At 29.2% G+C, this 52702-nt stretch overlaps 4 protein-coding genes across 10 annotated transcripts; 2 read left to right on the forward strand and 2 right to left on the reverse strand.

The window, feature by feature from the left end:
- Window positions 1-447: 447 nt before the first annotated feature.
- On the reverse strand, window positions 448-4860 carry Pus10 (Pseudouridine synthase 10). 2 transcript variants are annotated; one of them, XM_029306385.2, is made up of 7 exons: window positions 4575-4860; window positions 4231-4323; window positions 3849-4156; window positions 3505-3710; window positions 3303-3428; window positions 3031-3223; window positions 448-1005 (listed from the first exon to the last, which is right to left on the reverse strand). In XM_029306385.2, the coding sequence occupies exons 1-7, from the start codon at window positions 4713-4715 to the stop codon at window positions 573-575; spliced, it is 1500 nt and encodes a 499-aa protein (XP_029162218.1). In that variant the 5' UTR covers window positions 4716-4860; the 3' UTR covers window positions 448-572. The 2 variants fall into 2 exon arrangements, with proteins under 2 accessions (XP_029162218.1, XP_029162217.1); XM_029306384.2 differs by having other exon boundaries at window positions 4219-4323.
- A 1358-nt stretch (window positions 4861-6218) lies between these two features.
- On the forward strand, window positions 6219-14971 carry LOC114940569 (uncharacterized). Of its 3 annotated transcripts, XM_085488942.1 has the most exons (10): window positions 7210-7401; window positions 7856-7998; window positions 12454-12682; window positions 12864-13028; window positions 13118-13270; window positions 13340-13411; window positions 13670-13753; window positions 13844-14109; window positions 14191-14350; window positions 14425-14971. In XM_085488942.1, exons 3-10 carry the CDS (start codon window positions 12460-12462, stop codon window positions 14562-14564), a joined length of 1263 nt encoding a protein of 420 aa, XP_085345068.1. In that variant the 5' UTR covers window positions 7210-7401; window positions 7856-7998; window positions 12454-12459; the 3' UTR covers window positions 14565-14971. The 3 variants fall into 3 exon arrangements, with proteins under 3 accessions (XP_085345067.1, XP_085345066.1, XP_085345068.1); XM_085488941.1 differs by lacking the exons at window positions 12454-12682; window positions 12864-13028; window positions 13118-13270; ... (3 more) ...; window positions 14191-14350; window positions 14425-14971 and adding exons at window positions 6219-6792; window positions 8742-11646 and having other exon boundaries at window positions 7301-7401; XM_085488940.1 differs by lacking the exons at window positions 12454-12682; window positions 12864-13028; window positions 13118-13270; ... (3 more) ...; window positions 14191-14350; window positions 14425-14971 and adding an exon at window positions 8742-11646 and having other exon boundaries at window positions 7172-7401.
- Window positions 14972-32630: 17659 nt separating this feature from the next.
- LOC114933798 (uncharacterized) lies at window positions 32631-45294 on the reverse strand. Of its 3 annotated transcripts, none has more exons than XM_029306371.2 (2): window positions 44688-45294; window positions 32631-32915 (listed from the first exon to the last, which is right to left on the reverse strand). In XM_029306371.2, exons 1-2 carry the CDS (start codon window positions 44925-44927, stop codon window positions 32832-32834), a joined length of 324 nt encoding a protein of 107 aa, XP_029162204.1. In that variant the 5' UTR covers window positions 44928-45294; the 3' UTR covers window positions 32631-32831. The 3 variants fall into 3 exon arrangements, with proteins under 3 accessions (XP_029162204.1, XP_085345092.1, XP_085345091.1); XM_085488966.1 differs by lacking the exon at window positions 32631-32915 and adding an exon at window positions 43771-43828 and having other exon boundaries at window positions 44688-45285; XM_085488965.1 differs by lacking the exon at window positions 32631-32915 and adding an exon at window positions 43771-43828 and having other exon boundaries at window positions 44670-45285.
- Window positions 45211-49933, forward strand: LOC114933810 (lanC-like protein 2). 2 transcript variants are annotated; one of them, XM_085488963.1, is made up of 9 exons: window positions 45213-45608; window positions 45831-46010; window positions 46092-46243; window positions 47266-47413; window positions 47504-47644; window positions 47814-47996; window positions 48072-48218; window positions 48698-48800; window positions 49716-49933. In XM_085488963.1, the coding sequence occupies exons 1-9, from the start codon at window positions 45528-45530 to the stop codon at window positions 49790-49792; spliced, it is 1212 nt and encodes a 403-aa protein (XP_085345089.1). In that variant the 5' UTR covers window positions 45213-45527; the 3' UTR covers window positions 49793-49933. The 2 variants fall into 2 exon arrangements, with proteins under 2 accessions (XP_085345090.1, XP_085345089.1); XM_085488964.1 differs by lacking the exon at window positions 49716-49933 and having other exon boundaries at window positions 45211-45608; window positions 48072-48183; window positions 48698-48765.
- Window positions 49934-52702: the final 2769 nt, after the last annotated feature.

Consider the following 52702-nt stretch of genomic DNA (forward strand, 5'->3'; position numbering starts at 1 on the left):
CCGTAGAGTATAGATACAGGTGTCTTTATTGTTAAGTCGATTATCTCAAAAACGGTTTGTCGTATGAAAAAATCAAAGAGTCAAAAAATGCTTATTTTTGTATTTTCCGTCATAAACTGTAATGTATTTCAAATTTATTGCATCCACACATAAGTTTTGTCATATTGAAAAGTAGCCCCACCTCCCTAAAACCCCCTTCGAAATTTTGTTAGAAAATTTTTGACAATAAAAATGAATAAAACGCATAAAGAAATGTGTACCAATTTTCATAAAATTCTATGTCCAAGTTTAGACAATATACGGAAAATTCAAGTTTTTTGGGAAAACTTTGGGGGGCTGTAGCTCAGAAGGGATGCGTTTCCGGACATATGTTTATAGGACAATTTTACCTTATTTTGATTTGTAGAATATGTCTATTTTTTCTACAATCAATTCTGAGACACCCTGTATATATATATATAATTTATTTATCATTTTTATAAGACACATTTCATATATCGATAATTTCATATATTTCAGTAATTTTTATTAAATGTAATATCAAAAGTATCAATTAATTAATTAACTCATTGTTATGGCCATTGCAAATTAATACCTGTGACATCTAATGCTACAATATCCACTTCAGTATTAAGTAAATCACATAAACTTGGCTTAGTCCTACCAAAATCACCATGTACGAATTCCTTTACATATGTACCTGCTTGCGTTTTGACATCGAGAATGAAAAACATGTTGGTGCTCTCAACGGAATTTTGTAATAATTTCAGTTCGTGCGGCTTTGCCCAACGTACACGCATCTCATAAATAATGCGTGTTCGTGGATTTAAAGGCCGCCTATGCAACACTCTTATTGGCGTTTTCTGAATGATTTTGATATTCTTCAATTTATTTAGATCTTCCAATTGTGGCAAAATGTCGCCGTTCACATTTTGACAAATACATAATGCTCGATAAAACTTTGTTTTAACATTTTCTCCTTCCTTAAGTTTTCTCAAATCAGGCCTGAAACGTACATATATTCACACAATATATAATGCGCTTTAATTAATTTATTTTAATTTATTTTTTTATTGTTAACATTTTCTCAGCATAATTTAATTTATAAACTACACTTTAAATAGAATAATTCATTTTAATCGTCCCAAGCAAGTATTTCGAAAACTATAAGAGATACAAAAAATGTTTCAAACAAAAATTTTTTAACTTCAAGAGACATAAAATGGTGTCATTAATTTAACCTTGTATAATTATTTAAAGGTCGTGTAAAGGTCACCTTTAATTTCTTATATAGAACCTACTCTTTTTCATTACATATTCTTGTAGCTTATCTCGAGAGCTTTCCAAAACACTATAATAAAATTTTTTTCTTTTTAGTACTTTTTGAGTTATTAAGGTTTGAAATTAATAATTTTTTGACATAAAATATAAAATATATATCTTGTAAAATATTCAGTTTTCAGTAATTATACCTTAATACTTTTATGTACTTAATAAATGAGACGAATCAATTGATATAAAAAAAATACATAGTTGATTTTAAAAAAAGTACACAGTTGCTTTGCTGCAAATTACATACTTTTTTAAAAATAATTATTTGATCTTACTTCTGTGAAAGTATTAATGTAAGATTATCAAAAACTAAATATTTTACATTTTATGTAAAAAAATTGTTAACTTCAAACCTTGATAATTCAAAAGTATTTAAAAAAAAAAAACTTTATTATAGTGTTTTACTCTTAAGATAAGCTGCAAGAATATGCAATGAAAAATAGTAGGTTCCATTTAAGAAATTGGAGGTGACCTTTACGTGACCTTCAAATGATTATAAAAGATCAAACTAATGATACCATCTAATATCCCCAAAGTCAAAAATGTTTGTTTGAAACATTTTTTAGTATTTCTCAGTTTTTGAAATATTTGCCTGAGGCGATTAAAATGAATCACCCTTATATACAAAGTGTCCTGCAACATAATATCCATACTGAAACCATAGACTATGACTGAAACTCTTAGAACAGGTATGCTCTAAGCTGAAACTGTATATTAGTGTCATTCTAAGCCAGTCTTAATACACATATGCCGTAAAGTCGATTGTTTTAAAACTATAGCAAAAAAAATACAAACGTAATCATTTACTTATTTATAATTTTTAATTATTATTTACTTATTTATTCTTTTACTTTGACGTAAGCAATTATTTTGTGCAACTGGCGCGCGAAAAGTCGCTCTTTCCGCACATGATGGGATTTTAGAAAGAGCTCCCTTTCGCCCCGGTCACACAAAATATCGTAGCCAACATGTGCGGGTCATAAATCGGCCGATCGTTCGGATTATCACACTTGGTTTCGCCTCGTGCGCCAAACTTCCACACTCTCGGTCGATTTACGGTCCCCCGTACTTGTTAGTTAATATATTATTTTGCGATACCAGTCACGAAAGTTAAATTTTCGATTACTGTTTAGTGTGCGGAAAGTGACTTATTTCTCAACGATTTAATGTATACCTTACTTTACCACACTAGTGCGAGAAAAGCATCTTTATGACTTACCTTATTGCACAATTTATTTAGTAGTTAATTTTTATTTAATATTATTGTTTAATAAATATTATTTTCAATAAATAATACTGTTCTTATTTTATACAATTATTTTACTGTAACTTTAAAACAATCGACTTTAGAGCATATGTGTATTAAGACTTTTCGACTTAGAATGACACCAAAAATACATAGGCCCGTATTCATAGTCCGATCTTATATTTAAGATTGTCTTAAGTCTGGTCGGAGGTTGACTTAAGATCCCGTTTAAAATGGCTGCGTGGAGTTTTAAGCTCAGACTTAAGACAATCTTAAATATAAGATCAGAATATGAATACAGGCCATAGTTTAAGTATGGACATTACATTGCAGGACACCCTGTATATATATATATATTTTTTGTGAATTAGATTTAGTTACTCAAATTTATTATTTTGATTAAATTAAGTTGAAAAACCATTTTTTAAAAGAATTATTTTAAAAAGACGTACCTTGAAAGAACTTTTAAACCTGATGTTATTTGGACCTGCTTAGTTAGTTGATTGATATTAGCAGCTAAATGTTTTAAAAGTTCATTTGTAATATTTGTCATATGAGGATTTAGTAGCTCAACTGCGAATGGTCGACCACCATATATGTTTCGTACATCAACATCTTCTCTTCCTGATGATAAAAATTTAATTGCTGCACAAATATAAACATCTTATAGTTTTGTTGACAATAAAAAACAATAGCAATACAAATAAATACAACTAAATCATACATTCTGCCTTTACAGTTTCAGCAATAGGATTGCATAACAAGTCTTGAACTGAGGTATCCACTTTTTTCTCACCATTTATGAACCATGGAGTCTGACTGAGTTTTCTTGAAAATTTGTTATAACATCCTGAAATTTGAAAGTTGCATAAAAAACTGCTATGCTACAACTATTTATAATTAATTCATTGTAGTTACGTTGATACCTCCTATAAAAATACTGCTATGAGAACATAAAATATTCTCTACAGAAACAAATGTTTCCGATAGAATTTGTGAGAGTGTAAAGTGTTGAACAAGTTGTTCATCTGTTGTTTCAGTGAGTAAAGTTTCAATATTCCTCTTACTAAATATATTATCATTGTATTTTCTTTTCTTCTGTTTATTATTACCCTCTTTATATTTGTTTATTCTAGAAATATAAATGAGACAATTTTTTGATAATTTTATTACAAAAAGACAATTTTCTCTTATTTAAATTATTTTCTTTCTTGTTAGTAATACACTCATCTTATTTAAGTGTACATAAAATTTTAAAATAAATACTTACAATTTTTTTAATATTATCTCATCATTGGCATACATTAAGAAAATCTCGATGAGGAAAGGTGATGGTGTCAACAAATCTGCACATTTTTTCATAGCATGTTCCAGTTTTGGAATCATAAATGATTTCCAAGCATCTTTGATATTTTGTAATCTTGTTCTAAGAGAATCTATAACGGATTTGTGAATTCCCAGTTCTTTAGACATATGAGCATACAATATATGTTCTCTGAGTTTCACTGATATAGGAACAGTCAATGCACAGGTAAAAGTTGTACAATCATAACCTTTTTTGTTTACTTCTTCTATTACCTGCATAATTAAAAAGTATCAAATAAAATGTATTAAAATGTGTATGTATTGTTATATTTTACCTTTCTAATTACTTTTTCTTGTGTCTTATCTTGAAGTATTCCTACACACACAATACAAGGTGTTTCTTCCAAAGAAGTATAATCTTTTATATCAAAACTGTCAATCTGTAACAACATATTATAAATCTTTTAGCCAAGTCAAATCTAATGTAATGAAATTATTTTTTATAACAGGTTGACACATAATTTAAAATTATTACATCTACATTCTTGCAAGACTTTCTACTCTGCTGAGAGACTGCAAACAACTTTATATTATAACAATATATTGATGTTACAAACTATATTTTATTGAGATTTTTATTAACGCTAATATCGATGTTATTGTTTTTTTTAATTAGTAAAAACAAACTTACTTGTGTCGCAAATTCAAAAGGTTTGCAATAACAATCTGATGTACGATATCCAATAAATCGTAAGCAACATCTCAAACAACATCCTTGCGATTGTAAAAAGTGAAGAATTTTTTTCTCCTCTTCTGCTGAAATAGTATACATTGTAGTTTGTAGTAATCAAAATATTTATTTTCCAAGGCCTTATGTTTATGAATAGAATCTTCTTTCTTCTTTCTTTTTCTGTATGACTGTTAACGCATCTGGGGGATTCGCCTATATGCCACTATGCATAGAATCAAAGAGAAACCTGAGAACAGAGAGAAACATGAGAGCGGCCACCAAGATTCAGCGGCCGCGTGTACTAGTGCACCCCCCCTGACAAAGTGGACATAAACTACGTCACACTCGGTAAAAAGCACGGTAAATGGTTCGATTCCGTGATATGGTTCATGTCCGAACTATTCAGCTTCTTCTTCTTCTCTTTATAATTGGTTGAACTTCAGTTTTAAAGCGGGGAGCACACATTCTTGCATAAGCGCATAAGCATATATACATAAGAAATTCGATTGGTTAAATTTCTTATACATATGTTTATAGACCAATCAAGATTCTTATGCTTACGCTTGTACGTCTATGCAAAAGTGTGTGCTTTCCGCTTAAGAAATTCAACCAATCGAATTTCTTATGCATATGCTTATGCGCTTATGCAAGAGTGTGTGTTCTCCGCTTTAAGCGGGAAGCACACACACCTACATGAAGCTAGCCGACAAAAATTATAAAATGATTATTTTTACTTTTTCTGAATATATTTCGTTTGTAAATCGTTTATGATTGATTGTGAATCTGTTTTAACGTTTGTGACAAATTAGGTTTTTTGTAATTAATAATTTTTTTTTTAATCGTGAAGTTAGCCGACACTTTTTAGTAATAAACAGATTTTGTAATAACTAACAATTGTAATCGATAGGAAATCGTTTATGATTTACAAATATATCAATATAATTGTTTGTGAGTTAATAATTTATTTATTATTTGCAATACATAATTTTATAATTAAAGTGCGCATGCGTAAAGTACTAGGGCTCTAGTCAATAGCACGTCGACGCATTACGCGCGACGGAAGTCGACACGGCAGCCTATCATCTTTTGCTTTTCTGATGGACACTAGCGGGAAGCATACTTCTGTGTTCTATGTTTTATGTTCTATGGGCAAAGATCGCAAAAATTCATGAAGGAGACCTAACTTCACATTTAAGCGGGGAGCACACACTCTTGCATAAGCGCATAAGCATATGCATAAGAAATTCGATTGGTTGAATTTCTTGTGCATACGTTTATAGACCAATCAAGATTCTTATGCTTACGCTTATGCGCTTATGCAAAAGTGTGTGCTCCCCGCTTTAAACTTAGCACAGAAAAATGTTCCGTGTGATGACAGGTTCGCTAAATGGAATAACCTGCAACCTTTCGTAATCTTGAAATTATATATATATATATATATATATATATATATATATATATACATAGTGTGTGACACATGATGAGTTAAGAAGGTTAGAAACATAAGATTACTGTGAGACGTATAAATATCTAATTTACAACAAAATAAATTTTTCATTACATATATATATATATATATATATATGTGTATATATATTTTAGTGCAGAGAAAGAAAAGTAATATTGAAAAATATTTTAATGTATATATAATAATATACAGGGTGTCCGGTAATTGTTGCCTCAATCGGATCGTCATGTGCAGGTAAAGTAAGTTAAACCGAATAGGAAAGTCCTCTATCGTTTTGCGATTTACGTAATAATTATTGAATTATTAAATAAGAAAGATCGGCCAATCCACGCAAATAGAAGCGTGCGATGAGAAGAGACGTCCTACTGTAACACGATACACGAAGATTTCTCGAACACGATTCGTAGACAGTCATCGTTTGCTCCTCCTTCCACTTTGCGGCGCACCGTGTATTGTGTTACAGTAGGACGTCTCTTCTCGTAGCGCGCTCCTATTCGCGTGGATTGGCCGATCTTTTTTATTTAATATTTCAATAATTATTGCGAAAATCGCAAAACGGTAGAAGACTTTCCTATTCAGTTTAATTCACTTTATCTGCACACGATGGTTGAGGCGACAATTACCGGACACCCTGTATATCACAAGTAACATAATTACATAATAAGTAAAGTACATGTATGTTACATGTACTACTAAATGTCAGCAACAAAAGTACGTACTTCTCTGATATATCAGAGATATATATCACTGTACTTTAAATATTATTATTAAATATTATATAAATATATAATTAATTATATATATGTTACATAATGTTGCCATTATACTACATAACAAATATATATTTTGGATATAGAACATTAGATAACATATACATTTCAAATACATAACTATATAAATTTGTAACATATATTTTATTCATATGTAACAATAACCCAGCAAACACAGATTATAATTATTATATAATCTACAAGTAACACGTAATATAACAGAAGTTATAAATTATTAATGTTGATGTTACATAATTTTCTTTTGTAACAACAATTTAACTGTATTTTAAAACTGTAATATTTTTTTGGTATTTTCTAGTTATAACAGTATAACAATAATAAAATAAAAATATAACATGTTATATAACAAGCGTTGCGTTAGCATTATTTAAATGTTATATAACATATTTTGTAATAAGCATCACTTTTAAATTTTGCCGCGCAACAAGTATTTCCGTGTCCTGTGTGTGTACGTATGTGTTGCTGAGAAGAAAGCTCTTTCCGGTTTGCTGTTCATCAACGGAATTTTGGCGGCTAATTTATATCAAAGGTAATCGTTTCTGTCTTTATAAATAATCATCTAATATATACTAAATATGGATTTTTACACAATGAAAGTAAATTGATTTATAATATTCTTTTTTATTAATATTTGTACTAAATTTTACAAAACTGTTGTCCAAAAAATAGGTTATGCTCCACGTGCCAATATAAATTATTCATATATATCCTATTTTGTTACATTTTAAGGTGGATGAATTAGCTTTTTATTCATTTAAATTATAAACTATAATTATGTGCAAATTTCGATAATTTTTAATAAAGAAAATATGCAGTGAAACAGATTCATAAAAGCTAGTTATCGGTTCTTATAACTCTGTTTAATTGCATATTATTTAATTAGTGTAATGTTTATTGCTATTTATAATGAACATGATATTTAATGTATTGAAATGATATTATATGTGTCGATATTAATGTATTTTAAATATCTTGTTTTACAGCATACTCCATGCTCTTTGCAGAACATTGATAGAAAGAAATCAACGCTTGCCTAAATTGGTTGGTTAGCGAGTTTGATTTAATTTGGCTTCGAAGCTGTTCCCTGTGTTACAATTCATTAAAAACTGCTGTTTCATCAAAAGTGGTAAGTAATTGATACAAATATCTGTAATAATTATACTTATGAAGTGGTTATGTCTAACGATGAACATTTGCATCTAGTAACGAAAATATGTAGTTAAATAAACCTAAAAAGTTATTAGTTTTTATTCAATTGCATCTTTTTTATTGATATAAATGTTTATCAATATTAATCAATATAAGTTATTTTATTATATATTATTTTATTTTAAATCGAGTTATTTAATTATATATTTCTTTCATTCAAATATTAATATTATATACATTAATTGCTATTTATTTACAATTACAATACTTTGCTATTTTACATTATTTTGAATGTTTACATTATATAATTTAATAGTATAATTTAATAATATATAATTTAATAGTATATATTATTTTTATCACCTATGCATTCTGCATGCTATGTACATATACTTATTGGATAGAACACATGATTTTTTATCAAACTTATTACTTTTTAATTTTAATAAATGTAAAGTACTTCTCGTACATAGTTTGGGTTTGCATCAATAGTTTTTGCAATGAAATAATATTTTTGAACGATTGTTACTGTTTGTGAAAATACTCCTCCAGTATCAACAAAATATTTAAAAAGAAACTCATTTTCAAATATCTTAAAAATTATAAAATAATTGATTGTTTTTTTTATTAAAAAACGTTTTATTTAACATTAATGTCATTAATATTTCTTTAACATTTATGAAGTATTTATTTTATTATTTTATTCAATTTTATATACAGGGTTTGTCCGGAAAGTAATGCGTCGCATTTTTTTGTGACGCGACTATACATCGCAGAGCGATGGGACCGGTTGGGGAGGAAGGGGGGTACCCTTAGCTTTCCAACGGTAGGTCGCTCAATTGTTTCCATGCGCTTGGAGGGTTAGGACGGCTTATTCTGTGAACCTCTGCTTAGTGGTCGCGTCGAACTTGTGATGGAGAGAACGATAGAGCAACGCTATGCGATAAAGTTTGTTATTACGGCCTACCTGACCCGGATCGGTGTGGCAACGGTGCCGCAGCCGCCCTACAGTCCCGACTTGGCCCCGGCGGACTTTTTTTTATTTCCTCGGCTGAAAAGGGAGCTCAAAGGACAACAGCTCGAGTCGGTTGACAACGTACAAGCTACTTCGACGGCCTCCCTGAACAGCATCCCAGTCAAGGAGTTCCAGAAATCTTATGACGCATGGAAATCGCGTTGGCAAAAATGTATTGACGCAGAAGGGTCATACTTCGAACAATTTTAAGTTGTTTTACCTATGCGATCAATAAATTCTTTTTTAAAAAAATGCGACGCATTACTTTCCGGACAAACCCTGTATATATATATTTTTATTTAATTAAAATATATTTTTATTTTAAGATTCTTTTCAGATTTAATATTGAGGTGTGTAACGCGCGTATATTTTAACAATATTTGTTGAGGTATAACTTTATTTATCATGCCTAAAGATATTAGATATTTATCACAAAGACGAAGGAATCAGATTATTAATCGAGATTTACGTAATGAAGATTCGATTTTATTACATAATCAAAATTCGACTTCATATTTAACTTTATCAAATTTAGAACCTAATGTAGTAGAAGAAGCGGTTAATATTAACACAAATTCAGAAAATTTTTGCACGAATAGTACATTATTCGACGAAACAAACCAATTTGATGAATTATCAATAGATTTTCAACTTGAGAACAATAATATATGTACTTTTGATGAGACAAATAATATACCCACATTGATAGATAATAATAAGTGCAACCATGAGCTAAGCTTACGAGAAGATTTACAGAAATTAATTATAGAACGTAACGTTCCTCACAATACTGCTAATGAATTATTGAGAATATTAAGAAAGCATGGCCATACTGAATTGCCTAGTGATGTTAGAGTTTTAGTTAATACACCACGTAACGCATCCGTAAACATAAAACATATGGGTAATGGTCGTTATGCACATTTTGGCCTTACTTCTGCTCTAGAACGATCTATAAAAAATTACTCCCAGTTTATTAACACAAATAAAATTAAAATAAATATAAATATAGACGGCTTACCTATTTCGAAAAGTTCTAATAGTCAATTCTGGCCTATCATGGCATCTATTGAAGATATCGGTATTCATACATTGCCATTCGTAATTGGTATATATCATGGTATGTGTAAACCGAGCGATGCGAATGATTTTCTTGGTAGTTTTGTTAATGAATTTTTGTTTCTTTTTGAAAATGGCATAATTGTTAATAACAAGAAATATAAAGTGAATATTAATGCAATACTTTGCGATGCTCCAGCCAAATCATTTATAACGTACACAAAAGGCCACACAGGATATTTTTCGTGTTCCAAATGTATGCAAGAAGGCGATTTCGTAAATAATAAAGTAATTTTTCCTGAAATTAATAACATTTTACGTACAGATGACTCATTTAAGAATCGAATTCAAATAGAACATCACACAGGCGATTCTGTATTGGAAAAGCTTTCCATCGGAATGGTTTCGCAAATTCCGCTTGACTATATGCACCTTGTTTGCTTAGGTGTTATGAAACGGTTGTTGCAATTATGGATTAAAGGAAATAAAGAAAATAGATTAAATGCAGAAAGTATTGATTCAATTTCACAATATTTAATAAATTTTAAACAAAGCGTTCCATCTGAATTTGCTAGAAAGCCTAGAACTTTAGTTGATATTGATAAATGGAAAGCCACGGAATTGCGTCAATTTTTGTTGTATACTGGAATAGTAATTTTGCAGTCAACCATTCCTCCAATTTTGTATAATCACTTTCTTTCTCTTAGTGTTGCAATAAGAATAATGGCTAATCCACAAATACGTACAAATGAGACAGGTCTTGCTTATGCACATTCTTTACTATTACATTTTGTATCCAATTACAGTACTATTTATGGTAAACAATATCTATCACATAATGTTCATAACCTTCTACATATTGCTGATGATGTAAAAAACTTTGGTTGTCTTGATAATTTTAGTTGCTTTAAATACGAAAATAATATGCATAAAATTAAAAAGAAATTGCATCAATGTGGGAAACCCTTAGAAGAACTTTCAAATCGCATATTTGAAGAATTACAGCAACCAATTATACAATACCCTATCGTAAATTATCCGGTTGTTGTATATACAAATAAAGCAAAAATGTCTCATTTTCAATATAAAAACTTTAAGATTGCAATAACTGAGAATGATAAATGTGCTTTGCTTAATGATAATTCTGTAGTTTTTATTTTGGATATTATTGAAGAGGAAGATATATTATTTTTTCGCGCAAAACGTTTTCTAAATCCGAAATCTTTTTTTACTGTGCCATGTGCTTCTGAAAAACTTGGTATATTTCTAATATCAAGTGCAACTAATTCAGAAATTATAACGGTTCCACTCAATGCAATAAAACAAAAATGTTTAATATTAAAATATATGAATGAGACTGATTGTTATATAACAATACCGCTTTTACATACTAATAATTAGATGTTATTCATCGTTAATAATTTAATATTTTTATTTAATTTTCCGTACTTTTGTAAAGAATCAAAAATTTATTTTGAATAACGTAATATAAATGTCATTTTAATGTATTCCTTTGTCTTTGTGAAAATACTTTTAATTTGCATATTTGGAAAGGCGCAAATTGAATAAACATTTGTAAGATTGAGTATTTACAAATTGTATTAATATTTAATTTTTTAATTTTGCAATATTTTATCTACATAAATCTTATGCATAAAATTATAATTTTGATTGATTAAAACTATGAACTATTAAAAAATATAATTTATATCATATATATATAATTGCAAGAGACGATGTGAATTAAAATTAATTTGATTTTAATTTTTACTAGGCTAGTAATAATTTTTATATCTTTAATTTTATCTTAAATATATGTAGATGTAACAAGTATTCTTTATGTATTATTAATTATTTATTATTAACAAAATTAATATAAATGCATTTGAGGATTGTATTTCAATAATATAATTATATCAGTAATATGGCATAAAAACGTATACATAAGCAATATAATTTTATTAAAATTAAATATAAACGTATATTTTTCTTACAAAATATTTATATTATTGCATAGTTTGAGTAAAAAATATTCTTGTAAAATCTATTTATTACATTGATGAAATAATATATGTATACATATATTAATATTGTATAAAATTTTAACTTATAAAAAAATTATTTTATAACAAAAATTTGTCTTATTTTTGTATTTATTAATGCAAAAAAACTTTTGCATTAAAGCAAAAAAACTTTTATATTACATATGATATCAAATGTGATTTTTAAAATTTTGCATTAAAGCAATCAATTATTTTGATCAATAATTTTGTCAATAAGATATTACTAATGTGATTGGATGTATATACATATTTTTATTTGTGAAGAAATTAATTTATATACTGTTTTTTTGTTTAGAGAAAAATGGATTCTGGTGGTACTATAGGAAAAAGATATTCCGTTGTCAAGTTTGTTATAGATAATTCATACTCAGAAATACCAACAGCGTGGCTTATACTAGATGACAATCAACAACAGAAGTGCTGGTGGCCACGGACAGCAAATGCTGCACCTCTAATCGCAAACTATGCAAGTCCGAATTTTGAAACTTGGGATCAATATAATATTGAACTCATAAAACATTGTAGTAAGTACTTATGCATTTTTATCTTTTGTGTGTTATGATTATATTATATTACACTATTAAGAGTCATTTAAGTTTGCGCAGAACATATTTATTGTAATGTTTTTATTGTGATTATTATTAGTATTATATTATTATTATTATCATTAATGCGCAATTTAATATATCTATTTTTTTATTATAGGATCTTTGGAATCTGCAAGAAAAAGTACAGCTGACTCCAATTACCAAACAACCGACGAAGACAAATTGGGACGTGGCAAAAGACAGCATACTTTGTACAATCGATATAGCAGTGAAGAAGAAGAAAACGACGATTATGTACATCGACCAATTGCTAAAATTAAGAGTACGTATTAAAACAGCATGTTTTATTATATTTGATAATCTTCATTTTTAAAGGGCTATATAAGAAAATTTTTTTTTAAATATTTACAGAGAAAGAAAAAGCAAGCAGTATGAATAAAATTACATCTGCTTTCCCACTGTGTCCGGACAATTTAACCTTGAATAATTTCACCAACAATGAAATTGAAAGCATCAAAACTGTGATTGATTCAGTAAAAAAGATTCCATTATCACAACCTTGTGGTACGTATAGTATGTGATATTATAATCTTTGATATTTTGATTTTTATTACATATTGTATACATTTCCAGAGAAAAAGAAAACTTCTTGTACACAAGAAGTGGATATACGTCAGATTTGTGATATTCCCATAATATTTCAAAGTATGTATATTGTCATGAGCATCGATATACAGAATGGACTGAGCATCGAATAAGAAGTAACAAACTGACGTCATTAAACGTCAAAATAACGTCACACGACGTCAAAATAACGTCATTTTGACGTTTAATCACGTCAGTCTGTTACCTGGGTTATTTATTGATGTTCAGTTCATTTTATATGTCGATGATCATAAGTATATAAAGTCAACAAAAATTATATTCATGTATATATATATATCTAATATTTCTTTTTTGTAGATTGTGATCCATTATCTGAAGAACATGAAAACCATGAAGAATTGCAAGAAATAGTTAATGAAGTATCAGACCCTAATATAAAAAGTATGTATTAATATATATGCATATAATGGCTTTTAGTTAAATAGTAATATAAAATTATGTATAATAAGAAATACATTGTACACATTGCAGAGTACTTTAATCAAGTGATACGTACACAGCAAGATATAATACGTAATCAAGGACAAATAACACGTACCCAAACTACGTCCAATTTAATCTTAAGAGACATCAAACAATTGGTAAACCGATTGGAAGATGTTATGAAGAGCCGCGCTCTTCTTCCAACAAAGGGTAATGACAGCTTGATTGCTGAAATTTTACCGTTACGCTCGGTTCAAACTATAAAAGATTTTGAGACTTTATTGCGTGACACGGAGGAAGCAGTTACGCAATTTGTAAGTTTTACATTAATTTATTTAATTAATTGTATAATTTAATTAATTGTATAAAAATTTTTAAATTTATTTTTTTTACAGAAAGAATTTATCTTAAAAGTTGGGGGAAATAATCCCAGAGACAACATTCATCGCGCCCTTTGCAAAATATTTACGAACCAATGTGCGATGGATTGCTCATGGAAGGGTGTTCGTAATAATTTTAAAATATGCGATTTATATTTTATCAAAATTATGAGAAGTGTGTTTTCTATATTATTAAAAATGTATCTATTATCCTAAATTTCTTGTTTAACTATATATTATTCTTTTTAGGAGACATTACTCTACAGTATTCTTCTTTAACAGAAGCTGAATTTGATAATATTGTGGCGGAATGGCTACGTTTCGCTAAGCAGAGGAAGCAGAGGGAAGAAAAAGGAGGAGCACAGGAACAAGATAAGGAAAATAATTAGATTTTCAGTTCTTTAATTAAAGGAAATTTTTTTTTTTTAAGTATTATCTTTTGCTTTAAGTTTTTAAAAATATATATGTGATAGATAATGAATACCAAAAATGTTAATATATTTATATATGTTGCTATATTTCATAAGCTTACACATGTGTACCTGTACGTACCTGAGCAACAACACGTATATATAACTATGTTTAATGTATATATGTATACATATAAAAAAGTGCTAAGTTTTTTAATTTTTTTTTATTCTCTGGAAGAGTTTATGTTTAATTATAATTTATACATCCTTGTATAAATATATGTATACATATATATACGTCTTATGTAATGAAAAATATAAATTTCGTTTTATAAATATAAAACGTCATATGTCATGAAAAATATAAATTTTATAAATAAAAAAGAGTTCTTTATATAGAAACTTATGTATATTACTTATGTATATTAACACCTTATAATAAAAATAAAAATTGTAATAATTGCATATTTGTTACAACAATTAAATATTTAATTGAGAATAAAAATTTTAATTATTACATATTTATTACAAACGCGAATACTACAAATATCAAATTCTTTAATTAATTTCAAGCAAAATTAAATAAAATTTTATTTAATTTTGCTTGAAATTAATTAAAGAATTTGATATTTGTAGTATTCGCGTTTGTAATAAATATGTAATAATTAAAATTTTTATTCTCAATTAAATATGTAACAATTTAGTAACAAGTAAACATAAAAGTCTTATTACATAAATATAACAGTTTTATAACACATACATAATAGCTTTATAACAATTCTGTAATTTATATTGCAGTTATAGAATTATTTTATAATTCTTTTTAAAGTTATATAACATGTTATTTATGTGTTACATTAACGTTATATATCTGTAATTTATATGAGTAGGAAATTACTCCTAACGTGTATATAACGTAGTACATTTGCGTTATATTGCGTGTTATATTCCGTTTTATTATAGCAATGTAACAATTATATATCGGTGTTTGCTGGGAATATATTAAATTATTTTTCTAATATTTAATAAGTATTCCTAATATTTTTTCTATTGTTCGTCTTACATGTAAGCAAAATATATATTAAATGCATTTACACTTTGTTATATATGCATTTAAAATATATGTTGTGTTAATGTATATCCACATTATATGTTTATTAAAAATTCATAGGTATAACATTTGGAGGATTATTCTTGTGCTGTTATTTTATTTTTTGAAATTTATTTATTTTTTCAGATATTACACATATAACAGAAGTTAGGAATACATATAAACATTTATTAAAATCTTATATTAAAGCATGATATTTTTCCACCACATATGGATAGGTTGTTCAACAACTTCGAAAATACTTTACATTATCACAAATCAATAATTAAATTCAGACATTGTAGAGACCATTTCTTTAACAGATTAATACATATTAAAATTAACGAAGCATTTCATAGAATCAGGGTTGCACAGAGATTAATTCCTAATATTACTATTGAAATACACAAAAATATTCCAATATCTGTTTGCAATTTAGTTTTTCATAAACAAAATAAGTCACTATATTTCTACCACATTAAAGAACGCAATAGGCTTGAGAAAAAATTTTATTTTGTCAAAAATAAACAACTAAGAAAGAAAATGGGCAATATTAAACTCATTCATTATTTTTACACATTTACTTCTTAAGATAAATTAACAAATAGAGATCACTCTTTTTATTTGAATGATAAATTGAACAATAATAAATATAATGAAGTTAAAATTGTTCTATCTAATTTTTGTAATATACAACAACCATTGATACAAATTAAAAACAAATGGTTCATAAACTTATCCTCGATTGACATACCAGTAAAGATTCAAGGAATTTTACAACTTGGAAGTAATTTTAGCCTACCTGTCAATAACATTAACGATTTAATAATAAAATACATAAAAAATATTGAATATAATTACTCAAATTACCAGTTGAAAGAAGATTGACATTAAGAGAAAAATCAAAACAAATTATCAACAATCTAACAAGTTTTAAATATCCTAATGATGATTTTTACAAGATAATGAACACATTGTTGTATAAAACCAAAGAATTTGTTAAACATAATAATAATCTCATCCTTACACGAGCAGACAAAAGAAACATAACAGTAGCAATAGACAAAAATGAATATATAACTAAAGTTGAAAATGTCCTCAGTGACAAAAATACGTACAACATACTTAATAAAAATCCGACAAATAAACTCAATAATCATAGTTCATAGTTTACTTAAAAGATGGAAGGACTTAGGTTTCATCTCTCAAACAAAGTGCAGGTTTTTATACAACAGTGACGGGATTATTCCTAGAGCTTATGGACTTCCCAAAATCCATAAAGATAACCATTCATTTCGAATCATCGTGTCTTCAATTAACAGTCCTACTTATGGATTAGCATCATTTTTGCACAATGTCTTGTATAATAATATTCAATTAGCAAAAAGTCTATTTTAACATTTTTCAATTTGTTGATTAAGTCAAATTGTAAACAGCTTTGACTTAATCAACAAATTGAAAAATGTTAAAAAAGACGATAATTATACGTTGATTTCCCTGGATGTAGTATCTTTTTTCACTAACATTCCAATAGAACTAGCAATAGACAGCATCTCTAAGAGAATATCATTGATAGAGGATAGTTGTAAAATTCCTACACAGGAAATCTTAATAGGTATTAAATTAATATTAAATTTTACGTATTTTATTTTCAATGATAAATTTTATAAACAAACATTTAGCACCCCAATGGGTTCCCCTCTCTCCCCTTTAATAGCTGACATAGTTATGCAAGATATCAAAGAGAAAGCGTTAAATATGTTAAACTATAGTCCAAACTTTTATTTTAGATATGTTGACGACATCATTATGAGTGTACCTATTAATGAAGTTGACTCCACATTAGACATTTTCAATTCGATACATAATAGACTAAAATTTACAGTTGAAACTAGTGACAATAATATAATTAATTTCTTGGACATAACATTAATAGTTAAAAATAATTATATAATCACAGACTGGTACTATAAATCTACATTTTCTGTCAAATATTTAAATTATTATTCACAACATCCTACTTGCCAGAAGAGAGGAACAATCATTAGATTAATCGATAGAATTTTTTTGTTGTCTCATCCAAATTTTCATACAAAAAACATTAATTTAGCAATAAATATACTGTTAGAGAACAACTATCCTTTAAATTTCATTTTTAATACCATACAATCCAAGATTAAAAATTTGATCAATAATAATGATACAAATAAAAATAAAGTTAAGAACCACAAATTAAACAATGACAATGAAATAAATTCTTACTTCTGCATACCATTTGTACCTGGTATAGCTGAACAATTCAAAAACGTTAAAAATGTAGATGTAAAACTATCTTATTATAGTATGAACAAATTAAACAGATTCATTAAAGGACATAAAGATCCCATTCCAAAATTATCACAATCGAACCTAGTTTACAAAATTAATTTAAAAATTCTACAGCTTCATACGTAGGACAAACGGGCAGGAAGTTAAAAACAAGAATAACAGAACACAAATCAAATATTAGATGGAACAATAGTAACAAAGTTCGATCATTACTAACCACAGATTAGAAAACAACCACGACTTTGATTAGGAAAATATTGATATTCTTGATAAAGAAATATATTATAAAAAAAAAAATATTAACATCTGAAATGATTTTTATTAAAAGGCAAATAAATAGTATTAATTTGCAAACAGATACAGAATGTCTTAACACCACATATTTAAATATCATAGACAAACTGCCTAAAATTTGAAATCATACAGTTACACGTCATGTTTTGTCTGGATTATATATTGACTAGTAAAACAGATAAGGACCGTCAGTCGTTTGAAAGATCTCAATAGTCACAGAGTCATATAACAGTGTGAAACGTTATTAATTAAAAGTGTATATCACCAATATGTAAGTTACAACTTTTTAATATACAACTTTTAATTGGAGGGAAAAAACATTTTTTAAGGTAATTTTATTTCATCTTAGATAAACGACTGATGATCATTTCATGTCAGTACATGTTGCGAATTTTTCCTGGCCAATCAACCAAGGGAACGTTTTATTACATGTATTAAATTATATTTTTTATACTTCTTATTGTATTAACTTGAATTTTAACCATTTGACACATAATGTATTTTGCAAGTCTAAATTTCCGACACATCAAATGTACTTGACATTTTATAGACTACCTTGTTTGATGTTATATTAATACTTTTTTAACCGATCTATTGTAAACATTCAATGTGTATTATATTTATATGTATTTATTTTTTTATTTATGCTGAAGAGAGTCATAAAGTTGACCGAAATGTACGAATAATAATTAGAGTTTATATTAGATATATTTACGTTAGGAATAATATGTAGAGATTTAATCGAATAAAGTTTAAATTATTGCTCTTATTTGCCATTAATTTTTGTTCATTATTGTCTTATATTAATGTTATAGTAATTAGTATAAATTTATTTTTTATAAATATTTAACATATACTTGAGAAAAGAAGAATAAAATAAAATTTCAAAGATAAATGATAATTACACAATGTCATGTTGATATCAATGTACACGTACAATATAAAATATATATAATATGGAGTAAAACTTATTAACTTTATCATTTGTACGCACTGCACTTTTTAACATTATACATTTTTAACAGCCTTATTGTTACCAAAAACCATAGTATAATTATATTTAAAAAAGTATTTAAAAATCAAATTTTCATTATATTAAATTTTCTTTGTCATCACCTGCGTCTGCTTCATGTCTATTTTTTCTCTTGAAAGCCTTAATTTATTAAGACTGAATCATTCACTCGCCATTTTTTGAAAATGCATTTCTTGAAAATTGTAATGCATTGATAATACTTTATCTGAAAATATTTGTACAAGCAAAAAAATAACATACATAAATTACTAAGACTGAACCATTCACTCGCCATCTTTTGAAAATGCATTTCTTAAAAATTGTAATGCATTGACAATACTTCATCTGAAAATATTTGTACAAGCAAAAAAATAACATTTACATAAATAAAATATATTTGAAATCGATTAAATAAACAAATGTAAGTATTATTAACAATACTATTTGTTAATCTATTTGTAAATATTGTGAAGTTAACCTCTTCATTTGTGACATTAACAATACGTCTATGCTGCTGGCAAGCTGATAAATCGCAAAAATCTTTTCTTTTCAACTTTTCTACGAACTTTAAGACTATTTTATTATTAATGTGGTGCATAAGTTATATAAAATTTATATCTTACCTCAGATATATTTAGCAATCACATGTGTGGATACTTGCGAATAACTTTTACTGCCATGACACTCTGATGACACTGCGACTGCGCAAACGCACAGTTATTCGTTTTATCACGTCCAATTTAGATATCACATATACAGGGTGATTCAAAACAACCGTTTGTCCTTAAAATGTCGTATTCCTGACTCAATTCTAAGACGATTTTTCCTTTGCCAAAATTTTATCCGAAGCTTAGTTTTTGAAATATAAAAAGAAATAGTTAGCGAATTACAGCACGAGTACGGGCGGTAATCAGGAGCGGCGCACCACATTATCCGACGCGGGCGATTACGTGGGCGCTCGAAGCGATCAGCTGTTTGTTACACGCGGCGTTTTGTGTGTGTGTGTGTGTGTGTGCGCGTGTGTGTGTACGCGTATACACACACACACACACACACACACACACACTCTCTCTCTCTCTCTCTCACTGATTCTTACCTTGTAGAGATGTTTGATGTCCTTTGACGAATAATTGTTGCCTGACTGGATACAATCCGATATTGACACACTGTGACACACTGCATAATGAAATCATTTTTTTGTAATAAATTCTATTGACACTTTGACTCACGCACTTGATTAAAAATTATTGTAATAAATAATTGATTACAAATTACAACACATAATCACAATCTGAGAGAATTTTCTCTTAGAATTTGCCCTGAAAATTGTGGTAATCGTAGGATAATATTGTATGGAAAAAATTTTATTAGAATTCCTCTAATTAATATTTATCACATTCAAAATAATAATATCTATCACAATAAAATATGAAACATGTTTTATTAATTTTACTAAACCGTAAAGTAAAATTAATGAAATATATTTTATATTTTATTGTGATAAATATTATTATTTTGAATGTGATAATTATTAATCAGAGAAATTCTAATAAAATTCTTTCCATATTATATTCTCTTACAATTACTATAACTTTTAGGGTAAATTCTAAGAGAAAATTCTCTCAGTGTTTTGATTAATTATTAAAAATTACTTGTAAAAACGCGCGGCGCGCACAGCACACGTTACTCGATGCGGACGGCAATAGTTTACACGGCAAGGACACGACAATCATAATCACAATCTAAGAGAATTTTCTCTTAGAATTTACCTAGAAAATTATGGTAATCGTAGAACATTATGATGTGGAAAGAATTTTATTAGAATTTCTCTACTATTTATCATATTAAAAATAATAATATGTATCACAAGAAAATATAAAATATGTTTGATTAATTTTACTATACAGTTTAGTAAAATTAATCACACATATTTCATATTTTATTATGATAGATATGATTTTTAATGTGATAAATATTAATCAGAGAAATTTTAATAAAATTCTTTTCATACCGTATTGTCTCACAATTACCATAACTTTTAGGGTAAATTTTAAGAGAAAATTCTCTCAGTGTACCGATTAATTATTAAAAATTACTTGTAAAAAGGCACACGTTACTCGATGCGGACGACAATTGTTTACACGGCAAGGACACGACAACAGACTGCGGCGACGGACGACGCGACGCGTCGCGACGCTTCGCGACACGTCTAGACGATAACAATCACGCGGCGTTGCCGAACATGTGATTGACGCGAGACATGTATTAAAACGTATAATAATTATGTTATTAAAAAAGGCATATTATAACGTATTATAATTTTTTACGTTATAATTTTTATTGTTATCGTCTAGACGTGTCGCGAAGCGTCGCGACGCGTCGCGTCGTCCGTCGCCGCAGTCTGTTGTCGTGTCCTTGCCGTGTAAACAATTGTCGTCCGCATCGAGTAACGTGTGCCTTTTTACAAGTAATTTTTAATAATTAATCGGTACACTGAGAGAATTTTCTCTTAAAATTTACCCTAAAAGTTATGGTAATTGTGAGACAATACGGTATGAAAAGAATTTTATTAAAATTTCTCTGATTAATATTTATCACATTAAAAATAATATCTATCACAATAAAATATGAAATATGTGTGATTAATTTTACTAAACTGTATAGTAAAATTAATCAAACATATTTTATATTTTCTTGTGATACATATTATTATTGTTAATATGATAAATAGTAGAGAAATTCTAATAAAATTCTTTCCACATCATAATGTTCCTACGATTACCATAATTTTCTAGGTAAATTCTAAGAGAAAATTCTCTTAGATTGTGATTATGATTGTCGTGTCCTTGCCGTGTAAACTATTGCCGTCCGCATCGAGTAACGTGTGCTGTGCGCGCCGCGCGTTTTTACAAGTAATTTTTAATAATTAATCAAAACACTGAGAGAATTTTCTCTTAGAATTTACCCTAAAAGTTATAGTAATTGTAAGAGAATATGGTATGGAAAGAATTTTATTAGAATTTCTCTGATTAATAATTATCACATTCAAAATAATAATATTTATCACAATAAAAAATATAAAATATATTTCATTAATTTTACTTTACGGTTTAGTAAAATTAATAAAACATGTTTCATATTTTATTGTGATAGATATTATTATTTTGAATGTGATAAATATTAATTAGAGGAATTCTAATAAAATTTTTTCCATACAATATTATCCTACGATTACCACAATTTTCAGGGCAAATTCTAAGAGAAAATTCTCTCAGATTGTGATTATGTGTTGTAATTTGTAATCAGTTATTTATTACAATAATTTTTAATCAAGTGCGTGAGTCAAAGTGTCAATAGAATTTATTACAAAAAAATGATTTCATTATGCAGTGTGTCACAGTGTGTCAATATCGGATTGTATCCAGTCAGGCAACAATTATTCGTCAAAGGACATCAAACATCTCTACAAGGTAAGAATCAGTGAGAGAGAGAGAGAGAGAGAGTGTGTGTGTGTGTGTGTGTGTGTGTATACGCGTACACACACACGCACACACACACACACACACAAAACGCCGCGTGTAACAAACAGCTGATCGCTTCGAGCGCCCACGTAATCGCCCGCGTCGGATAATGTGGTGCCCCGCTCCTGATTACCGCCCGTACTCGTGCTGTAATTCGCTAACTATTTCTTTTTATATTTCAAAAACTAAGCTTCGGATAAAATTTTGGCAAAGGAAAAATCGTCTTAGAATTGAGTCAGGAATACGACATTTTAAGGACAAACGGTTGTTTTGAATCACCCTGTATATCAGCTACAAATACGATACATATTATTTCACAGATAATGTCATGATACATATCAGATAGTAGTATAATTATGTATCGTTTACATACTACTTTTACATATAAAATGTATTAAGTAGAAGCACATTTATGTATCATATACATAAATTAGTTACATATCAATGATACTTTTCAGATACTTTCTGGTTATATAACACGAAGTATCAGTTACATATGTGTTTACTGGGATAAAGTACTTTGTGTAAAATGTTGTCTTTTACAGAAGGAAACAGAAGCCAAGCAATCATTTTGACCTCAAAAATAACATAAAATAGAAATAACAAAAATAACAAATATTTAGAATTTAAAATGTACGTATACAAAGAAAAATATCTCTTATATTTTATTATATATTATATAATATTAATATATAAAAATATTATTTAATTTCAAGAAAAATATACTGTGTTTTTTAATAATATGAAAGTATGTTAAAGTTACTTAATAATTACTGGTTTTTATATTTTATTATATAAATTGCAGCATGTGGTTCTATATCCTGATTAGATGAATATGATCACTGACGACCTCGTCAGTGATATGATTGAACGCTTTTTGAAAGATCATTATATACTTCCCAACGTAATGCGTCGACGCGCTATTGGCTAGAGCCCTAGTACTTTGCGCATGCGCACTATAATTATAAAATTATTTATTGCAAATAATAAAGAAATTATTAACTTACAAACAATTATATTAATATATTTGTAAATCACAAACAATTTCCTATCGATTACAAGTGTTAGTTATTACAAAATTTGTTTATTACTAAAGTGTCGGCTAACTTCACGATTAAAAAAAATGATTAATTATAAAACAACAAATGTATTCAAAAAAGGCCAACTTACCGAGCAATGTTTAAGATGTATCTAATTAAATTTTATTTCATACACAATATATTAAAATTACAAAAACCTTCCATATAAACGTTTCAACCGCACGCGGTCTTCTTCAGTATAACAGTGTTACGTAATTTATAATTCTTACAAAAAACATCATATTCTTAAAATGTTTTCATCACAGATCGGTCAAAAGACTGGAGAGCATGTTATACAAATTTAAAGCAAATGCGATGAATATTGAAATCTTTGATTTACACAGACAAGTACAGTCATTATATAACAAGAGATTTAATCTCATTAACAAGTTAATTAATCTCATACCCTTGCATATTTGGAACAGATTATTTAAACATCATCCTAATGCCTTTAAAAATTGTCAATAAGTAATAGATTGTTTGTTACGCATAAAAAGAAATTTAATTGGCTTATGAGAAAGAAACTTTTGAAGTATTCTAACAGCATCAAACCCATAGATATACAATGTGTCTTACATAAGGAAACTTCACAATCGATAAAAATTATACAAAATCGTCCTACAGCAATTACTAAGGATACGGATATCAATATACACATAGACGCTAATAAATTTCTAAATAATAATACTCATCCTTTTAGAACAAACAAACGATAAATGGTTCATCAACCTCTCTAATATAGATATTCCACCCAACGTGTCTAAACTTTTGCAAATGGGTAGCAATTTTTGCCTTCCTATTACTAACAAAAAATCAGCTATACATGAGTTCATTAAAGACATAGAAAATAACCACAAACGTAACAATATTAACAATCTTACAACTATTCGAAATATTGCTGTTCCAAAATTTGCACAATTCTTAAACATAAACGATAAAAATGACTCAGTACAACAAAAACTACTCTGTGCATATAGAGATTCCATAAAATTTTGCAAAGATAATCCGAATATTATATTCACGCGTGCGGATAAAGGTAATGCAACTGTTGCAATGGAAAAAATCATATTATACTAATAAAATGGAGAACTTATTAAAAGATGCTAACACATACACTATCATTACTAAAAATCCGTGTAAAAAATAGAAAATGAATTGAACAACTTACTGAAGAAATGGCGGAAAGAAGAGTATATCTCTAACAATGAATTTTATAAATTACGCTTTAGCGATTCTCTCCTACCAAAAGCGTACGGATTACCTAAAATCCATAAAGTAAACTATCCATTCAGAATCATAGTTTCTTTGGTAGACACGGCTTTATACTCGTTAGCTTCTTTTTTGCAAAATATTCTACGAACTAGCCTCTCTAAAGCTAAAAGTTATATCAATAATAGTTTTGATTTGTACAGCATGTTATCTGGAAAAAAATTGATGATAACGATACGATGTTCTCTTTAGATGTTGTCTCTTTATTCACGAACGTACCTCTAGATCTTGCGGTCAACAGTATTAATGATAAATGGGAACACATTAAAAAAAATACTAGAATACCAAAAAGTGAGTTTATACTAGGTATAAAATTCATTTTGACATACACTTATTTTACTTTTAATGACACAATTTATAAACAGACTTTTGGGACCCCGATGGGGTCTCCATTATCACCAATCATAGCTGATTTGGTCATGCATAGGATCTGGAGGACACGGTTTTTAAGTCGTTAAATTTAAAATGCACGTTTTATTTCCGTTACGTAGACGATATAATACTGACCACTTCTACGACCAATATGAGTCGGATAGTTAGTAGCTTTAACAATTATCACGACAGACTAAAATTTACAGTAGAACAGAAGGTTAACCGCAGCTTGAATTTTTTAGATCTATCAATAAAAATTATGAACAATACAATATATATAGACTGGTACCAAAAAGAAACCTTCTCAGGAAGAATTCTATCATTTTTTTCTAATCATCCACAATGTCACAAAATTGGAATAATTTATAACTTATTAGATAGATGTTTGCTATTATCACACCCACAATTTTTTAATAAAAACAGAGATAGTTATTAACTTACTTATAAGCAACGGTTACCCCCTGGATCTTATATTTAACAAAATCAATCGTCGGATAGGATACCTCATTGCTAAAAAAAGCATTACGGAAAAACAAACAAACATAGAAAGAACAGAAAATACAACAAAAGAATTAGAAACAAAAAACTATTTGTCATTCTATATGTAAATAGGATCTCTCAAATGATTGTCTCCTCGATAAAAAATACAGAATTTTTAGTAGGATATAGATGCCTTAATAAACTTCATAAAATTATTAAAACACAAAAAGATAAAATTAAACATTTTTGCAATTCTAATGTAGTTTACAAGATTAATTGCAATAATTGTAATGCATCTTATGTGGGTCAAACGAAGAGACAATTACAGACGAGATTGAAAGAACACAAAAATAATATTAAGTTGGATTCGATTAGACACTCGGTAATTTCTGAACATATTAAAGACGAACACCATACATTCAATTGGGATAATGTATTGATTATGGATAAAGAAATTAATTATCATAAAAGACTCATCTCAGAGATGTTACACATTAAAGAACAAAAAAATGGATTAAATTTAAATAAAGACACTGAGCTTCTTAGCGAGTCTTATTATGATATTTTGGACAAATTAGCAAAAATAAAACAATAATAAGACAAATAGGACATCAACAGTTTAGGCACATCTATCCGATATTATATAAACATACGTAATTTGCGATTAAATATAGTTCATAATGAGGTGTCTTGTTAGACGGTTGTTTTATATATTTATAATTTCATTTTTTTTTTAATTGTGTTAAACTGTGAGAAGAAGCGACACAAAGTAAGCATAATAAATTTATTTAAGGCCCTTTATCTATTAGTAGACATGCGGTAATCGTTATTCATTTGTTAATCATAGCGCCTATGGATATTAAGAATTTCTCGCTTAATAACAAAGAAATAATTTACGGGATCCAACATCATAAGATCACATTATGGCGAATATTTTTATAAATATGACAATTTGAAACACGCATAAATTTCTAACAAATTCTCGACTCGTATTAACGGACTATTAGTAAATTTTAAGAATATGATGTTCTTTGTAAGAATTATAAATTACGTAACATTGTTATACTGAAGAAGACCGCGTGCGGTTGAAACGTTTATATGGAAGGTTTTTGTAACTTTAATATATTGTGTATGAAATAAAATTTAATTAGATACATCTTAAATATTGCTCGATAAGTTGGCCTCTTTTGAATACATTTGTTGTTTTATGCAATACACGAGCGAATAGAAAATTTTAATTGATATTAATTACAAAAACCTAATTTGTCACAAAACGTTAAAAACAGACTCACAATCAATTACAAACGATTTACAAACGAATTATATTCAGAAAAAGTGAAAATCATTATATTTTATAATTTTTGTGGGCTAGCTTCATGTAGGTAGCACACACTTTTGCATAGGCGCATAAGCGTAAACATGAGAATCTTGATTGGTCTATAAACGTGTGCATAAAAAATACAACCAATCGAATTTCTTACGCATATGCTTATGCGCTTATGCAAGAGTATGTGCTCCCCGTTTTAGAGCATGCCCATACGTCATTAACTCATGAACTATTTAGCTAATGGCAGAGAGAAAGATGAGAGCGGCCAGGCCGGCGTTTTGGTTGTTACCGTTTTTACGGGACTGCTTGAAGCGCCCCTCGCACCCGTTTTTAATATCGGAACTAACTGCACACCCATTTTCTGGCAGGGTCGATAAAGTTTGTATTTGGTGCGAGTCCGTGCTACGCCCATAATTTTCGTGTTAACACAGTATCACGTATTCATTCTGTATATGTGCGATCTTTTCTCTTTATTTATATATATATATATATATATATATATATATATGTATTTATATAATTTGTATAAAAACTAAAATATAATTATTAAAATATATATATATATGTATATGTGTAATGAAATATATAAATCTTATTTTAATTAAAATAAAAAGAACGATTAATTGTTCGACCACCTGGATTTCGGAATGTAATTTTTAATATATATTATATTATATTTAATATTTATCGCCGCTTCTATTAATATGAAGTGCAATGTCAACGTGCAATAATGTACAATTATTTAAAGTTTCCATGCCTAATGTATCATGCCGGTATAAAAGAACGTCAAGTAGCATGCGTAGCCGAGCAACTAAGATGACGAGCTGAAATCGTGGACATTTCAAGTTCAAACCCCTGCCTTTTTCAGATTTTTTTTTCACTTTTTTCAAATAAGTTATTATGTGTATAAATGTGTAATAATCAATATATCATTATTTGATAATTTTTTTTGTAATGGAACAAAATAAATTATTTTTTAATTCTGCAAGGAATTTAATTATTAATGCAAACGCCCACACACATAATTTAGATATTCAATTTTTTTTAGTTCAAATGTTTCTTGCAATCTGTATACGACAATCAGTCCACTCGCTGTGCCACAGATTGCATCGCATAATACGCTCAGAGTTATAATACGATAGAGATCGCTTTACGCTGTTTTTCCTTGAAATAAATAAATTTTACGTGTTGTGTACGCGTGTTTAGTATATTTGTTTCTTTCATATTAATTTTAACTATAATTAGTTTTTTAATTAAGATTATTTTAGTGTTAGTTGTTTATTTGTTAGTGTCCTGTTTTCTTTAATTTCGCATTTTTTAATTTTCTTTTTTTTTTGGTGTTGGTGCTAATTATTATTTTTATTTTACAATGTCGAGTAAACACCGGTTTTACGATAAATGTGTGTATTTAAATTGCACAAATATTAGGACAAAAGATGGAAAACGTTTATTTCGATTTCCATTACAAACGGGTGCGAGACATGATTTATGGTTACGCAATAGTGGTGAGTTTATAAAATTGATTTACTTATTTATATCAATATATAATATATATTGATATGATATATGAAACAAATATATATATATATATTCTTTGTTTTTTTTAATAAAATATGTCAGATATTATGTATGTTTACGTATGGATTACGTTGAAGTGTTTCTTTGCCGCGTTTTTCTGATCTCGCCGAACGGTTCGCGAATCCTGTGCGAATAAAAAACGATGCGCGTGTGTGTGTGCGTGCGATTGTGATGATCAGTTTCAGTTCGTCTTCAACGCTTGACGAGAGAAGAGGTCCCGAACTGCTGTAAGTTTATAAAAACATATTTTTGTATAACACATTAGAACGATTTTATATTATTTTTTTTGTCTAGAAAACGTTATATTAATAACCGTTATGAAAACGATCTCGACGACGGTCGTCACCGGCATCGTCGCCGTCGTCAAGATCGTTTTCATAACGGTTATTAATATAACGTTTTCTAGACAAAAAAAATAATATAAAATCGTTCTAATGTGTTATACAAAAATATGTTTTTATAAACTTACAGCAGTTCGGGACCTCTTCTCTCGTCAAGCGTTGAAGACGAACTGAAACTGATCATCACAATCGCACGCACACACACACGCGCATCGTTTTTTATTCGCACAGGATTCGCGAACCGTTCGGCGAGATCAGAAAAACGCGGCAAAGAAACACTTCAACGTAATCCATATGTAAACATACATAATATCTGACATATTTTATTAAAAAAAACAAAGAATATATATATATATATTTGTTTCATATATCATATCAATATATATTATATATTGATATAAATAAGTAAATCAATTTTATAAACTCACCACTATTGCGTAACCATAAATCATGTCTCGCACCCGTTTGTAATGGAAATCGAAATAAACGTTTTCCATCTTTTGTCCTAATATTTGTGCAATTTAAATACACACATTTATCGTAAAACCGGTGTTTACTCGACATTGTAAAATAAAAATAATAATTAGCACCAACACCAAAAAAAAAAGAAAATTAAAAAATGCGAAATTAAAGAAAACAGGACACTAACAAATAAACAACTAACACTAAAATAATCTTAATTAAAAAACTAATTATAGTTAAAATTAATATGAAAGAAACAAATATACTAAACACGCGTACACAACACGTAAAATTTATTTATTTCAAGGAAAAACAGCGTAAAGCGATCTCTATCGTATTATAACTCTGAGCGTATTATGCGATGCAATCTGTGGCACAGCGAGTGGACTGATTGTCGTATACAGATTGCAAGAAACATTTGAACTAAAAAAAATTGAATATCTAAATTATGTGTGTGGGCGTTTGCATTAATAATTAAATTCCTTGCAGAATTAAAAAATAATTTATTTTTAAGAGTTTTAACAAGGCTCTGTAATATAAATATAAATTTAACGTATAAGACGGGCAACAAGAGCCAAATCGCGGATGACAATGCGTTATCCTAACGAAACTAAATAATTTTTCGTTAGAATTAAATACCGGTGCACAAGGCACCAAATTTTTACTTGGACACGGCCAAGATTTTAAAATATGAAATAATCTCATATTTTTGAGATTTAATTTCAATACCCCTTTAACCCCCCTACGGAAAATAAATAAATGAATGCAAGAGAAAAATATAAATCCGAAAATCGCTGAATCGGGAATCGAACCCGAGACCTTTCGCTTGCCGGGCGACTGCTCTTCCAGCTGAGCTATTCAGATCCTTTCGATTCTATACTTTTCTCTGTTATATATATTAATGTTGGTAAACAAACGCATTTTTTAAGCCAGCGTGTATCAAATATAAGAGTTTTAACAAGGCTCTGTAATATAAATATAAATTTAACGTATAAGACGGGCAACAAGAGCCAAATCGCGGATGACAATGCGTTATCCTAACAAAACTAAATAATTTTTCGTTAGAATTAAATACCGGTGTTTAATTCTAACGAAAAATTATTTAGTTTCGTTAGGATAACGCATTGTCATCCGCGATTTGGCTCTTGTTGCCCGTCTTATACGTTAAATTTATATTTATATTACAGAGCCTTGTTAAAACTCTTATATTTGATACACGCTGGCTTAAAAAATGCGTTTGTTTACCAACATTAATATATATAACAGAGAAAAGTATAGAATCGAAAGGATCTGAATAGCTCAGCTGGAAGAGCAGTCGCCCGGCAAGCGAAAGGTCTCGGGTTCGATTCCCGATTCAGCGATTTTCGGATTTATATTTTTCTCTTGCATTCATTTATTTATTTTCCGTAGGGGGGTTAAAGGGGTATTGAAATTAAATCTCAAAAATATGAGATTATTTCATATTTTAAAATCTTGGCCGTGTCCAAGTAAAAATTTGGTGCCTTGTGCACCGGTATTTAATTCTAACAAAAAATTATTTAGTTTCGTTAGGATAACGCATTGTCATCCGCGATTTGGCTCTTGTTTCCCGTCTTATACGTTAAATTTATATAATTTATTTTGTTCCATTACAAAAAAAAATTATCAAATAATGATATATTGATTATTACACATTTATACACATAATAACTTATTTGAAAAAAGTGAAAAAAAAATCTGAAAAAGGCAGGGGTTTGAACTTGAAATGTCCACGATTTCAGCTCGTCATCTTAGTTGCTCGGCTACGCATGCTACTTGACGTTCTTTTATACCGGCATGATACATTAGGCATGGAAACTTTAAATAATTGTACATTATTGCACGTTGACATTGCACTTCATATTAATAGAAGCGGCGATAAATATTAAATATAATATAATATATATTAAAAATTACATTCCAAAATCCAGGTGGTCGAACAATTAATCGTTCTTTTTATTTTAATTAAAATAAGATTTATATATTTCATTACACATATACATATATATATATATTTTAATAATTATATTTTAGTTTTTATACAAATTATATAAATACATATATATATATATATATATATATATATAAATAAAGAGAAAAGATCGCACATATACAGAATGAATACGTGATACTGTGTTAACACGAAAATTATGGGCGTAGCACGGACTCGCACCAAATACAAACTTTATCGACCCTGCCAGAAAATGGGTGTGCAGTTAGTTCCGATATTAAAAACGGGTGCGAGGGGCGCTTCAAGCAGTCCCGTAAAAACGGTAACAGCCAAAACGCCGGCCTGGCCGCTCTCATCTTTCTCTCTGCTAATGGTTTAGTCAAAGAATACAACGAGTATATAGAAGCACGGTTCTCGCATAGAACATAGAACTTATGTAAAGTCACAGTATATGTATAACCAGTAGCGGCACTTCGTGTCGGTTCTTTTGATGTCAGTGTCCGAAATCATGTGACATGTCGCCATGTTCTTGATAGTAATAGCGCGCTTATATTTAAATTGTGAGAAAGAAAGGCAACTATATATAAACAATTATTTTTATAATTGTGCAGACAATTATTGTATAAATAACCACAATGTATTTTTATTGAAATACATATTACATATGTAACATTAACGTAACGCAAATAATCATATAAACATAAAAAAAGAAGAAATTTAACAAGTAATAATATTAAAATATACCTATGTGTTATTTAATAAATTATTTTTTTATTATGTTTGTGTATTATTTAATGAATTATTTATATTAAACAAGTAACATATTTATTATTGCCATTTTATTTATAAACATATTGATGTACATTATTAGATTATTTACAATTGAAATGTATATAATGTGTAAAATTACAATAAATTCGTGATCAATGATTCCAATTTTTTGTTATACTCTTCAAAAATACGAAATCTCAAATTTTAGATGTATATAAAAATTGATAATAAATAAATGTATATAACAATTCTATGTAATTTACAATTGGTTATAAAAGACTAATTTGTTTTATATTATCAGGTGTATTATTGTTTATCTGTTTAATGTACTTAAATTGATTTCTGTCTTGTTATTATAAATACGTATGAATACTTATAAGATAAGCTCCATTTTGTGGATAGGTATGTGTTGAATAATTGAACAGGAATTCAGTCACCTAGAAAACAATATTAATTATAAAATAAAACACTTTTTATTAATATTTTTAATAATATAATGTTTAGAAAAAACAAAAATTAGACATTTTCTGCATCTTTAACACACACACATATATATATATGTAGCATATGACATATTAGATAACAAAATGTAATTATAATTATATCACAACATATCGCATATTAATAAAGGTTAAACAAAATAATCTGAAACTAAAACTAAAAATCCATTATTATAACCATGTTTTTTAAAAATATTTTCAAACCTGAAACTTAACAGAGTCCTTTAATTAACTTGAATTCATTAATAGGATATATTTATTTTGATAAACATAACCATCACTTACTGTGTTTACAACTCACTATACGCCATACTGTGGATAGTAATACAACGCATGCGCCGTAGCATTTCTCCGACGCTATTTTTCTTGAGTGACGCTACTGGTTATACATATACTGTGGTAAAGTTCTATGGGTTTTCAGCATAGATATATATATATATAATAGATTGCGCGTTCTTAGGGGCCAGCTGAAGCACGAACTAAAGGACAGAGATAGTCTGAAAGTCATGCTCTCTCCCTCGCACACCACAAAGAGTGGGGAGGAGTACAGAGGGGAGACGCATAGCAGGCGATAGAAGGGGAAAAAAATAAAAATAATCACTTTACACTTGCATTATCCGAGTGTATGTTTTATATAATTTAAAAGTTGTATTAAAATATAATTAATGTTATACTATATATATATATATATATATATATATATATATATATATAGTATAAATCTAATATATATATATATATATATATATACATATATATATGTATATATATAGTATAAATCTAATATATATAAATCTAATATATATATATATATATATATACATATATATATGTATATATATAGTATAAATCTAATATATATAAATCTAATATATATATTAGATTTATATATATTATAGCGTTTTTGATTGGGGTGCACTGGCTGCACTGAATGTCAGGCGCGTGTTCGATTGGTAGTGCCAATGCGCACTTGGCTAGTGTTGCGTGTTCGTTTGAACGCACAACACTCGCATAGTGCGCACTCAGTGCGCACTAAAGCGGGGAGCACATACTTTTGCATAGGCGCATAAGCGTAAGCATAAGAATCTTGATTGGTCTATAAATGTATGCATAAAAAATTCAACCAATCGAATTTCTTATGCATATGCTTATGCGCTTATGCAAAAGTGTGTGCTCCCCGCTTAAGTGGCACGAGATATTTTGACGGTGCCAGTTCAGTGCACTGAATGCATGCAAGCAGTAGGGCATTCTTTTGAACGAAAATTCGACATAATGAGCAATTCGGATTTGGCTCTCTTTAATATTTTGGAGACATTTTTGGAATCTTCTTCTAGTTCAAGCGAGCAAGAAGAAATAATTACAACTCTTCGAACTAGAAGAATAATTCCAAAAACTGTAAATTATGTAGAATGTGTGAAAAAAATAGATAATGACACCGTAAGTGTTATATCTTTTTATATAAACATCGAACCTATACCCTTTTTTAAAATATAATTAATGTACTTAATGTAATAGCATTTTTATACTGAATAATAATAATTTTTATATTTGTCATACGTGATATTCTTGATCATCTTCTATATTTAATTACATATAATAAAAATCATTACTTAACTGAACACAAGATGTCGAGGTTACTTTTTCGTTCTTCCCGGAATCTAGTCAACTCAAGTGGCACTGAAAATTTCGGCGTGTTCTTTTTCACCTGCACTATTCAGTGCAACCCATGGAACTTGTCCAGTGTTCATATGAACTGAGTGCGCACTGGTGCGCACTAACTTTTTCCCAATCGAAAACGCTATATCTCGCCTGTTAGAGAAAGACACAACGACTTCACATATTGCTCTCTCTTTCTAGTTTCGGCTTCAACTCCTCTCACGAAACGCGCAATCTATTATATACAGGGTGTCTCATAATTCGCGAACCACCGCGAATGGGCAGATAGAGCGTGTTAAACTGAATAGAAAAGTCCCGTATCATTTTGCGATATTCGCAATAATTATTGAGTTATTAACTAAAATATCTAAACGAATGAGCGGGTAGAAAGCGGTAGGCCGGACTCGGTGTGCATGTCGGATGACTTATTTGTTATATGCCGCTTAGTATCAAAAGTATCATCTTACTTTTCGGCGCCACTACATTGGTCGCCGCTCACTGCATGATGCCGCCTCTCGATCAAATAATGCTTTCTACCTGCTTATTCGTTTAGATATTTTAATAAATAACTCAATAATTATTGCGAATATCGCAAAATGATACAGGACTTTTCTATTCAGTTTAACACGCTCTATCTGCCCATTCGCGGTGGTTCGCGAATTATGGGACACCCTGTATATCTATGGTTTTTAGTATCCCGCGGGTCGCACGAGCTGGGGTACTTTGCTATAGTTTATGTCACGTATATTGTACTATTTATAGCATTTCAGTACAGTATACGTGACGTAAACTATAGCAAAGTATTCCAGCTCGTGCGACCCGCAGGGTACCGAGAACCGTGCTTCTATACTCGTTGTATTCTTTGCTTGTGTCGACTGAGTCACTAAGGGCCGATTTTTTCAACTTCTCGGTAAGTTTTACCTGACAGATAGTATATTTTTGTCTCTTTTCAGATAAGTTCTAAAAAAAGAGACAAAGATATGCTACCTGTTGGGTAAAACTTACCAAGAGTTGGAACAACCGGCCCTAAGGGTGCGATCCCATGATACGGAAATCGACGTGCAAAACAGAGAATGCGTGAATTGAACAGCCAATCAGCGCTCTTCCGCATTTTTCTATCCCGCATGTTTTTCTGTGCCCTGTGCACACGGTGCGTGAAAGACATGAAAATGACGCGTTCCGGGAAATAAATACATAATTAAAAAAATAAGTATTTCATCGTAACAGTAATATTTGTTAATTTTATTCAAGTATAATATTTAAAATGTTGAAATAACCCAGCAAACACAAATGTTACAGTAACATAACATAAATGTAAATGTTACATTGTAACATAACTATTACATCTATGTTATGTTACTGTAACATTTGTGTTTGCTGGGAATATTATTGCGACAGTATTAAATAAATTTAATTTAAAATTATATTATTACAAAAATTATTTTTGAATCATATATATACGCATTTTTGATAATTTTTTTGTATTATGTGCACAGGACACATCAAATTATGCGTCATTATTATTGATGTGTCTAGAATTTTGAAGCAAAAATTGGATAACAAATTATTAATAAAAACGTAGATATTTGAGAATCGCGAGACAGAATTTAAAAAAGTAAAACTCTTCTCTCGACCGTACTGGCAAATATTATTTATTAAATCACAACGTTTTGACCCTTCTTTGAGTCCTTATCAAGTGATCTAGGTATACCCTAGCAAACATCGATATATAATTGTTACATTGCTATAATAAAACGGAATATAACAGGTAATATAATGTGTACTTTACATGTAACATGCTTAAGTATATAACATTTATATACTGTGTTTGCTGGGTATCTTTGCCTCGTTTTATTAATATGTCCAATTTTTTGGCTGTTTTATAGACTACACTAAAGCCAGCATTTTTTAATGAATGACCGATATTCTCGCTCACATTTTTGACATACGGCAAAGAAATATAAGAAGACTTGTTTTCTCGCACTTCATAAGTCTCATTTGTAATATTATTACTATTATCATTTTTTAAATAATTAATTCTTTTAATTATATGTCGTTTAATAATATGTGTTGGAAAGCAATTGTTCATTAAAGTCTGCTGTACTATATTAATATTCTTATTATGAAATTTATCATCTGATAGTAAAATGGCATGATCTATGAGATTGTAAATGGTGTTGATTTTGTATTTTGTTGTGTGCCTCGGGTGAGACACAAGGGGTCGCGCCAAATTAGGATGAGGATCCGGGGCGTCGGGACTTATTTCGGGTTGATGAAATAAATGAACTTCACTTTTTATTATTAAAACTTTTATTCAAGTAAACCGCTTGACTTTTATTTGTTTTACCACTGTTACACTTGTGCGTATATTGGTTTAACGGCACTGTTTAACTATAACTTCGCGTATTGCGCGCGACTGCGAGAAGATGTTAAGATCGCACGCGGTTAGCGAGATTGTTTTAACAAACGACGCGAGAGCGTCTTGAGAGCGACTTATTGCGACTGCGACTGAGCGATTCGGCGCGTCTCTGCTTCCTTTTTATAATATCGCTTTTTGGGATTTCCTTGATCGGAAGGGGTGCCTGGCAACAGGCCCCCTCGGTCAAGGACCTAAGTGCAAGCGAAGCAAATTCAAAGTCCTTCTGCTTTGCTTGCGCGTTGAGCAATTTCGGTTTCGCGTATATCTCGCATCGTATGCGTTTTTACGCGGTCAGTGTCCGTCGTCAAGCGGATGTAATACGAGTAATTATTTCTTAATAGTTATATCTCTGAGGGATATAACAATTTTAACGGATGATTGGAGTAAAAGTTTATATATCTTCCGGACCAGGTGGGTTTTCTGTATCAATTTGTAATAAGCATTTTTATCATTGCGAATGACACTAGTGTTCAAGAAATTAATTACAGAATTATTTTCTATTTCGTATGTAAATTTCAATCTTTGATGATAATTGTTAAAAATTGATAACATCTCGTCTATTTTTTTACGTGGCAAAATTGCAAAGACGTCATCCACATATCTATAATATATAGGTACATCAACGTTTAATAAACTCAGACAATGTGTCTCTAGGTCGTCCATTACAATGTCCGCCAAAATTAGTGATAACGAGGAACCCATAGGAGTACCAAAAATTTGCTCATAGAATTGTCCGTTAAAGCTAAAACTGGTCGAATCCAAGATCATTTCAATTGCGTATATAAACTGAGATAAATTAAATTTCGTGTTTTTTTCTATGTCGCTCCAGCGTTTCTTGATGCCGTCTATAACTAATTCCCTGGGAATATTTGTAAATAAGGAACTAACATCCAAAGAAATCATTACATCGTCATCATTAATAGGCATATCTTTAATGTTTTTTGCAAAAAACCACCCATCTTTAATATGAGAATTCGGTTTTTTAATAGAGCTGTACAATATGTTGTGAATGTAGCTCGAGAAATTATATAATGGACTACCAATTGACGATACAATAATTCTCAATGGAAAGCCAGCCTTATGAATCTTGGGTAACCCGTAGCAACGTGGTAAATTGCCGTTAGTGCAATTGAGTTTTTTATGAGTAAATTCATCTATTAAATTTTTATTAAGCCAAGATTTTGTTAAGGAATTTAATTTGTTCGTTAAAGCCTTAATAGGATTCTTCTTTAATTTTTTGTAAGTTTTTTGTAGAGAGGTCACTTAATAGAAGTTCCATTTTCTCAAAATAATCTACTTTATCCATGATGAGTGGTCTGGCCCTTATCAGCTCTCGTGACAAAAATATCATCATTGTCATGTAAAAACTTTTTACAAATTGAAAACTCTTTCTGAATGTATCTATCTAAATAGTTAATATGTTTCCGTTCACAAAGGAATCTTTGAAGTGTATTTGCAACTAAGAGTCGAGTTACTTCAATGGAATTCTTAGGAATATTTTTACAATTCGATTCAAAATTTTTCACTTGAAAAGAACCAAAAACAGATGGTCGAAACGTTGTGGAAATAAAATAAAAATTTCTTGGCTAGTTTCGGTCAAATTAAATACATTGTTCCTATTTTAAATACCACTAGCGACGTTTTAAGTATTCAATTTGATTTTATAATTTTGAGATGTCAAGAACGAATATAGTGTCGATTTGATAACACGTCAAGACTCTTAGACGAGTTATGAGAGACTCAGTCTCTCAGAGTCTCTCATAACTCGTCTAAGAGTCTTGACGTGTTGTCAAACCGACACTATATTCGTTCATGACAACTTAAAATTATAATTTTATTTTTATTTTCACAAGTATGTTTCGCATCTTTTTATTATTTTGTAATATTGTTAAGTGAAGTAATTTTTTTTGATTGTATTAATTTCTGTACTATATTTCTTCTCTATGTATATTTAGATTACTTGATAAGGACTCAAAGAAGGGTCGAAACGTTGTGATTTAATAAATAATATTTGCCAGTACGGTCGAGAGAAGAGTTTTGCTTTTTCAAATTATTAATGTTGTAAGAAGCTATTAAAACAAAGAAGTTACAAGATGTTCTAAATTGGTGTACAATGGAACAAAGAAAAAAAAATTTTTCAGATAAAACACGTCTGAACCCGTCAAAGGACTTTCAATTTTTTTTTTTTTTTTTTTTTTTTTTTTGGTTTTCGTATCTCACTCGGGACACGCGTCGTCAACCTGACCGGATCGGTTTTTGAGGTTATATAACGCAAGGCTAGGGTAGAGGGCGCCTTTTTTTTTTTTTTTTTTTTTTTTAAATTACTCGCATCTGAGCCCAGTAAGTTTTTAAATAATTCTGTTCAATTTCTTGATAAAATTGAATATAACACCAAATTTCTTCCAATCTTTTTTCTTCAGGATGTCTGTAACGCTTTCCACTCCGTCGATATTCCTGCTACTTAAGATGTCTCCCATTCTCATTCTCTCTTCGTCGTATCGATGACATCGCCAAATCACGTGATCGATATCCTCATATTCGTAGCCACAATCACATCTTGTGTCATTTATATAGTTTTTCCTTGCTAACGATGCATTTAAATTATAATGATTCGCTCTTAATCTATTTACAAAGGTTACAAAATATCTTTCCTCGTTAAAATGTTCAAACCACGGTATTTTACTGTTCCTATCATAAAAGTTAGAAAAATAGTACTTTCCTTTCAATCTAGAATCTCTAATAACATATTCTTGTGTTCTTATCCACGCTTCATTTTTATATATATTTCTTAAATCTCTAATAGGAATATCAAATTCAACATTTGCCGGTTCCTGGGTGCCTGCTTTTGCTAGGAAATCTGCAATTTCATTTCCCGAGATTCCATAGTGAGATGGAATCCATACAAACAATATATTCTTAAAATAAAGATCTTTAAATCGACTATATAGCCTTCTTATTTCAAGAACATACTTATTTTTATATACATTAATATTATTTTGAGAGATAGCTTGAAGAACGGACTTCGAGTCAGAAAATATAACTACATTATTGAAGGAATTCCTTCTACTTTCTGCAATCTTTAGAGCTGTAGAAATTGCTATTGCCTCTACCGTAAATATTGTGCATTCCTTAGGTAAACTAATATAATAACCTTCGTCTTGCTCCTCAATGACTATACCAGCACCTGTTGATTGAGCCGTTATGTCTTTAGAACCATCAGTATACATAATAAAAGTTTTATTATCTAACTTATATCTCTGTTTAATTTCGTTAATCATTTTAATATCTAAAGTCCTATATCCTTTTATTTTACTAATATCACAGTCACTTTTTTTTCCTTTTTTTTTTAATGATCTTGCCGATTTCAAAATCTATATTTATCGCATTAGTCAGGGAGCTATATTCCATGTTCCATATTTCAAAAGTGTGTTCTTGGGCACCTAGTTTGTTGCTAAAACGACGCGTATACTCCCATGCTTCGCTAATAGTACTCTTATTAAAACTTGGATTTCTATATCTTGCAAACATCTCTTTGTTTAGAAGGTTATTAAGACTATTTCTAAGTGTATTTTCTCCATATTTAAATATTTTGCTACAAAAATTTTTAGCTAACATCAAAGCTCTATCTTTTAATAAAATAACCTTGGATTCTGCAATCAACACATTATTTGGCGTGCTATTTCTATATCCTAAAGCTGTACGAATTACCAGGAATTGGCCCCTTTCTAATTTAAGTTGAACAGATTTTGAAGTTGGACTATACACAAACAAACCGTAATCCATAACTGATCTTACTATACTTTTATATAGAATCAAAGCAGTATTCACTTCTACGCCTCTAGTTATATTACTAAGGTATTTCATAATATTATTAGCTCTACTAACTTTGCCTCTAATATCACTAACTTGTTTATCAAAATCCAGCTTATTATCTAACCAAATTCCTAGAAATCTAGCTCCCTGATTATTAAAAATTCTTGTTTTCTTAACATTAATAGAGAGCCTTTTATCACAGAATCCCTTTTTAGAAAATTCCACCAGATTTGTTTTATATGGTGCCAAGTCTAGTTTTAGAATTTCTAGATTCTTCGCTATTCTATTAACTGCTACCTCCAAGTTTATTTTATTTTCAAATCTGTTGGAACTTTGTACATATACCGCGATATCATCCGCAAATTGTACTATTTGGACTGAATTTTCCAATCTGGAAGTCAATTTATTCGTGTATAACGCATATAGAATAGGGCTAAGAACTGCTCCCTGTGGCAAGCCTTTGTTAACTTTTCTAATTTCTACTCTTTGGTTATTAATCACAAAAGATGTATCACGAGGTTCTAACCATCTACTAATAAAATTGTAAATACCCGTTGGACACTTTTCCCTTCTTAATTTCTCTATTAATATATCAAAGTCTACATTATCGTACGCCGCTGAGACGTCCAAGAAAGCCGCTAAGGTGTAATTGTCGGCCAGATTCGTTCCACGAACATCCGATACTAGCTTTACTAAATTTTCCATACATGATCTCCCCCTACGGAATCCATTTTGCATTGATGATAGCTTTTTTTCTTTTTCTAGCCACCAAATAAGTCTTTCGTTTATCAGTCTTTCCATTAATTTTCCTACACATGAAGAAAGTGCAACAGGTCTGACTTTTTCTTTTCCTATTTTATCAATAAACAAAATCTGATAGTTTCTCCAATCCGACGGAAACCAATCCCTCATCCAAATTTCATTGAACAACCTTAGAAGTAATTGTTTGCCAATTTTCGGTAGGTTTTTTAGCATTATATAATCTATTCCGTCTAACCCTGGAGCTGAGTTTTTTTTAATCATCCATAGGGCACGGGAGAGCTCTTCTATAGAAAACATCCTATTCAACTCCTCTCTATCTGTCGTATTTGTTATCCGTCTTGTTGTTTTTTCCTCTGCAACCCATGGAGGAGCAAGTTCTTCAATCGTATTCCATATTTCTTGTTCTCTATCTTTATGTTGCCAAACGTTCCAGTTAATCTTATTTCTTACATTCTTATATATACGCATTGAATTCCAAACGTACTTCATACTAGTATGTTTATTAATACTATTACAAAATTTAATAAAATCTTCTTTTTTCTTTCTATTGATGACTTTTCTAGCTAGTGCGCGACTTTTTTTGAATTCAATAAAATCCTCCACTTTTCCTGTCCGTTTCCATATCTTTAGTTTTTTTTTCTATTCTCTATTATCTCTGAGCATTCATTATCCCACCATTTAACAGGTTGTCTGAGCTTACACGCATCAATTCTATTATTTACATTAGAGTTATTATCTATACATTTGTCAGTTTTTTTACCTGTTGCTAACATGGCTGCTTTTTTGATAATATCTATAAATATTTTATATTTCTCCTCCAAATTACCACAATCAATCGATCTGTCCTGGATTTTTTGTAAATCCTCCTCTACCTTGTTCTTAAAAGACCTCCAATCTGTGTTTTTGTTTGTAATTCTATTTGTTCTTTTTTTATATTGTGAAATAATACTATTAACACTAATCTCTATTGGATAATGATCAGATCCCCATGTATCTTTTATTTGTACATATTCTAGCTTTCCTATTAGATCTCTATTAGCAAATGCCAAATCAATATTAGAAGCAGACTGATTGTAGTAATTTAGCCGAGATTTAGTATCATTATTTATACTAACGTAGCCTTTGTTAAACATTGTTAAGTATAAATTTTCTCCGTTTTTGTCTATTCTATCACAATTCCAAATAGTATGGTGGGAGTTGAAATCGCCCAAAATAATTGAATTGTCATCGACTCCTTTAAATTTTAATATATCCTGCCATGAAGTAATTGTTTCTGAACCATATGGTTTTCTATAGACCGCTATTAAATTGAAGTTGTTATTTGTATTTTTAATTTTAATACCGATAGCTTCTATGTTTGGGGAGGAGATGTTCCATTCTTCAATAACTTCGAAATCAATGTTATTTTTAACTAAAATTGCAACTCCACCACTATTAGTTGCATTGTTAGATTTATATGTCTTAAATCCTGAAAAATATAAAATATTATTTCTGTTCAATTTAGTTTCAGTAATAACTACAATATCGTACGGAATAATATTGTTTTTTAATTCTGATTTCTTGTTTTTTATACCTCCTGCATTCCATAAAAGTATGGTAGACATTGGTTAGTCTTAATAGCTCTTATCTTCTTTATTATTTCTATCTTCCCAATAGTTTCTTTTCATATTCTGTCTTACCATCTTAGCTTTGGTTAATTCTTCTTGATATTTCTCCATTTTCCTCTTTCTTACATATATTTCTCTGTTATTTTCTTCTTGTCGAATATCCTCTTTTTCATTATAAATTGGAAATCGGTCCAAAGGTATTCTATGTTTATGTAACAAATTTGCAAAGTCTCTGTTAAAGTCTTCAGACTCTTTACATTTATCCTTCATAATTTGAGCTAAGAATTCACTTCTTTTTTGTAAAGGCTCCTCGATTTTTTTTTGGAATTCTCTATAATAATTTAAGTACGCCTGTCTTCCTTCCTCAATTTTTTCTTTTTCTCTTCTGAATGCTTCTCGTTCTTTGGGTTTGTGTGTATAACCTTGTCCTTCTCTCGAAGGGCCATGTATAACCGTTGGGTTTTCTTTTTCTTTTCTGAAATCATTCTTTACAATATTTTGTTTTAGCTTAGGCCATGCGCTTGGATTGGTGTACCTATCATATTTCGGAATTATTTGTTCATAATTCTTCCCAGTAATCAATCTTTCAGCCTCTGTGAATGAGATATTATTATATGCCATAATAACTTTTATTTCCTTATTTCTTAGAAAAACTGGACAATTTCTTGCGGTGGATCTATGATCTCCTCCGCAATTTCTACACGTAGTCAACCTGTTGCACTCTCCGTGTGCATTTTCTCCACAAATAATGCATCTAACCTCTCTCTTACAATGTGTTTTGATATGACCAAATATGAAACATTTGAAACATTGAACCACTGGTTCTACATATGGTCTGATTCTTAGACTTATGTGTAAATTATTAAAAATTGTTAAACTATCTTTAATTTTATTCCCTTTCATAGTTATAATAAAATTATTCGTATTGACTACCTCGTATTTCTTATCCGTTTTATTCCAAATGCTTTTTTTCATTTTCTCTATTTTTAATATATCTTCCCTCTCAACTATATTTTCCCATAATTCTGGTATCTCGAACGGCCAGTCGACAATTACACCTCTACACGTAACTAACTTTTTATCTATAAAACCGGTGAGCCATTTATTTTCTACTTTGTCTATTTTGTCTAAACAATCATTAGCTTCTTTTGCATTTTTAAAACTTATTGTTGATAGATTAAATTTTATCATTTCTATATTAATAGGGAATACCCCATTCTTATTGCACCACAGTAAAATTTTTGTACAGTTCTTACCCCTATTTGACATAACATGATCTGTGTTAATTTTACAATTAATTTTACATACATTTGTAATTTTGCTATCATATCTCTGATTGTTTAAACGAAATATTTTGTCATAGGTTTCTTTATCTATATCGCTAACTTTCTCAAGAATACCGTTAATCACGACAAAACTATCTGACTTTATGACCTTATTTATATTCGTTACTTGTTTGTTGACATTTTCCTGTTCCTTTCGGTTGGTTGTTTGTGTATCGTCCTCTGCATTCCTTGTCCTGGTACTTGGTTCTTGGCTCGAATCTATAATCTCCTCCGACAGCTCCATATCTGCATCTTTGTCTGGTTGATTCACGCTTGATTGCGAACCTGTTTCCTTAATTGAACTGCTTGCTCTTAATTGTAATTTACTTGTTACGTTACTCTCCTCGTCATTCTCTGTCTCTATCATGTCCTCTATACTATCCAAAAACTCGGCTCCTTGCTCTTCCTTTCTCGTTCGTTTTGCCACTCTCCTTACGATATGGGTTGAATCTATTCCCCCGTCCGATCGGGGGAATTTCTGACATCGTCCAGCTGTTCCTTTTGTTCGGTCAACTTTATGATCCTCAAAACTGTGACAACTCAACTACCCCGCGCTTGCTATAACCTCTTAACCAGAGATAAATTACTCGATCACTCTGTGCGTCCGATCGCTAGCACGGTCGGAACGCGACTCCAAGGACTTTCAATTCTAACTTTGTAGGTTAGCTAGAGTAACGCAACGCATACACGCAAACGCATACGGAAAAGATACAGAAAAATGCGGAAGAGCGCTGATTGGCTGTTCAATTCACGCATTCTCTGTTCCGCACGTCGATTTCCGTATCATGGAATCGCACCCTAAGGGTGCCGTGTAAACGTACTCAGTACCTATCTTTATTGGGTTGGAAATCTGAACGAACGTACCTCAAAGGGTTGTTTATATTTTTATCGATAAAATTCCGAGTGTTTAGAATTTATGTGTATAATTTTATAATATCGGAAAAAAATAAAATTTTTGAAAACTGCTATGGATAGACATTATACAAATTACTTTGAAGATTATTCAACTTCTGTCAGTCACAATGTAATCAACAATGATTTTCATATGGTATATATATATATATATATATATATATATATATATTTATATGCTGTACTATTTAATATACTTTTAATATACTGTTTAACATACTATTTAATATACTATTTAATATAGTATTTAATGTATTATTTAACATATATTTATAATAATATTTAATATAATTATTTTATAATATAAGTATAAACAATTATTTAATAAAATTTTATACAAAAAAGATCCATTTTTCAGATTCATAATGAATTTACATTATTATTAACATCAGAAATAAAAAAGTTAATGAAGATATTGAAAGAAAATGAAACAAAGTGGTATAACAATAGTGATTGTTCTGTATATACTGGATCAGCAGGAATTGCATTTACATTTTATCATTATGGAAAATATTACAATGACTCTGCGTACATCAAAGTATATTAGGAAATTTGAAAGATATTTTTTCCAAATAAAAATTAAATGTTATTTTAATCAAATAACTAATTTATTTTTCAGGCAGCAACAGAATTATTAAGAAAATGTATTGCAGATTTCAAAAGCAGGCATAAGACAACTTTTTTGACTGGAATTGTAGGTCCATATGCATTAGCAGCTGTAATATTTTATTCGCAGGGAAAGAAAGAGGAAATGAAACAATTAATTTCTAAGTACATAATTTTTTAATATTTTAAAAAGTACATTTTGAAATTATAATTTTTTATTAATTATTAAGCTTATATAAACACAATTTTATTTATATTTAATAAAGTTCTTTATACACGCACACACATATACAGGATGTCCGGTAACTAACGGACCAATGATTAAGGGCGGATTCTCTGGCCAATTTGGAGACGATTTTTCCTTAGCAAAAATGTTGAGAAGTCAATAATTTTCGAGTTATAAGCGATTGAAAAAAATGGTTTTTTTGGAAAACTAAACGTTTTAGAGTTAAAAGTCTAACATAATTACATTCTTCAGTTAATTTCAGGTAGAGTTTACTATAATAAAATTTTAATTTGAGGCTTAGTTATAAAGATATATAATGACAAATATTGGAAAGTTGTAAAAAATGATGACCTTTTTCGACATTTTAACTAAGGAAAAATCGTTCCCAAATTGACCAAAGAATCCATTTGTAATCGTTGGTCCGTTAGTTAGCAGACACCCTGTATATATAATTCTTAAACTATAATTATATGTTCATAAAAAATTTGAGTATTTTATGTATCAATTTTTATTGTTTTATTAATGCTGAAATAATTCTGCATAATATAAGAATTGCATAATATAGTAATTCATATATATATATAAAATAGTAGTGAAATTTAAATTATGTATACCTATGATAATAATGATGTAAGTAATAGGAGTAAAACATTAATAACTGTACAACTAAAAAAATGATAGTTATAAGATGATTATGCATTAAGATGATAATAAAGTGTAATAATTTTTTACTATTTATAAAAATAATAAAAATTTTTATAATAAAAGTAAAATTTTTAATATTTTATTTAGTATAATTATTTATTTATTATAATTTATAATATTCTTTCATAAGTTTTGTTGTTTAACAATATCTTAGTGTTTGAACAGAGCAATACATATTAAATTCTAAGAATAATTATTCTTCTAAATATTTTATATAGAGATAAAATCAAATAATTTTTAATTTTACAATTTATAGGTTGAAGTCTTTATCTAATTATGTTTTGGACCAACATAATGATGTTCCTGATGAATTATTATATGGAAGAGCTGGATATTTAGCTGGTTTGCTTTATGTAAATGCAAATATATCTCCAGCTCCTATAGAAGCAGATCTAATAACAAAGGTATTGTTTTCTTAAATATAATTTTATATATAATTTACATTCAAATAAAACTTTAATATTAAAACTTTTACATTAAAATTGTTTGCATAGGTTATTTCTTATATAATAAAATCTGGTATATCTTATTCTTCAACAAATCATTGTCAATCACCTTTAATGTATTCTTGGCATGATAAAGAATATATTGGTGGTGCTCATGGATTAGCTGGCATATTATATTTATTATTGCAGGTATTATATATTTCAAAAATTATATATTTTGGAATGTAATTATTTGACTCTATTTGCTATTTGATTTTATCTTCAAATTAATATTTACGTTAATAATAAATTACATTAATATGTAATTATGTATAAAGTAAGCACTATCACTTATGACATTTGCATTCTTTTCTTTTAGGCACGACAGTATTTAACACAAGTACAAATTGACAATTATTTAAAACCATCCTTATACTATCTTCAAAGATTGCAATTTTCTTCAGGAAATTTCCCTTCTTCGATAGGAAATCCTTCTGACAAATTAGTTCAATGGTGTCACGGAGCACCTGGAATATCTATGTTGTTCTGTTTGGCTCATAAGGTCATATAAATTTTATACGAAATTTAATAAATTAATAATTATTTAAATAACTTATATTATCATTGATATGATTAGATATTTGAGGATAGCACATTTCTAGACACTGCAATACGATGTGGAGAAATAACATGGGAAAGAGGATTACTAAAAAAGGGATACAGCATCTGTCATGGTGTTGCTGGAAATGGTTATACTTTTATATATTTATTTCAACAAACAAAGGTTTGGCTCACTTTTTGGAGATAGATAACACAATATAATATACGAATATTTAAGACTTAAATCGATTCAATATCCACAAATTATCAGATATCTAGATACAATCAAAATATCATTATAGCAAAAGATTTATGTTATTATAAATTATAATCTATTGGCCTATTTACATTGAACACTTGATGCATGTATCAAATAATAAATAACTAATAAATTAATCTAGTCATTAATTAATCAGCTCAAATGCTTTTTGATATGAAGATCAAATGATAGAAACAGTGTAGGTCAAGTTATTTGAACCAAGAACAATTTATTTGATTGGAAAGTTTTAGATATTCGTATTCACGTTATTTATTTAATTATACTATGAAAGCAGAATATGTTTTAGTATATATTTATATAATCATTAAAATTAATTCATAATTATTGAAAAAAATCAAAATTATCAAATTCATAATTATTGAAAAATATTCTATTAATTTTAGGACATTAAGTACTTGTATCGAGCTTGCAAATTTGCTGAATGGTGTTTTCATTATGGCTCATATCAAAATCGATGTCCTGATAGGCCTTTTTCTTTGTTTGAAGGTAAGTATATTCAGTAATATAAATTTAAATTATAATATATTTATATACTGTCTAACTTTTCACATAATGTACACAATTGTATATAATCAAAATACATAGTCATATCTTGTCTTTCGTTGTCTAGCAGACAACGAAATTGACTATATATCTATTTGCTTTCAAAAGTATATTTATATATAGCCTTATTATACATCATAATTATAAATAGCGTACGTTTTGGTTCCTATTTTGGGCTATTTTAGCGCGATTAAAAGTAATTTTAAACATAGATTACATAAAATAAAATCACAATGCAGTAGAATGTGTAAAATATGATAAATAAAAATTTGTTGTTAATGTAAAATTCATTGGTAAAATTAAGGTTTCAAGTTGATGTGAAATCTTTCATACATTAAATTAACAATAATTTTTTTTTATAATTTTGTATCTATTATTTATGTAATTATTTTAATTACTGAAACTACTTTAATTACCTTTTTTTACTGAAAATGGCTTAAAAAGAAACAAAATACGCTATTTATACTTATGGTGCATAAGTTAGATTTTCAATAAAGTATACGTGCCTTGCTTACTGCACTTGTGTCTTATTGGCCATGTTTTAGCATACGAAGTAGTTCGCCTAAAAAGTTTGTATTTTTATTATTATGTTTGATATTGAAAATATTATATACAATAAATATTATATAAATTGTAATATAATTATATTTTATTTGAGTATTTGCTTATTTTAATATGTTTAGATTTTATATTCTAATGTTTTTAATCATGTTTTACTTGAGTATTGTCTATTTTAATATAATTCTACAAAGTAATTTTGGAAAAAAAAAATTTTTAACACATAATAAGATTTTTATATATGTATCAAATCTATCCAAAATATTGTTATAATAATATTTATATTATTCATATTTTTAGGTCTTGCTGGTGTTATATACTTTTTGTTAGATGTACAACAACCACATCTGGCTAAATTTCCGACATATAATATTTAAAGTGAAACAATAAGAATATTTCAACATAAATAACAATAAAAAAATACATACTGTCGAAATGTTCAATGTTGCTATGAAGATTTAATTAAACTTTTTTATTATGTAAGTTATTTCAAACATAAAAATCTTACTTAAAATTGATTCATACACAAGATCTCCATATTATTTATTCCAATTAAAATCCTAATTTAATAGTTTTTGATCTGTTATTGTTGAATGTTGCGGCTTCTTTCTATTAATGTGACTTACCTCATGTCTAGTTAAGTGAACGAGATGCTAGTAGATAAAAATGATATATTATGAGATGGCATTGCTACTTCTCTCTTTCTCTTTATCTTTCCCTCTCATTTCCCTCTACTAGCATCTTGTCCACTCGTTAATTGGATGCACGGTTACAATATATTATATTTAGGTACTCATTTTAATCTTTGAAGTTATTAGACACGCCAATTAGCTAATTCAAAATAGAGCTTTCTGATTTGTCAATTCTTAGTTATTTCAGACTGACATAAGTAGCTATAATTGATTGTAATGTAGTTAAACGGGAAAATGGGACAATTACATTGTCATCCTCGGGCGAATGCGGTTGTGTTCGGATGCGTTTTTGTGTATTTCTTTTTTTTGAAATTTATTTTTACCATAAGCAAAAATATTTCTCTTTAAAGCTTCTTAAAGAGCTTTAAGAAGAGAGAGGCTTCTTCTTTTTTAGCTGCTTGAGCTAGACGGATTGCTCATACACCAATAATTGTATTAGTTTTTAGATAGTGAGTTTTTGTTTGTTGAGCAAAGCCGCACAGTATATTACGTATTTTTATGTTGTTGAAGAACGCTAGCTGTGGAATGCCTAGTGTGACTGAAGGGTCAATGTGACATCGATGAGATGAGTCTTTCAGAAAAGTCAGTATGGTTGGGACAAAGAAGATGTGATTTAAATTTTGGAAGTAGAAGCCACAGGGGCATACCGAGGAGAGGATAATGTTCTTCTCCCAGAGATGACCATGCGTAGCAATGTGAGATGGGACCTAATTCTAGATATTAAAGTTATGACAGGGCGAAGAAGTTTAGTATTTATAGTATTGTACCACGGTGAGGAAAGTATAGCACCAACAAGATTGAAGTATCTAACTCTTTTTATCAGACTCTGTCAAAGTTGGATGTTAGTGGTTCTATCTTTTGCAAGTTTTTTTTGAATTTAGAATAGAAGTGCAATGACATTTACACAAGAGAAGTGGATCAGAGAGGTGCAGGGGACTCTAGCGAGTGAGTCGGCCCGTTCACATTACCAGCGATGCTCTTATGGCTGGGGATCCAAAACAGTTTAATCTTTTTATTGATTAATGCATTGATTTAGAGAATTTGCATTGATATAGGACATTTTTGATTTTCATGATTAAATTATGAATTCTTCCCGAGATAATTGGATTTTTTAAACTTGAAAGAACGCTTAACGAGTCCAAAAAGATTACAGCGTTGTCGATATGTCTGTTTAGGTCTAAGATGATATCCAATCCCAGCAAACACGGTATATAAATGTTATATTATTCAAGCATGTTACATGTAACGTCACAGATTAATAGACAGATCGCCAAAGGCCTGCCTAAAGAAGAGACCGCCATCTTCGTGCGATAGACTTTGCCCCTTACCGACACACTTTGCCCCTGGTTCGAGTCCGTGCTAAATTCGTAGACTTGAACCAAAAGACTTTGCCCCTGGTTCGAGTCCGTGCTAAATTTCGTAGACTCGACCAAAAGACTTTGCCCCTGGTGCAAGTCCAGGCTAAATTCGTTTGACATTACCAACAGACTTTGCCCCTGGTGCGAATCCAGGCTAATTGATCATGAGACCAATTTGAGAGATTTGGCCCCCGTTGTGTGTGTGTGTGTGTGTGTGTGTGTGTGTGTGTGTGTGTGTGTGAGAGAGAGAGAGAGAGAGAGAGAGAGAGAGAGAATATTTTACATATATGCATATATATATAAAATTTATTAAATATAAAAAATATATTTTTTACACATAAAATGTTTTTTTATTGAAATAATCACGATTTTAAATGTGATATAACACAGTGTTCAAAAATTTTTTAATTAAATTTTTTAATTAAATTTTATTAAAGAAAATTACTTGAAATTTTTTACATTAAGAATTTAAAGGCTCCTTATTCTCTTGTAGAAATTTATCACTACGCCAATTAATCACTTATTTTGAGTATTTAAAATACTATAATATACAGTAATTTAAGTATTCGAAATAAAAGTGATTAATTACTCGAAATAAGTGATAAATTGGCGTTACTAGTAATAAATTTCTATAAGGGTTGAAATAAAGTATAAGAGATAAATAGGCTATATGTGAGCCGTATGCGAAATGTGAGATGTAAGACGCATATTGAAATTTAATTTTTCGATATAACTTTCAAAAATGTACACGAGGTACAAAAAATTAGCTTGGACATTTGTAAGACTTAAAATTGGGATTAATTCTCAATTCTATTAATTAAATTTCGATATAACACACCTTACATCCGCGCACGGCTCACATATATATAGCCCATTTATTAGTGCAATTTTTAAGTTCCTTATTTTTCAAAGTTCACCTTTTTACGTTATCAAATATTTTTACGTTTTCAAGAATTTTATATTTTTACTTACCGCAGTTTCTTATCCAAATGTAAAATCTTTTATCGCAGTCTATAAAAAATTGAAACAATTTACAATTTTATGATATAATATTATTATTATTACAATTTCTATATATATGCACATCTGTCAAATATCGTGATTTATTTCACATTATTATTATCTATTTTAATAAAAAAAAAACAAAAACACTTGCAACAATAAAAAATAAACCGCCTGCCGCGAACGGAAAATGCCAAGAAAGCACGCAATTTCCGCGAATCTCGTAATTTTTTTG

This window comes from Nylanderia fulva, unplaced genomic scaffold (genome assembly GCF_048542155.1).
Source record: "Nylanderia fulva isolate GAGA-0341 unplaced genomic scaffold, ASM4854215v1 Scaffold75, whole genome shotgun sequence".
Classification (NCBI taxonomy): Eukaryota; Metazoa; Arthropoda; class Insecta; order Hymenoptera; family Formicidae; genus Nylanderia; species Nylanderia fulva.

Coding starts and splice junctions, on each gene's coding strand:
- LOC114933798 (XM_029306371.2), bottom strand. CDS start 44,927: ATGATAGAGACAGAGAATGACGAGGAGAGTAACGTAACAAGTAAATTA. Junction 32,916..44,687: donor AGGAAAATGTCAACAAACAA/GTAACGAATATA, acceptor ATTGTTTTCTAG/GTGACTGAATTCCTGTTCAA.
- LOC114933810 (XM_085488963.1), top strand. CDS start 45,528: ATGGATAGACATTATACAAATTACTTTGAAGATTATTCAACTTCTGTC. Junction 47,414..47,503: donor AAGCAGATCTAATAACAAAG/GTATTGTTTTCT, acceptor TTGTTTGCATAG/GTTATTTCTTATATAATAAA. Junction 48,219..48,697: donor ATTTATTTCAACAAACAAAG/GTTTGGCTCACT, acceptor TATTAATTTTAG/GACATTAAGTACTTGTATCG.
- Pus10 (XM_029306384.2), bottom strand. CDS start 4,715: ATGTATACTATTTCAGCAGAAGAGGAGAAAAAAATTCTTCACTTTTTA. Junction 4,324..4,574: donor CTTTTGAATTTGCGACACAA/GTAAGTTTGTTT, acceptor ATGTTGTTACAG/ATTGACAGTTTTGATATAAA. Junction 3,224..3,302: donor TGAAACTGTAAAGGCAGAAT/GTATGATTTAGT, acceptor ATATTTGTGCAG/CAATTAAATTTTTATCATCA.
- LOC114940569 (XM_085488941.1), top strand. CDS start 9,442: ATGCCTAAAGATATTAGATATTTATCACAAAGACGAAGGAATCAGATT.